The sequence below is a fragment of the Mercenaria mercenaria genome, chromosome 8 (genome assembly GCF_021730395.1).
Source record: "Mercenaria mercenaria strain notata chromosome 8, MADL_Memer_1, whole genome shotgun sequence".
Taxonomy (NCBI): Eukaryota; Metazoa; Mollusca; class Bivalvia; order Venerida; family Veneridae; genus Mercenaria; species Mercenaria mercenaria.
The window spans coordinates 34,838,343-34,910,431 of record NC_069368.1 but is presented as its reverse complement, the minus strand read 5'-3'; the positions used below and the strand labels follow the sequence as shown (position 1 = coordinate 34,910,431).

The window sequence follows — 72,089 nt, the reverse complement described above, 5'->3', positions numbered from 1 at the left end:
TTTGATCGCTATTTTTTTTAAAAGCGAAGGACAAAGAATGAGGTGTAACCCAATGATACCGTGCTTGTCGGCTTTCAGTTAATGTATCAAATTGTTTATTTCCACTGCAATTTCCTATGAACAACGCAATCTGTTATTGTTTCGTGTACAACTTTCAAACAAATTCTTATAAATATTAATTATTTTGCCTACATGTTGATAATCACTGCTTTAAACAAATTTCGTTACGGCCGAATTGTTTAATGCCTTAAGTCTAACTTTGTTTACTGTTATGACTAGTCAGATAACGTGAAATTCCCAACATAAATTAATTTTACTGCCCTTAACTATTCAACCTTCATAAATTGCTCAGAAATCTTACCGACTTGGTTGGTCAGCAAGTTGTTGTTAACAGAGAACCAAACACAATTGGACGCTTTATCAATTCAATGAGTGATGATTTGAGATTTGGTGAACAAACACTAAACAGTAGCAATGAATTTCATATAAAAGCTGTAATAAATAACTGGCTTAGATATTTCGTTTTTTCATACATGGGAATTTTAAAAGTGTACCCCTGAATGATTATTTTTCAACGGAAAATGTTACACGAATGGATAAGTAAAACAATAAGATGTGTTGATATTTCCATCTTCATGAAAGAGAAATCATTTCTATAGCTTCGTAGCCCTTTAACATTTGGGTAGTTTGCCTTCCATTTAGAAGATAGTTTTAACAGAACACATCGAAATCCCTAATTTGGGAATGTGTAGTTTGCTTCCATTTTAGAAGACAGAGCACAATCAAATAGAAAATATGTTATTTTAAGCATTCTTAGGCCGGATGGACGACACACAGATTCATTCATTCCGAGCTGACCCTCCAAATTTTATTTTTGATCAACCCAGTTTCGTGGTAATTAAACCATTTATTTAAACAAGCATACGACAATGTGTATATCGTACTTTAAGACAATTACGGACTAATCTTATCATGACGTATTTTCTGGTTGGAGAACATTCAATGCATCTATTCAACCTGAGCGAGAACTTTGGACGGAAAATGTTATATGTGTTGCATATTTCATTACTTTTACAAAAAAACTTCATTGATGCTAAAATATAGGACTTATGCAACTTAAGGATCTTCTAATAGATTTTATCTTTTATTTAAATGTGGTACGAAATGTGAAGAAGCAGATATTTACACTCCAACAATAGTAACAAAGTTTTTAATTTTTATATTTACGACGACTTTGTAAACGTGTGATTATTTACAAAGTCTCCTGTAAAGTGACATTTTCAACATGGGTCATTTTGATATCTATTTTGCATATAATTAACAAAATGTAGGAGTGTATACGTAGACTAATAATGTACAACAATAACTGGAATTCTTATTATAATGTGCGGTTTTCATTATTTACAGAGTCTGGTGTTCAATACTCCCGATCAACAATGAACATATGTACAACTTTCAGAAAAAGTCAAATTAAGTAAAATAAGGTTTTAAATATATTACAACAGTAAATAACGTAATCATTTAGTATTTTTAATTCTATTTATGCTGCATAATGATTCAACAAAAAACGTTCGGCGAAAAAAATGGTTAATGCAAAAACAAAGTAGACATTTTGATTGATAACGAGTGTTGTGTTTTCAGCTATGTGGTAAATGATTACGGTCATATAATTTATCTAGTCCATCAAGTATGCAGACAATCAACTATGTCATTTGCTGATAAATTAGTCTGGCGATTAGTGTAGCATGAGACAGATTAATTTCTGTTCTCTTATAGAACTGAAAAAAGTGACATTAACCTTTAGCATGCTAGGTAAATTGTCGTCTGCTGGAAATGTCGTCTGCTAAAATTGTTAAGTTCATTCAATTTGCTCCAAAATTGGAAGAAATATTGTCAGAGTAGCAAACATCTTGGAACCTGATCAGACGCCGATTTAATCGGCGTCTGATCTGGTTCCAAGCTGTTTGCAAAGGCTGTTAAATTCGCCTGCAGCAGGCTAAGGGCTAAATGAAGTTTGTTTTTGTTAAAAAACCCCAGCTGAACGTCTCATCTGTTTATTGTTTTGTTTATGTGTTTGTTTGTTTTGAGTTTAGATCCGTTTTTCAACGGTATTTCAGTTATGCATTGACAGGCAATTATACTATAGTATAGTTCCTGAATTCTGTACCAGAATTATTCTGTTCACCGCGAGTGACTGCCAACATTTTTACACATCAATCAGAGGTGAAGGATAAAATGACCTCTGTCAAATCTTCACTGAGAACATACGTCTTGCATAAGAACAGAAATAACGGCACCAGATTCGAAGATATGCTATTCCCTATGAGCTATGCAGGTGAGTTAAAAGTCATCTGTGGATCAGTTTAAGACATGTTTAGCGACTATCGCAGGATCGTTTAAATGTCACAAAAGAACAAACGAAGTCAGTGGCCAAATTTTAGACATTTTCAAAATGTAACGCAGCAAGATGTTATATGTTTTTCATGATACCAAGCAAAGGACCGTAAAATTATTCCAAGCTATGGAAGTAGCCGAGTTTAATATTAACAGTAACGTAAATATCAAAGGCGAAAAGGCCGACAATCACGAACTCTTCAAACAGATGCAACAATTGTTGAGAAAGACGTGAACGATTCTGCATATCAAACTTCTGAAGTTGTATATGTACTTTCGAATAAAAGGTGAATCGATTGAATCTTTGTGTAACTGCAGAATAATAAGCTGTTTCTGTATGTCCCCTGCTGACGACAATCTCATGCAAGGCAATCATGTTTTTACATATTGTAGTATTGTATTCGGTTAGAGCATATAATTATTATTCTGGATACGATTAACTCATTTACACTAATCAATTTATCTTTGCTTAGTACTTTGCAAGTATTATGAAAATGGGTAACATATATACCTCTCCAAATACTTGAGCTTATTCGGTTTATCATAACACCTATTTAAGTCAAATCGTATTACAGACTAACGTGTGCTAAAGACCACATCTGTACAGCAACCGCACCCAAATTTCTTTAAAAACTGTTGACCAAACAAGTGATTAACGAGAAGCATTTCAATGGTTCCTACTGAGAAACTTTGAAAAAATTGTATGTGGATGTATTTTAAAAAGAACATTTCCATACATTCAATGCACCACTTCAATTAGCAACCTTTGGTGCGTAGAAATGTACCTTTGCTAAAAACCAGATGTGAACAGAGACGACCCGTTTTATTCCGCTTAAATCAGTTTTAACTGCTTTGTATAAAGGACCATCTACAAAACATTGATTCACCAAAGCATTGTTTAATGGGTAAATTTGGCAACCTTTGAAAAATGTTTAAAGGACGAACGTTTTACAGAAAGTAAAGCAAAAGTAAACATATCTGCTACATTAGAAAATGTTGGTACACCTATCAGATGAACCGAGTGTGTCATTAACACCATATACTCCAGGGATTCAATTGTCACCTACAGCATCAGACTGAGCTGACTGCATAGAAACGAACACATTGAGGGTATTTCACAATAATGTTTATATTAGAATTTTACTTTAAATGCTTTGGCTTCCTGTGGGCATTAATATAATCCAATGATCTTTAACGAACTTGTTGATGTTGCAGTAGAAACGGTCCGCTAGGATTCTTTGATATTCAGTTATGTAAATACCGTTTATTCTGCAATTGTGTTGAAATGATAAAGATAAAAAAAAAAGAAATTCCAAGGATAAAAGAACCATATACTGTGAACTCAACAGCTTTGAAAATGGAAGAGAAGCATGTAAAACACCTCTGACAAAACAAGAAAAAACCCAAATATCAAAGTAGCTCTGTCCATGTGGGATTTGAACTTAAACGTTTGAGATAATTCGCAGATAGTCACCTGATCAATTCTAGTGCTAATGTTCTTACTTGCCAGAGAAAATTTACTGCCGAAAATAAGAAATAAATAATATGATTGTAAACAAACTTTTTGTAATGCAATTGGACAAAAAAGTTGTATTTTTACATGTCGTCTACTGCATCAAAACATAATTGCATTCCTGATTATTTGTTTAAGAAAAAATAATCTGAAGCTCGTAAGTAACCTGACGAAAAACGAGAAAGGTGTATTTTCAATCTTCTCGAAGCACAACAATAATTGATTTACTTTGATAGTTTAAGATAAAAGACTCTAGACAACTAGTTCAGTTTCTGCTTACTGAAGATATATGTTTTCTTACATGTAATTATACTTTGTCTCTTCTATTCGTAATCGAGAGTATTTGCAATTACTAGTAAATAAATAACTGGATTGTAAAAACACAATATCATTTGCCTGCTCTACTCTGATGTAACACGCAAAGTACCAGCAGATGAACGTTGAGGTAGTGTTTGATGACAAAATAGTAATGTTAGTTTTGGAATTCATAAATACAGCCTCAGCAGTAAGACAATATGCCATTAAGCAGAAGCGTAAATAAATTGTCTGTATTGGCATATCATATGAAATGTAATTTTAGTATCTAGTATTTTGGGCTTGTACACTTAAATGACAAAGATAACCCAACATTGTAAGTCTTGTTGGAAGTCATTTCAATGAAGCATATTGTCTGTCTCTAGTATCCATCTCTTAATAAATCTCTCCTCATTCCCATTTGCCTGTAGCGGTGCTTATACGTTTAACAAATAAAAATATTTTAAATATTTAAACAATTCATTAATCAAATTGGCGTTCTCAGGTGTTGACTTTTAATATACTCTCCATTTATGTCTCTATGAAACTAAAAGTTTCAATTAGAAATTTTGCAAACCTGTCTTAACACTACAATACCTGCTAGGAAGACACGTGTTAAGTACCTAATGAATGAAAAGTCTCCGCCTCCCAATTCTGTTGCTTCTAGTCTCATAATAATGCTGCAAATATCTAAACATATCTTACAAAGTACAGATCTATCGGAGTAAGCAAAGGTTTTCATATACCAAAATGTTCCTTATAGACTCGTTATTACAGAACGCGAGAGATAATATGTAAATGGCGTTAGACTGAAAGTAAGTGACAAACTCACGATTTATCTAACATTTTACAGTTTTAAGTTTAATTTTATATTTATTAAAACCATTTTTCTCTGACTCCTCTGAATATGTGCTTACTACTATATAGGTTTTTTACATCAATACATAATATACATTATATGCCATGTATTTGCACACAGCAATTCTGCAGTGTTACAATCGTAAGATTTTAACATGCATCAGTAGAAGAAAAACTGTCAGATCACTCAGATAAATATTCACCCACACAAAAGAAAATAAATTTATGTACAACTGATCTGAGGCAATAAATTTCATTGCTGGAAAATGTTAAAATATCAGATATGTAAGATGCTACAAGATTGTTTGTAGTTTTATATATCATTACTCCAGTATGGTATTTGCATCAGAAAATTTCATCCATCCGAGTTCTTTTAACATTTCAGATTTACTTGTCTGCAGTTCTTTATTCAAAACAATTCTAGCAACTCTTCCTTGAAGTGTATAGATTGCTGGGTTGAACATAAGTCATTTTATTGTCTACACTTTCCTACTGGACCCCTACATTTACTTCGGATTAAAGTGTATATAAATGATTTTATTTTGTTACTTTTTTCATTTAAACATTCTATAACTGTCTCATTGTAATATTTATTATTCATAGCATTTTTGTAACTGGGTCTGTCATTAATAATTAAGGGCTTATACATATGGTTGTTGTCACCAGACTTAGGGAGCATTGTCAATACAGCGGCATCTCTCCTATTTTGAAAATACATTTTTCACTAAACAATATTTGAGGGACTGCTGTAAGAAATACTCATAAAGACAGCTTTTTGTATATCTCATAAGGACAATCTCAAATTTTCTGAATTCCCCTTGTACCAAAATTTGCAAATTACTAAAATTAGAATTATAACTGAAGCAATGAATCTACAAAACAAATAAAAGTCAGTCTGAATGCAACAAGTGAAAAATTGTCACATATTTCCACCCAAAAAATGGAAACCTCAAATAAAATACTCCAATCTCCATGCTTCTGAGTGTGTGTATGTTTGAAATATTATGTTTGTAATTTATTATCAGTCAAATTCACAGAAAACGTTACTTTTTGAAAAATATTGTATTATTCAATACAATATTGGCACTTGTTGTTTTTCATATACTCCACAAAACAAGAAGACTCGTGCTTTAAATCAATACAAAAAATGAAAAAGAAAAAAAAAACAAAAACAAAGAATGACTTTTAACTTTCCTTTTAGAACTACCGAGGAAAGTAATCTGCCTCTTGAAAAGCAAGAATAAAACGAAAACTTAGTAATACTATTTTGTCTGTTGTTACCAATATAGCTGTCAATCATACCATTTTATAGCAACCCTGCTGTAAATAGTGACTTAGAAAAAAATCACATGCCCATGCGTTAACCTTACTTGCCGGGGAGTAATTTACTATATATTGGTATATCTTACTTTCAATGATCATGTGCATCATTTACATAAATTCATGTTTATTTGAAGTTACTTCAGAGGTGCAGAATAACTGTTACTGTACAGTGCACGTATTGTTGCCGTCTTAGATAAAAGGAAACGCTGATAAGCATTTATTACCCTACATCTAGAAACAATGCCCAGCATCCCCTGCAGTTATTTCTCTAAAGAGAAGAGCATGTCGGAGGAAAAAAAAGATATCGAAATTTGTTCATCCATATGTCTGTGTTCGTATTATATCAGTAAAGTTTATTCATTATTACTCTCATATTATTGATAAGGAAGATAATAATAAACTTTGCCCAATAGTTCATTTAGTTTATTTAATTTAGTATAATTCAGAAAGACAACTGTGTGATTATTAGGACATAGTTTATCTTAAACTAGAAATATTTGTTTCGAAAAGTCATAGAATGACTTCAAAGGCCAGTCTAGGTTAATAAATCCAGATTTGAAATATGGTACTACTTTAATTATACTAGTTTCATATTTAAAGTTCAAACGGGTTTAAATTATATGTTAAAAAAAGCAACACTATGATACCTACACGGTATCACTTATTTAATTGCTTGCATGTCAATACAACTATTGCCCGAAGTTTGAAGGAACGCGAACCAATAGTATACACTCATTGAATGACTTGTCCGCGAGTAAGTAGTAAAATCTACTGAGGCCCGATATGGTGCACTGTATGTATCAGTTACCGGTTAATAGTTAAAACTATTGCCCGGGATCGGATTGATGACCAAAAGTTTTGACTATTGACCTGCAAACCATTCAGTAGTGTTACATTACATGACATCAGAAATTAATTTTCAAAGTTTCATTTTACATAATATGTTTTTACCTATTAGCCCAGTGAATATGTGATGAAATATAGACAGGCATTATAGAAAAAAAACTATGGACCGGCGAACGGTTTGTAATAATGATACTTTTTCTACATGTTTCTACAAATCCTGCGGGAACTTATTGTATAGTCAATAGTATATAAACATTAAAACTCATATACAACTGAATTTTTAAAGAGCATTCATTTTTTCTGACAAGAATACCTCCACCTTGGATGTTGATGGTGATGCTGGAGCTGATTATTTCAATACTGGCTAAATCTGGTTTCAGTTACCCGTAGCCACTATGACTATGGCGCGTGAGTCATACTGCTCTGTCATCGATCTCACAGTAACAACAGTAACTACCACTTCACTTGTTGCCATTTCACTGACTTTTATAAGGGACATCCTTGGCCAGGTTCTTAAAGTCGCTGAATTTGAATCACTTACCCCTCACTGGTGTAGGTTCGAGCCTCCCTCGGGGCGTTGAATTCTTAATGCGAGAAAAACCATCATGTTGGCTTACGGGAAGTCGGTGGAAAAATGCACGGATGGAGCACCTTAGGTATTCCTCCACCATCATAGTTGGAAAGTGGCTATATGACCTACAGTTATGTCAGTGTGACGTTAAACCCAGGTAAAAGGCTTTTAAAAAGTATGAACGTGAGGTTGTTCTTAATTCCCTTACTGCACACGTACCGGAAACCAAGGTTTGTGTAGAGAACTTGTTTTGGATGGCTTGTATCAAAGCCAAGATCACACTTAGGGATCAAAGTTCATATGACTTTGTTTACGTGATTATATTGATCTGCATTGCGGTTCTCCTATCTTATTCGGCAGATCCTTTTTTGTTTTCTTACAATATGTTTTCATTACTTCCTTTTTTATGTTACTATAAACAGCTTACTTTGTAATATTTTATTATTTGTCTTAGGGAAAACAGAGACCACTTTTCTGTGGTACAACATGAATAGTATCTCCAATTTTAGGTGTATTTTTACATATATGTACCCGGTAAGGATTTTTTTCTGGACTTTTTGAGGAATTTCTTCTCATTTGTTGTTCCTGTCCTTTGGGTTTCAACAGTTAATTTCTTTAAAATGTGCCCCCTTCCTCTGATATAATTATGGGCGTATATTGCCCCGCTTGGCGGAGAGGAAATAAAATAAATAACTCTACTTTTTATTAAAAGACCATGTATGATAAGGGGTGTTTTTGGCCCCCAGTTCAATTTTGTTTTTAAATGCATCATTAGATTATAAAATATGTTTATTTTCTTTATTTAGTTGCCAAATATCTGAATAAAGGAAGTATTTTTTGAAAAATACTGATTTATATATACATGCGTCCAAGTGTGTGACTATTTGCTTTATAAGGGGGTATGCTTTGAAAAAGTGTCATATTAAAGTTATTACTTACTTAAATTAGTCATTTACTTGATCATCCATTGCTACTATAGTGTGAAATTGATTTTGACATTTGATATCATTATAATACTTGAATAAGAAAAAAAATGTAAAGGGAGATAACTCTTCTTCTCTCAAAACAACTGGAAATTAAGGTAAAAATTAACTAAATTGGGTATTTTTCCAAATTTTCCACCAAAAAGATGCACCAAGAAATGTCTTATTTTGTAAGTTTAGAAATTGTCATGGTTACAAATCTAATGACTTGTTACCATGGTTACAGATTGATTTTAATGCATTTTTTAAATAAAAACATCCATGATTTCTCCTCAATTACTCAAGTTTGGTTTGAGATATTAAAAAAAGAAACGTCTATAGGTAAACTATAGTAAGATTAATGTGTTGGTGTCATATGGAGTCTGTGGTGTTAAAATAAAAAACAAGAGGACTATAAAGATCCCAGAGTGTTCACCTGAATTACACTGCTTGCTTGAACAATTTTGGTAGATGGCCATGCAAGGAAAATATTTGTCAAATTATTTTGAAATAGGACATGTCTGTTCTGACAAGATGGTTATAAAAGTTTCCACTAAATAAATATGGACAGGTATGGTGTAAGGGATAACGTATGATACTAAGAGAGACATTATAAAAAAGTTTTAAAAACTTGACGGAGTGGTTTTTAGCTCGACTTTACGAAGAAAAGGTAGAGCTATTGCGTCGGCGTCACTGTTGGTTAAAGTTTTTGATTAGGACAAACATTTCTGTTACTATGAAAGCTACTGAGTTGAAACTTAAAATACATATTTACAATCAAAGTCTACACCAGGAGAAACAATCCCCATAACTTTGATCTGATTTGAATTTTGACAGAATTATGCCCCTTTTTAACTTACAAGTTTTGGTTCAAGTTTTTGATAAAGTCAAATATCTCTGTTACTATTAAAGCTTTTGACTTGAAACTTAAAATAGTTATTCACTCTCAAAGTCTACACCAGAAGAAACAATCTTCATAGTTTTGATTTGAATATTGACAGAGTTATGCTCCTTTTTAGAAGTGTTAGGTTAAAGTTTTATAAAGTTTTTACTGCCAAAGCTCTTATTCAGAGTCAAGTACTGAGAAAAGTTGAGCGTGTTGTCTTACGGACAGCTCTTGTTAAAATCGTCCATAGTCATACACAGATAACTAGCTCCATCCTTCAGCAGTCATGTTTTTTAACAAACCAACTTGGCTTGAAGTAATTTGTTACATGGTCACAGAACACTGCTGTCAAATTATTTTGAAATCGAACCAGCAATTTGAGAGAAAAAGGGATAAGATTTTAAAATTTTTCAATATAGACATATAAAAAAACCCAGCTTTACCCTCTGGCGGCTTTATATGAACAAAATGATCTGAACTCTGTAAAGAGTCACTAAAGGAACATTCCAGTAAATTATTTCAAAATCGTACTTTCAGTTCCTGAGGTTATTCCTTTCGGTGGCCATAGGAACCAGAATTCAGGATGATTTATAAAGGAATCTGAAAAGGAACCACACAAGGGCCATTCCTGTGAAGCTTAGTTGAAACTTGCGTAGTGGTTTAAGAAAAATGATTTTTTTTTAAACTTGCGGACGATCCTTACACTTCATGCTCTGGTAAGCTAAAAGCTATTTAGACGTAAAACTTCATGTTGATAGTGTATAACAAGTTTCATTTTAATTTGATAGAAACTGTACGAGTTCACGATATTTCAAACACTATATATGCCTCTCGGGTCATCGACACCAGTGGTCACAAAAAAGTAATCGAAAGGAAATCAACAAGAGCTGTCACAGGAGACAGTGCGCTTTACTGTTTTGATGCTGGATATTTAAACTGGGCACATCTTGGGAAGCTGGAACTGTCACTTAAGTGTATAATGAGTCCAATGTGGATGAAGATATTGGACAATAGCTTGAGTCTGTGTTAAAATTATTAAGACAGAGTTTTCAAAACATAAAAACAGCATAAGTCTAAGCAACAAGAGGGTCATGATGAGCCTGGATCGCTCGCCTGAGTGATATTAGCTACATGTTTTAAAAGCCAAATTGAAGCTAAAATATTAAGAAAGTAGGTCAGTACGTCATATTCATGGTCACTGAAAGTCAGTCTTAAGAACGGTGTGCAAAACTTTACATGTCTTCAAAATTCCAAGGTTGTATCTTAAAAAACAAGAAGGTAGGTCAGTAGGTCAAGGTCATAGTTATGTGACCCTTATCACTTGAGGTCATCAGGTAATTATTATAAAACAGTCTAGGAAATATGATCTGATAATTGAATAAAACAGTCTAGGAAATATGATCTGATAATTTTTGAAGTACCACAAGGCAGGGCCTCTTTTCACCCCTGGGGCATATTTTGAACAAACTTGTTAGAAATCCGCTAGGAAATGCTACATACCAAATATCAAAGGCCTAGGACTTGAGCTTTCAGACAAGAAGGTTTTTATTTTTTTCCTATATAAGTCTATTTAAAACTAGGGACCCCCAGGGCAGGGCCTCTTTTCACCCCAGGGCCCAGAACCACTAGGCATTGCAATATACCAAATATCAAAAGCATAGGCCTTGCAGTTTCAGGCAAAAAGATTTTTAAATTTTTTTTCCTATGTAAGTCTATGTAAAACTTGGGACCCCCGGGGTGGGGCCTCTTTTAACCCCAGGGTTACAATTTGAACAATTTTGGCTTTTTATTAGCTCACCTTAGCCAAAGGCTCGTGGTGACCTTTGTGATCGCTCAATGTCTGTCGTCCGTTGTCAGTGGTCCGTCCGTCAACATTTTCTAAAAAAAGACCTTAAAAGCCACTGGGCAGATTTACTCTAAACTTCACAGGAATGATCCTTGGGTGCCCCCTTTCAAAATTGTTCACAAAATTGAATTCCACGCAGAACTCTGGTTGCCATGGCAACCAAAATGAAATTTTAACAATCTTCTTGTTCAAAACCACTAATAGGGCCCAAGTTCCTATATAAATAAATTTGGAAGAGGGCCTTATAATGATGCTCCAGACCAAGTATGACAAAGATCCACCAAGCTGTTCATGAGACGCTGTATAAGGCATTTCTAGTTTTAGCTCTAGTAGCCCCTAAAAGGGGTTAAATGTCCCAGCTGAACAAAGTTGGCTGCGGGCCTAATACAGATGCTACAAATCAAGTTTGACTAGAATACATGAGAAAAAATCAATTAAAGGACTTTTTTTATTAATTATTTTTATTTATTTCTAAAATAGGCCAACTGATCCCGCTTTAACAAATGCATATTCGCTATTCATGAATATTTGGACAATGACGTCACACCTATAAAAAAGTGAAGGTCAAGCAAAACATACAAGTGTAATTATTTCAATATTTCTGTTTCATAAGCAAAGTTTGACCGTAGTCATATCACATAGATAAACTGTATGCAGCGTACCTTCATTTTAGTGTAATGCGATTCAGTCATTACATAGCATATATATATTATAAAACAGATTTCAACTGAGTTCAATATTTGCATACCATACTAGAGAAAAATATTCATATACATGTATAATAAATCAGTTAAATAATTTATAACAAATATATCAAAGCAAACACGTACTCATTTTAATATGCAATCTGAATTAGTCACAAAAGCAAGAAACCTTTTCATATACAGACGACAATTGTAACGAGGAAAATCTTTTAAAAAGCACTTATCTACATAAAAGACTCTTATCACACCCTTATTCATGTGATACGCAGACCGTATTCAGCTCTTTCTTTAATTTGATATATGTTGGTATTTGAACAGGTTTTTATCATATTTATTAAACTTACTTATCATTTTGAGATATATCAATATTCTTGCTAAATAAACTGAGTCAAAGTTAGCTTTAAAACTGTAAACAGCGTCGTTTAGGATAAACGCGTTGTCTACATTTCACTCAGCGTAGCACAATCAACAGAGTGAAAGAAATTGACAATCTCGTCCAATCAGGCAGAGTGTTGCATAAATCTTCCATTTTGATAAATTATCTATAATGCTTTATCAAGTAGCTTGATTTGCAAACTGAAGTCACGTGGCATAGGTAACGAAAACGAATTTAGACGGCATCGCCGAAAAAAGATATACAAGAAAAAGTTGTATGTATAATTTTATACTCTGCACCACCTTACACTGGTTCCAAGCGTATATATCATTCAGTAGTTGCAAAAATAATATCCAGAAAACAAGAGTGTCATTGACCCTAAAGCGCTTTCCTGTGTACAAGGCTTCAAGTGTGTTTGTATAATGGTACCAGTACAGACTTGGGCTTCTTCTATGTTAGCTTATATTGTACAATTTATTTGACCTGTCAAAACATGTTCCAGGCTATCATTATATTCTGTTCGCGCCTTAATAAGATTAACATAAAAGCCAGAAACATGTTTTGACAGGTCAATAAAATAGTATAATACCATATATAATGTTTTCAAAGTTTCTTACATATAACTTAAGCCTACAGTAAGTACATGTCATACACAGGGGCATGGCCTTTTTTGACCTTAGGGCAATAATTTGGAGCCAAACCCTTATATCACATGCCAAATATCAAAGCTGTAGAGATAAAGAATTCAAAAGCAGACCGGCAGTTTCTGTGGTGAAAATCAAAGTTATGGCCAAAATATTCAAATCTAGACAGACGGACGGACACACATACACTGAACAGCCATTTGTGCTTGACAAAATTAAATGTTAAGTAATTTAGAATATTGTCATAAAAATCTTACTGTTTATTGAAGGTTGTAACACAGATTGCAGTATCTTTATTTGCTCGACGTCATTAATTATACAATGTAGCATACAGGTTGCTGAAAACAGAAAGAGTTAATATGCATTTTTTTTCTGAGAAATGAATATACAGCTCAGTAAACTGCTTTTAAATTTCAAAGTATATAAGTAACTTTCAATTGTTCACTTTCTTTGATGTAACTGGTTATTAAATAAATTTGCTCCCTTCAGGTGCAATCTGTTAGAATAACTACAAGGTGTTTTTGTCTCAAAAAATATGTCTATCCCCTACGTATACCTTAAGCTCTGGCAGCCGTTTTATGCAGCGGGACAGAACGTGTTGGCGATATGCAAAACTAGGCTTGGTTCTGATCACGGATTCACTCCTGTGAAGTTTCTTCGAAATCCAGCCAGCAGTTTGACCTAAGAAAGCCATGTGACATAATCATTTTTAATGTACGGGTCATGAACTTGTAAATGAAAATAGAATTATATGATCAAATGACCTATAACGTTAATTATAGTCCTGAATGTTTAACATTTTAGTTTTCAACGGTTAATCAACCGGTTCTTACAGATTAATCAGAAAGAGAATTTATGATACCCTTTGAAGTAAAATTCATAACTCACACAATTCAATGTGAAGATCAATTAAGCAGATCATGAGAAGAAGTTGTTTAAAGTTTCATTTCTAGCTTTAGCTCTGGCAGCTCTTATATAATAAATGCAATCAAACTTTCTCACAATGTCTGGTCCTCTGAAAAAGAAATATTTATATTAATAATTAATTTACCATGTATGATAAGGCACAGTTTTAGCCCCCAAATTTTGAAGAAAATGAAATTAAAAATACATCTCAACGGTATGAATTATTTGAAAGATAAAGGATTAATCTTGCATTTTATAAAGAAAAAATGCAACAGTTTTGCGTAAAAAGTCATGATCCATGGTCTAGTTTCATGCCATCAACACAGGTTTTGTACATTTTTAGACATTTTCGTGCACTTTATCACCAAAGTACGATGCGAGCGCAGGGGAGAACAATTTTAATTTTTGGATATGTTTTGAGGATTGCAAAAACATGTCTTATTTTTTAATATTGAATTTCACTTTCCAGGGAAAGTCGATTAATTCGTCATTTCGCTTGCAAGTTAAGTATTTTATTATTTAGTTCATAATTAACTCACGTCTTTCCTGTTTCTCAATAAAATTCCTGAAAACTAGAAGGCCTAAGGGCATGTAACATCAATATATTTAATTTCTTTTTCCAGTAAGATTTTACCAAGTTCTATAATCTCATCTTTGAAGATTTTTATTTTATCCTTTTAAATCTCAGTACAAGTTGTTCTTAAGAGTATCAAAAACTTTTGCAAATTTGCATACTGAGACGAAAATGTGTAATGTATCGGATATGGATGGAATATATTGCCTAACAATATAACTGTCTTGTATAACACTCTATTGACATTGACACAAATTTACAGTATTCTAGAATTGGTCCGAGAGCTCACGGACTTTTATTGCAACAATTGAGGCCAAAAGAAGTTTATACTTTTTTGGAAACAGTATTTCACATCCTCCATGAAAACCCATTTCTTAAGTGTCAAAGCCGTGCCTATCTATATTTTGTTCACTTATGTTTGTGATAGAGGAGGTAAAACTCACTTGTAAAAATATTAGGGGGTAGGGTAAAGTTTACGTCTACAAGTTGCTTCACTGTTTAATTACAGTAACTATCTTATTGTCAGTAAATGTATAATTGTCAAACAATGACAGCAATAAGCAATTCATCAAAAAGGACTGAAGGACAAACTGGATATTCAAGGTCAAAGGTCAGATTTATGTTAAAATCACAAAAAATGGCACATTTGAAATTTATTTTTATTCTTAAAAAATAGTTTGTTATCATAAGTCACTCATCTTTATTTATGTAATGTGAATATATCAGCCAAAATCAGAAATGCAAATTTTATTGCAAAAAGTCAAGGTCAACCCTGATAATTGAAGGTCAACATTCATTTTCATGCAAAAATGTGAAAATAATTATCTTTACTTTTTTTAATCTGCTTAATATGTCTTCACATTATTAGTCACTGAAGTTAATTCGTTTTAATGTTTGTATGTCAGGCAACGTCACCAGTGCAGATGTAACCCCAAATCTGCCAAGAGTAAAGCTAATATCAAAGGTCAAAGGTCAACTTTGTGTTAAAAATTGCACGAATAGCTTCCTGTTTGAAATATAACAGATATGTTTTCATCATTATAAGTAATTGCTCGTGGTTTATTTTAGTGTATATATGTCTCACAATGTCAATAAAGAAGATATCGTCTAAAGGCAGACAAGTTCAAATGTAATATTAAGGGTCAAAGGTCATTTTCAAGTAAGAGAATGATAAAATAGCTCTTTTACTTTTCTCTTTTTTGACAATTTCCTGTCGATCTAGTCAATGATATCTGTTCATTTTAATGTATAAATGTTAGGCGATGTGTTGTATGCACATATAATTTAAAAACATTCAAGTTCAACCATAATATGAAAGGTCAAAGGTCAAAAAGTGAGTAAAATGTTGCAATAATATCACCTATTTGTAATAATTTTTATTGTTTAAATGTATTTGTTTTGTCATTTCAGTAACTGATCGTTGTTCATTTTACTGTATATATCTCAGACGATGTCATGGAAGAGAAGTCAAGGTCAAACCTGGTATTAAAGGTCAGGGGTCACTTTTGTGTAAAAGATCAAAATGTAGCATACTTACTCATTACTTTTTTCAAAAATAGCTTTTTGTTATAATTCACTGTTAGAAATTTATTTTAATGTATACATGTCAAGCAAGGTCAGCAATGTATTTTTTGTCCTAATAAGTCGAAGCTAGTCCTTTTTATCAAAGGTCAAAGGTCAAATTTGTGTGAAAATTCAGAAAAACAGCACGTTTGCAATGATTTTTCTTTATTATTTTAGGGTATTTTTGTCAACACTAGTAACTGATCGTTATTCATTTTAAAGTATATATAACAGGTGATAACAATCTTCCTTAATTACGAAAAAATTAGTCAGTGTAAAACCTGACATTAAAGGTCAAAGGAGAGCGTCTTCAAGAAACTTGCCATTATGAAAAAATGGCTTGAACAAGTTGGGGAGCAAATGAAAAATCCTACGGCAAGTCTACACAGGCACCGAATGGCCCATAGCAGAGTAAGCATCCACCTCATGGATAACTGCTTCCATAACCAGTAAAGATAAACTGGACAACGTTCAAAATTCAGGCCTGAGGATAAGTCTTTGAGCAATGTAAACAACTCCAATAAAGGAAATGAAAAAGACATCCAACCTTGAGCCCTTAGAGACAAGACGAGAGTGCGAAGCCCTTAGGCAGGCAGAGAAGGCAAAGAGACTACAATCACACCCACTCTATTCAAAACTCGAGAGCAGAACAAAGAACAGACTGAAACGACAGAGTCTCATATCGTCAAAGGACTGCAGAAAGGAAAAGCAGAAGCACTGGACACAGAGGCAGAGCCTTGTCTAGTTTATCTTTACTGATTTTGGAAGCACTTACCCATGAGGTGGATGCGTGCTATGCTATGGGCCATACGGTGCCTGTGTAGACTTACCGTAGGATCTGCTCCCCAACTTGTTCAAGCCTTTTTTCATAATGGCGAGTTTCTTGAAGACCCTCTCCCTTGACCTTTAATGTCAGGTTTGACTTTAACTAATTTTTGATATTCAAGGAAGAATGATATCATCTGTTATATATACTTTAAAATGAATAATGATCAGTTACTAGTGTTGGCAAAAATACCTAAAACAATAAAGACAAAACATTACAAACATGCTGTTTTTGCGAATTTTCACACAAATTTGACCTTTAACCTTTGATAAAAGGGTTGGCTTTGACCTTTTAGTCAAACCTACATAGCTGTCCTTGCTTGAAATGTATACATTAAAATAAATTGCTAAAAGTGAATTATAACAAGAAGCTATTTTTAAACAAAGAAATGAGTAAGTATGCTACATTTTGATCTTTTACACAAAAATGACCCCTGACCTTTAATACCAGGTTTGACCTTGACATACTTTCTCTTCCATGACATCGTCTGAGATATATACAGTAAAATGAACAACGATCAGTTACTGAAATGACAAAACAAATACTTTTAAACAATAAAAATTGTTACAATTAGGTGATATTATTGCAACATTTTACTCACTTTTTGACCTTTGACCTTTCATATTATGGTTGAACTTGAATGTTTTGAAATTATATGTGCATACCAGACATCGCTTAACATTTACATATTAAAATGAACTGATATCATGGACTAATATCGACAAGATATTGTTAACAAAGAGAAAAGTTAAAGAGCTTTTTTTTCATTCTTTTACTTGAAAATGACCTTTGATCCTTAATATTACATTTGAACTTGTCTGATTTTAGACGATATCTTTATTACTGGCATTGTGAGACATATATACATTAAAATAAATCACGAGCAGTTACTTATAATGATTAAAACATATGTGTTATATTTCAAACAGGAAGCTATTCATGCCATTTTTCACACAACTTTGACCTTTGACCTTTGATATAAGCTTTACTCTTGGCATTTTGGGGGTTACATCTGCACTGGTCACTTTGCCTGACATACAAACATTAAAACGAATTAACTTCATTGACTAATAATGTGAAAACATATTAAACTGATTAGAAAAACTTAAGGCAATAATGTTCACATTTTTGCATGAAAATGATCTTTGACCTTCAATTATCAGGGTTGACCTTGACTTTTTGCAATAAAATTTACATTTCTGATTTTGGCTGATATATACGCATTACATAAATAAAGATGAGTGACTTATGATAACAAACTATTTTTTAAGAATAAAAATAAATTTCAAATGTGCCATTTTTTGTGATTTTAACATAAATCTGACCTTTGACCTTGAATATTCAGTTTGCCCTTCAGTCCTTTTTGATGAATTTCTTATTGCTGTCATTGTTGGTCATATATACATTTACTGACAATCAGATAATTACTGTAATTAATCAGTGAAAAAACTGGTAGACGTAAACTTTACCCTACCCCCTAATATTTTTACAAGTGAGTTTTACCTCCCCTATCACAGACATAGGTGAACAAAATATAGATAGGCACGGCTTTGACACTTAAGAAATGGGTTTTCATGGAGGATATGAAATATTGTTTCCAAAAATGTATAAACTTCTTTTGGCCTCAATTGTTGCAATAAAAGTCCGTGAGCTCTCGGACTAAATGTAAGGAGCTGTACCATATTAAAATAGATTATTTTAGTGGTATACCTTTAGCACCACTTAATGACCTTATAATTAGCCTGTCAATGAATAAATTCGACTCTTGATGCTTCAATTCTAAATGTGCATGTACATGCATAGTAGTTTTACATCAAACAGTATTTCTCGATTTCTCACGCCGCAGCAGACAAAAACATATCAAAACAAGAAGCAAACTAAAGAGCTAATGCTTGATCAAATTGCGAAATGTATTGTTTTCCGCTAAAAGGAAGTTGATAAAGATAAAACTGCTCACGAGACCTCTTTTCAGGCTATCATTATTTCTTCGTCAAAAATTGCTCTTAGATAATTTGTTCACAGAAATAATAATTAAAGTGTCATTTAAGTAATGTCTTTGTGTATTTTCTGGCGTCATGATATAGTAACTGAGATCATTAAGAATAGAACCAGTCAAATTATCTCGGAAACGTCAGGTCTCTTTTACCAGTACTGATAATGAAAGATAAATATTCGTCTGTTTTTTTTTTTTATAAAACTCGTTACAATGTATTTGAATAGAAATTTTGCTATGCCACACCTCTGTACATTTTTATAACAATAGTTACTTACGTGCTTTGATGACTGTATGGCAAATTATCTCATGTCAGCTTGTATATGAACTTTTGATATTATTATTCACCCTTCATATGAAATTATACGGGAAACGTGTGATCTGAATGACACACGCAGACAGCAAATGTAATAAATTTACAAGAGACAAAGATTTCGAGTCTTCCCTTCAAAATCTATTCTGACCGTATGCGCATGCGTGACGGATATTGGCGGTGAATGGTCAATACATTCAAACTGAGGCCCGCCACCGTGATTAAACTGCATGTTAGTTACTGATATCAAAAAATGATATTTAGGTGGATGTAAAGTGAATATGAAATAAAAGTATAGGAACGACATATTAACGTATACTGAACCAATTTCTCCAGGATATAAACATCCTTCTAAAATGTGACAAAAGGTATTCGTGATAGACTGCAGTTCTGTCAAAAATACTAAATACAATATTCAATTCTTGTGTACTTTAACGCAATGAAAACACAGAGTTTTGATCAGATATTTGTTAAAATAATCTGATAATTGAAGTACTATATTTATTAAGCAACAATTATCATTTCATGATGATAATGCTGAATAAATAACAACACTGCACTTTCCTTACTGAATAAAGAATAGTTCAAAATCGCTTACACTAGTCGTTTAAAAGTATAAAACCATAATAACATGTACAAGTAATTAAAATAAAACACTGTTCTCTGTTCAAGTACACTGTAGTGTCAGTAATAACCAGTCTTTAGACTGCAACCAACCTGGTTTCTCTCTGAATCGTGTTCCTCTTCTAGAAATGAATTCCTGAGCTTGAGGGTTGAGTCTAGATGTCCTTTTCTATGGGATGACATGTGAGGTGGAGAAGATGCATTGTGAGAGGGAATAGAAGCGGGAACCTCCGCTATGCCCCTGTTGCTCATTTACAGTTTAGGTATCAACCATTTTGCTTAATATATAAATATATGACGATGCTCAAGATTAGGAACTGTATTGTGAACTGCAACAGCAAAGTATTCCACATGGTCTGGTGAGATATCGCTCTTTTCTCATTACATACAATACTGAAACTAACAAGTGAATGAAGTATTGGGCACCTAATTTTCTCTACTGCAATATAACATAATGAACTGATATCTGTCAATGATGTATAAACAATATTGTACTATATATACAATATGTTATAACAAAACACTTGGATTAAAAGTTGCATATACAAAAACCTATAGTTATTGATTGTTTCATAACATCTATAAATATAAACAAGAGTGCCAGAATGTCACAATATACTCCTGTCATAGCAAATTTCTTTACACTAGAACCTGTATTTTAATTTCGGTCCCGCTCTCTGTGCGAATAAATCTCACTATCGCAATTAGCCAACAGAGACTCTTTCTTATAGCACAGTCACACATACAGCGCGGATAGCTACGTCTTGCCACGGATAGAAACGTATCAATCCGTACCTGAGCCGTACTGATTGGTACGGATTGATACGGATTACTACTTTAAGGTACGGCTAAGGTATGGATCGATACGGATTACTACGTTTCTATCCGTGGTTAGACGTAGCTATCCGCGCCATATGTGTGACTGGGGTATAAATGAAATGTGTTTGCTATTGACAGTATCACGTGGTATATACCCCAGTCACACATACGGCGCGGATAGCTACGTCTAGCCACGGATAGAAACGTAGTAATCCGTATCGATCCGTACCTGAGCCGTACCTCAAAGTAGTAATCCGTATCAATCCGTACCAACACTTGGTCAAAACGTATTCAAGACTTGTCCCAAACATGCAAGTTTCTCCAACTTTTGAACATGCACAAAAGTTTGAGCGATCCGTAACCATTTGAGCATGACTTTAGTCCAACTTGGTTGAAACTTATTCATCCGTAGTTAAACGTACTAAACGTAGTTATCCGTGCTGAAACGTACCTTGCCGTACGTAGTTTGACATGATGTCAAAGATTATCGTATGAAAACGCTGGCTACACGTGACCTAATAATATGAAACTTACCGACCCGTTACTAAACCTTAATGCAAACGTGCTCAAGCGTATTGATCCGTAGCTGAACGTAGTTATTCGAGGCTGCCCGTACTTAAGCATAGTTCAACGTAGTTCACCGCAGACCCGTCTACGCGCTGGGCAATTTGCCAGGCGCAGTAAAACGTAGTTTAACGTAGTACGCCGTACCTATCCGTACTTATTCGCGTCCAGCATCTTTTTGTTGCCCGTTTCTCACCATTTTCCCGTACTAAGACGTACTGCTCCGTACTTATCTGTGTCCGTTCCCCCACGGACCGATCCCATCCGCACCGTACCTTTAACGCATATCCGTAGCTATATGTACACACTATGTGTTTCAACTGGGTTACAGTAAGTGTCATTTAAATCTAAATTAGGCTAGATATGTATAAAAATATAGGAACGACGCTCGTAATATTTCCCTAAGATAAGTGGGTGATGGCAAAAAAAACAACAACATGATGTCAATACGTGAAAAAAAGGTCTGTAGGTGCGACATCAATATTCCTTTCGCAATATCGCCCTTAGGTCGTGGGGCGATATTGCGATAATACGACGCGAAAACACGACACGAATGTATGATATTAATATCGCATCTTCGTGACACGTTTTCAAATCGTATTATATTGCCATCGCAGCGTATCTGCGCGTCATTGCATCCCTCACAAATGTACATGGCGAATGGATGGCACAAAAATAACCCAAACGGAGCACCGTGGCAACATAATAAATAAGCCGCAAACCTATATTTAGAATTTACGCGGGTTCCCAACAGGGTGATTTTCTGATAACGTTTGTTTGATTAATATGACCTCGCATATTTACTTCCTGTTAAGAGGCATTTAAGACTTAACGGACTCTCAGAGGGTAAGATAATACTAATTACTCAAATGATAGTAAAATTATTTATTTGCATATAATTAGTTAATCTTCTAGATACGTTACATGTTTTTTTTAAAGTGTCAGTAATGAACATAACTGCCTGACAAACGGGTGACGAAAACAAAGTGCATTACTGAGAATACTGGTATAAGTTTCTTCAATAAATATGAAAATACACGTAATACTCGTAGAAATTACATAAATGTTTAAGAAAAACCAAAGTTTTCAAAATCGTTCTGTTGCAGTCAATTATTGTACGTAAGTGAATTGTCAACAATTTTGCCAACTTTCAGTTTGAAAGAATGGCTACTGTTGGAATTATGCCCCATTCAGACAGACAGTCCACACCTGCAAAAAACGTGTCAGGGGCATAGATAATGCCAATTTTTCATTAAATATAGTATCATACGGCCTTACTTATCTTATTTCTATTATTTGTTTGCAAGAAACAGCTAGAAGTACACGAAAAATAATCGATTTCTGTCATTCTTACCTAAAATGGTGACGCTGATGCAAAACTGAGATGTGGGGAATCACCTTAAAAATCAGAATTTTGCCTACTTTCCGAAAAAATCTCAAATTTGCCCAAAATATGCAAATAATATGCCATGTTTGTCTTAAAATGGTGCTTATTGCTCAATTCTGATCAGAAAATACCAGTTTTACATCGGTTGAAGCAATTTTCACGAAGTGCGAATTTTTCATTTTATGTGTACACTGTGTAAAGCAAATGACATGGATTGTACATTCTTGTATGTCGGCGAATTTGGTGGACGGGACGTTATAATTATAAGTTTAGTTTTGACGTAGAAAAGTATTTTTGAAGAGAAATTCCATTTGCATGCTAGCTCATAATTTGGAATATCTATAGAAACAAAATGGTGTTCTTGTATTTCTTGTTCACCAAAACAGCTGTTTTATTAAAATATCGAAGTTTGAAAGCAGAGAACATTCTCAATAGTTGGTGATCAGAATTGCTATTATGGATTTAAAACAACAACAACAACAACAACAAAAAAAAACATCAAGTTTTTGTTGTCAGTTTAAACACAACTTTAATAACAATATAATCAAATGTTTAAAACTCCTGATCTTCTTGCATTTATACCAAATAACATATCAATACGTGTGTATATTTCACCTAATAGATAAACCCTGCTCCACATAAAAGGTACACGTTAACACTGTTCAATATTCCCATATGCACTGTAAATTTAGGTTGACTTTAAAAGGTATCAATATTGCCTAATTTAGTTTTAAGGATATGGAATGAATCACAGTTTTATTTAAATTTTGTTAATACATACAATGGTGGTGTTTAAAGTACGACTGTTAAAGATTGCGCCTGCACAACGAAACTTGATACTTATTATGTAAATTCTTAAATAAATCATGATGACTAAACTTACTAGTTTTAACGGAGTGCAAATCGATATTATATAAATATTGCATTCCTTAGAGGGTGATATGAAAAATGTTTCACCGCGAGATATATGAATATTGACCGAGGCGCCAGCCGAGGTCTATATTCATATTTCGAGGGGTGAACATTTTTCATATCGCCCTCTCAGGAATGCAATATTTATTTTATTATACCGAAAGATTATAAGGGTCAAAGCATTTACTGGAAAATCAACATAGTAATTTATTTTACATTAAAAAGTAACCAAATAATGAAGAAAGAATTAAAGAGTCTTTACTTGTTAGCACTTATAATTTGTGGCGACTTATCTGTGTAATAAGAATTTTTTGATAGATTTAATCGAGACGTTTACATATAGCAGACCCCTATATTTATTCTAATATTTTAACATTGCGTCAATAGTAGCATTCGAAAAACGGCGATACCTTTCTTTTTTCTAAACGAAACAAATAAGTGTGGGCACTCATCTCAGATCATTTCCAAACTTATTGTGGTAGTTTCGATTCAGTATTTTATGAAAAAGTATTTTCGAAATATTTTGCACGTAGCATAAAAAAGAAAATTCGGCCATGTTCGCACATGTATGCAAAAGCAGTAGAAAAGGGTAATTTAATCCTAAAGTATAATTATATAAGCGCCTCGTCTGAAAATTTATCGACTCACTCTTTTAATCAATGCAAAAGTATCAATCTCTCAACGAGTGATATGAAAAAAATAATATCACATACGCAGAAAAACAAAATAACGCTGTTGCGTATGTGATATGAAATTATGGATCATATCACCTGCGCAGAAATTGAAAATAACGATTTTGCGCATGTGATATAAAATCACTGGGGAATATGATATATTATTCAAGTTAAACTAATGGGAAATTTGCATTGGATTTTTGTGAGGTATAATAATATGATATATAATGTTCCTTTACAAATTTCAAAGTAAAATAATAACTAAATCTAATAACCGCTGTATGAAATAAAATCAGTTTGTCAGTCATCGCTTAAAAAACTTAGCAAATACCATATTTAGCTCAGTATTTCTTTTTTCAGGTATAATGCTCCTGTGAACATCTAGGTATTGAAGAAAGATTTTAGAGAAAAAAATGGAAAGGCAAACGGTATGTTTGGTTGCAATTATCAATTGTATGTATCTAGTCGGTTAAGTAACAGAAAAAGTAACAACAAATACAGCCAAGACCTGCTCAGAGTGTATATTATGGTGTACCAAAGATTACTTTGCAGTGTGCATACTTTAAAATATACGCGCACGTTTACATTTTATACATACATGCACAAATACATAGATGCACGTATATAATTATGTATACTAGCACTTGAATTGCATGTGCACTCTTGTAAATAATACATGCATGTACATATTTGACCATGATTAGGTTTAAATGTATATGTAAGACCATGATAATTTATACGTTCACGTATACCTTTTTACACGGGCACGCGTAAGTGTGTAGGTAAACGTATATATGTATCTGCATTAACATTTACGAGTGCACTTATAAATTTACGCATATGAAATTATATACGCACTGTGCACATGTTACAAACGCGTATACGTCCATATATGCATCACACTGGCCATAGCTTTATCAGATCAAGTGGTTCCAACGTTGTTTGAGCGGTGAATTTTACGCCGATCAGATGGAGAAATATGGCCGATACTACAAATTTCCGGAATTGTAAGTATGAGTTAAAGGAATTTCTACCCGTTAGATAACGAATCAAATGAAACCGATGGGTGTACCTGGAGCGCAAATGTGTCTATATTTTAGCACATGTGTCTATTTAGCTGAGATTTGTGCCGTTTATTTAAACACTTCTGTACAGTCCGGCGGGGGAAGGAGATTTTTGACAGGTTTTGACAATATCGCCTCAAATATAGTGTTTATCGGGAGCAATTAACTGTTAAAACACTTTTTATATAAAGGGCTACCTCTTAAAACAAAGCATGTGTATTTTCATAGAATTTTTCAGGGTTGTTTCTGAACAATTGGCCGAAAACCTAATGCAACGCCGTTTCGAGTGGGTCGCTATGCAACGCAATCAAGTGGATACCGTTCTGTGTCTTACTTGCGAAGTCTTATCCGTCTTAAAAACAGTCATTAAAGCCTAACAATAAATAAATTTAGTGAGTTTTATATCATTATAATGATCCCGCCATTTCTAATATCTTGTACTAAATATATATATAATACATTTTTATGCTCGCTTAACATTTAACATATTTTTGCGGACATTGTCAAAAACATCAACACAAAAACATAAAGCAAGGGTGAACATCGAATAATATCATTAAGTAAATGATAGTAATAGTTTGTAAAAACAAGAACCAGTTCAAGGACATTTATCTCCTCCACGAATGGTATACTGAACAGCATGCCAAAAGCGGGTTGACTCTTTATGAGGATTGTTCAAATATGAATACATCTGAGCACATAAAAATGTATCCTTGATAGATTTCAATGAAAATTTTATTTGGTCCCCTCGAAGTATTCCCCTCCAACAGATTTGCAAAATTTCAGTCTTCTAATCCAATCCTTGAAGCCTTTCTCGTAGTATTTTCTAGGTATACTATGAAGACACTGGAATATTGCAGAACCGAGGTGTTTGCGCTGCACAAAGTTTCGACCAGAAAGGTATTCTTGAGCCTTAGGAACAAAAAAAAAACCACACGGGGCAAGGTCAGGCGAATGAGGGTGATGAAGGAAGCACAACAACCTTTTCCTGCTTCAGAAAGTCTTGTACAATAGACGCCTTGTGCGATGACGCATTTTCATGTAGCAATCTGACATTGGCCAAACCAGTTGCGGGTCTTCGAGGTTTGAAATATTTCTTCAGTTTTCGAAAAACTTTAGTCTTGTTAAACTTCGAATTTACGGATTTGCCTTTAGGAACAGCAACCTGAATGGCAGGACCCAGAGTTGTGAAGAATATGGCATACATTACATTCTTGACACTCATGGTCCGCTTCGCAATGCATGGTCTTTTGCCAGACTTTGTTGCCCATATTTTTTGTTCTGAGTCTTTCGTTTGGGCTCGAAAAAGTGAACTCATGTCTCGTCACCAGTGACGACATTTGCGAAAGATCGTGCATTTTAATTTGGAAACTATTTAAGCAACAAGTTTGCGCATTGCACGCGTGCCTTTTTCTGCTCATCTGTCAACAGATGGGGAATCTTCCTCATTTTCAAATTACGTTTCAGAATTGTATGAACTGCTCTTATGAGATGCCAATCATACTAGCTATTTGCCTAGCGGAGTATCTTGCATCAGTAGCAATTATTTCTTTCACTCTAGCAACCATCTTGGCAAACGTTGCTGTTTAGGGCTGACGGCCATGTGGTTCATCTTCTGTTGAAACTAACCTACATTTGAATTTCTTAAACCAACGGATAACTGTCGAAAAGGATATTTCATTATGCCCATAAACAGAACATATATCATCAAAAATGTCTTTACATCCTATGCCAAGAGTACAACGATTCTTAATATAGGACCGTATTTCAACGGCGTACGCTGACCTTCTTCCAACCATTTTTGTATTAGTATACACGAGTAGGCAATGTTAGCGAGGGATAGACACAGCTAAAGTGAACGGATTTTAATGGGCGTGGTATCAATGTATAAATGTACAAATGAAATACAGACACCAATGAAAGAAAATAAACGGACTAGCAATACTAAGAGAGACGTGTTACAGTTGTACTATTTAACTGCCTCCAACACAACTTTTTTTTTCATTGGTGTCTGTATTTCATTTGTATTTTCATTTTTAAACGGCGGCCATAGAGTTTTATTACATCGTTTCTGTTTTATGGAGGACAAATAAAACCTTGCCTTTTCCCTGGCCAATTTTAACGGTCTCTGTGATTTATCTCTCTGAAAATAAATGAACGTTTCACCAGGAATATGAATGAAAATATATACAAACAACTGATCAATACTTTTATCATGGACCAAACTTTATTTATTTTGTATGAACAGCTTAAATGCACAACAAATCAGTAATGAAATCACAATGTATTGGTTTTAAGGGATTAAAAGTGACCAACTGTAACTATACAGATTTAAAGAGTGAACCCGATTTCGGCATGCTGTTCAGTGCCATTCGTGGAGGAGAAAAATATCTGTGAACTGGTTCTTGTTTTAACGAACTAATACTATTATTTACTTAATGATATTGTTCGATGTTCATCCTTGCTTTATGTTTATAAATGTGTTGATGTTTTTTGACAATGTCCGCAAAAATATGTTAAATGTTAAGTGAGCATAAAAATGTAAAAGTACAATATATTAGAAATGGCGGGATCATTATGATGATATAAAACTCTCCAAATTAATTTATTCATTGTTAGGCTTTGAAAATAATGACTGTTTTTAAGACGAATAAGACTTCGCAAGTAAGACACAGAACGGTATCCACTTGATTGCGTTGCATAGCGACCCACTCGAAACGGCGTTGTATTAGGTTTTCGGCGGATTGTTCAGAAACAACCCTGAATAATTCTATGAAAATACACACGCTTTGTTTTAAGAGGTAGCCCTTTACATAAAAAGTGTTTTAACAGTTAATTGCCCCCGAAAAACACTAAATTTGAGGCGATATTGTCAAAAACTGTCAAAAATCTCCTTCCCCCGCCGGACTGTACAGAAGTGTTTAAATAAACGGCACAAATCTCAGCTAAATAGACACATGTGCTAAAATATAGACACATTTGCGCTCCAGGTGCACCCATCGGTTTCATTTGATTCGTTATCTAACGGGTAGAAATTCCTTTAACTCATACTTACAATTCCGGAAATTTGTAGTATCGGCCATATTTCTCCATCTGATCGGCGTAAAATTCACCGCTCAAACAACGTTGGAACCACTTGATCTGATAAAGCTATGGCCAGTGTGATGCATGGACACACATGTTTACGTCCAAAGTAAAGGTATTGAACAGACACTGTTTTTTTTCCATTTTCTTTGACCTTGATCTTGTACTCAGTGATGTTTTATCCTATCTCAGCCTTGGCATTGATATAAATTTGCTGTAGGTAAAGTTACATTAGATTCACTTAATCCTCACTCGAACTTTTGAGCGGACATTGTATATAACTTTTCAGTATTGGTTACCTTTATGGTCAACTCACGGATTTTATATGCTATTCCAATATTTGTCCTATTTTCTAGTGGTTTACTTTAAAGAGAGACATGCGTGTAAACGATGAATGTAATCAAGCGCTCAGATCATGTCGTTGTTAAAATATCTACTGACTACGTACTGGTCCTGAAAATAATTTCGTTATTTAAAAGATAGAGATTTAGGTAATGTATTCTTTTTCATCTCAAGGCACAACTGGTTGATTTTACGACACTTACAGAAATTTCGATTAGCGACGGTTGAAATACAACGTCTAAAATCTAACACGAACCAAAGTGTTTCTATCCGGTGCAGATATTAATGTTTTCTTAACTTTAACTGCATTTTTAAAAGCACTGGGGAGAGCTGTTTGGTTTTTACCACTAACTTATCAATTGATGATGAGCTCGAATATATTCAGTGAACGATACATTAAAAATCATGGTAATTATTTTCTGATTTTCATTCTCATTTGCATATCATTATCATGTGAACGCCTCTGAGATAATTCAAGTATCGTAGTAAGCGTCTTTATGAAACACACATAGGCTCGTAGTTACATGTCCCAGAAAGTTTGAACCTAAACCTATTTTCACAGAACTATATATGTCTTGCGTTTCATTAAAGAGTTTAAGTATATAAAAATGTATTTTCCTTTGCTAGTAATTCTTTTATTGGTTTTTTGGTCTAGGCTTTCTAATGTTTTACATGCATTTGGAATAGGGTCTTTTCTTTTCTGCTATATTTTCCGTCTAGTAAAGACAAAAGTTGATTCATTCTACAACGAGACCTTACATCAAGCATTAGAAATGGCTTTGTTTGGATGATTGATTTCTACATTGTACATTGTACACTCTCTTTGTTGGTTCAGTTCCGTATTACGTGTTGTTTGGTTGGTTATTTGCATTTCAACAATCCATCTACATGTAACTTTAAATGTCTACCCCCCCCCCCCCCCCCCCCCATCCAATATACAACTCTCATCTTAACTGCTGCTTATCAGCGATTATGTAATAGCAACTGATTAGAGGGCAATTAGCACAGCAGGGACCCCAACTAGACCATGAAGATGTGTGCAGTGGAATTGAAAGAAATTAATTTTTTCTTCAGTAAATGTGGAATGATAATAATAATAATTATTATTTTGATATTATGTAGATGATAATAACTATTACTTTAATGTTATAATAATGATGATAATAATACTAATAGAAATAATCATAATAATTATTATTTTTATTATATTATCATTGGTATATTATTATCATTATTATTATTATTATTATATTACATATAGGATGATAAAAGATACAGTAATAATATTGAAAATAATAATGATAATAAAAAACAAGTATAGTGAAAACTTCCTGAGTTCTTTTAGATCTATTCATGTAATCAACATTATTTGAATATAAAATTATTGTGTTCCATCTATACTCAATTTTCATTTTCAGTATGTTGCCAAAAGGGACTTTTTTTCATGCTTTGCTTTGTAACTTTGAAATTCACATTCTGTTTTCAATTTACACAAATGTTATTTACAGTATTCTGCAAGCTTAAGATGAGTGAAAGTCACATTTTTCTGAAATATCACAATTCTCCAGACAGAATTTGAAAAAATAAAAACTTGCATGTTTCTTTAAGTAAGTTTCTCATTATTTCATTATTGTGAAAATAAGTTTCTCATTATTTTATTACTGTGTTTGATCAACAAATATTTTTGTTTACATAGAAATGCCAAAAAAAAAAAAAAAAAAAAAAAAACTAGTATAACTTTAAAAGTTATCAATTATTCATTAATTTAAAATAAGTTACATCGTTTCCCCTTCTCACTAATAGATACACTTGTAAGGTAGACTGACTCTCCAATAAACAATGGCCCTTGTTTATTGGAGCCAAACTGTGATGGTCATTAGCCCCCAACTGTGCTGGTGAAGACAAAAATCCATTGGCCCACTGCCAAAATCTAGGCCTTTAATAACTAAATTAATAAAGAGTGCGTAATTTGAAAAAACTACCTATGTAGACATAGACCCTAAAATTTTCAATGACAGTAATACATTAAATAAAGTCTAAAAATTGATTTCCAAGTCCTTGAAATAACCAAAAATGATTTCACAAATGTGAAGTTTATGATAGTTTTGTTAATATCAATAACAGAAGTTTTAATTTTTAGTCCACAAAGAATGACAACTCTTGCCTTGGGCTAGTACTTATAAGCGGAGATATCTATTAGTTTACTTCCCTTGCAATTACACAATTGAGTTGAAAATGAAAATTGTATTAGACACAATATCATATTTTTTTGCACAACGAAAACATTTAGGATTTATTCATTTGTGTTTGATTTACCTCTCAAAACATGGTTCCTATGATTCTGTCAACTTACATATGGTAAAAAATTAACTTTTAAAAGCCAGTTATTAAAAGAAGTACCAGTAAGTAAATAATAGTGCAGATAATACAGTTTTGCTTGTATCAAAATGTCACAATAGAAGCACTTTTGTAATACAGAACACCTGGTAGGATTAGTAAAGGTGCATTTATATTGATCTCTATTTCCTATGCCTAACCTATGTTTTAATCATTGATAAAATTTCGGAATGTATTTATTATTTCGATATCAACCACGCAAATACTTTGTATTTTACATTAAGGAAACTTTTGAATTACATTGAAGCGGATAACTCATTTGCTCGCCGGTGTATATACTACGCAGATAATAGCTACTAGCAGTTACAGCAGTTAAATACCACAACATGATAGTTTTCAGATGTTGTAGCAACTAATATTAAGTTTCAAATTGTAGCGGTTATACCAGTCGATATTGATATTGAAATCAGGTTTAGTGTATTTAACGACAATGCTTTCCGTTTTCCATTGTAAAGTACCAAACATTGGTTTTATCAGTTTCGAATCCTTAGAAAATGATTTTTCAACGTGGACGATATTTACCTATGATGTAATTACCTTACCTGTATCGAGGGCGAATGTGAAAAATCACAAAAACACGTCTGACCACTTTGAGACCCACTCACAAATAAATAAAACTTTACCGGGATAGCCATCATGCTGGAAAAAATCCTATACAAGGGCCAATAGGTTGATAGATACGGTGTTGGCTCTCATAGACCTGCACGATGTACAACGGCCCTCTGATATTTTCCCACCGTTTTACTATTTTAAGAAGTACTCATGAATTCACGACCTAAACTAAGTTCCAAACGTAACTTAATCTTATATACAGTAAACTGTTGTATATAAAATGTGCACTGCACCGACAATTGAGTGCCGAAGCTAAAATGTTGCATCTTTCCTTTCAAGGTTAATTATATTCCACTAGCGATTAGGGTAGGTACTAACTTAATATTTTATTGAATTAAAATCCGTGTCAGTTTCTTTTAAAGACATTCGAGTAAGCGAAATTGTGATTGAAAGACAATCAGGTGCCTGTTAAAACAAGGTCCTTAAAGAAATTATATAATCGTAATGACACATTATAAGCTTATTTTTACTTTGGTTGTCGTGTCGTATCTGCCCCGGAATAAAATTTGTGTAACATGCTTATAAAATATCACACGGCAGCCCACTAAGACAGGTCATCGCATTGCAGATAGATATTCTTGAATAAGAAACAAAGTTGACAGGTCATCAATCAAACCTTCTTGTACAGGTCAAGGGGTGGACCATATGTCTATTACTACGTATGTCAAGGTGTATCAGAGTATAAAGCAAGGAGACATAAATGTTTATCATTTAGTATGTGTTAAACAAGGATTGGATTGTTGTCATGATAAATATAACTTCAGGCTACTTCGAATCGCTTGTTAGTGGCAGCTATAGACTTCGGAACAACATATTCTGGCTGGGCGTTCTCGTTTAAGCACGAATTTGATAGAGATCCCACAAAAGCCACAACAAAGAATTGGAGTCCTGGAGTCGGAACGCTTGTGACAGATAAGACGCCAACATGCATATTGATTAATCCAGACCACACTTTCAGTGCCTTTGGATATGATGCAGAAAATAGATATATACATCTATTGGCTGACAGGCAACATCGAACGCACTACTTTTTTCGAAACTTCAAAATGACTTTGTTCAAAAAACTAGGACAGGTATAAAGTATTGAAATATATGTTACTATTTCCTGTTGAAAAGAAAAGTAGACACAAACAGTTTTAAAAAAACATTCATAATTAAGCGGAACGAAAGGCTATTCCAAAAACAATATGTAAAATCGGTATTAAAATTAAAAAGAAAACGGGCTAACAACATGAAACTAGTAATGATAATGCATGACATTATAGAAATTAAAAAAATATGGAGGTGTTTCGGAAAGATTTTTGATACATCGGCAAATTCATTTTTGTATCACAGATGTAACTATGATGAATAATTATCTAACTTTGTCATGTTTCAGAAACTTGATCGGAACATGCTACTAACAGATCTCAATGGAAAAGAATTACTAGCTATGGATGTTTTTGCAATGGCAATTAAGTATTTGGCAAATGATGTGTTGCAACAAGCTAACCGGGGAATAAGTGGAATTTTAGTCCCTTCCGAGATACATTGGGTTTTAACTGTACCAGCAATTTGGTCCGATGCTGCAAAACAATTTATGAAGGAAGCTTGGTCAAAGGTACTTTCTATGAAATATTCCGTCTTGTGACAAACACAGTGTGTTCTATTTTGACTTTTCTTTGGAACTTGTTCACCTTACTTTGATTAGGGTTTTTATTTTACGTCATATAAAAAACAATCAATTTTAATTTATGTGGAGGGCATAATATGCACAAAGTATCTTGAAAGAAACAGTAACGCTGTAAATCGATCACGAAATTACTGAAAATGCTGGTAGCCTAAATGAGATTATTACAGTATATTATAATTATCACATTGGTTTGAGTGGGACAGTGATATTGTCAACATTATGAATATACCTTAACCTTCGAAGAATGGCCTGGTTTGCTAATGAGCTTCATTATAATATATTAATGCATATAATTTTAGGTTTTGACATGTAAATCAATCTTCACATATCATTTAAAAAAGCATTATTTTATTAAAAAAACAAAAACAAAACAAACAATCTAAAAGAATGTAAAACATGAATTACATTTTTGCAAATTTGTCGTACCAATTGTATTCCACGTCCGGACAGTTCAGCATCATGAGTACATGTACCTCGCCTTTCATTTGCAAAAGAGAGATAACTAATACAATGCACATGCTCTGTCGTTTAGAGAGGAAACAACGAGTTGCAAAGATAACACCTAACAAAGTCTTTCAGGCTTTGATAAATAACATCACATCTGCAATTTTAGTTACGAGAAATATGAAACTATTCAGATACTTAAACCTTCGATAGTGGGTAGGGGTCCAGTGACCGGAACTTAACCTAAAATCTGGTTCTAGAAATCCAGTATTTTACCAATATCTCTCCTGTTAGAGTTTGTCTTGAGGTCCGGCAATAATTGATACACAAAAACATAGACTACATTCTGGAATGTTTAACGTTCTTATTTCTTTTGTATGCACACATCTCGAATTACACAAATATGTAATTTAATGTATTATACTAGCACAAAAATGCCCTGTTTGGCGCCATATAACCTATACTGTGTTGGTGCGCCGTAAAACCCAAATAAATAAATAAATAGCACAAAAATGTCATTTATAAGAAATCAATATAGAAATTGAAATTCAATGTTTACTTGTAGGAAATTGTTGAATATTACACAATAATAAATTCTCCTTTTCACATAGGACATAAGACTATAATTTATTCTTCTTGTCATTCTCTTTCTCATGTCAGTTTCGCTAGATTATATATTCCATGCATTTAATTTCTTTTTTTTGCAATTTTTCTAGAACTTATATCACTGAACGTACACTAAGTTTCAAAGAGGTAATTCAATTAGTTTAAAATATCTGCAAAGTAACAAAAATGCAGGTAAGTTGTTCTTTACAGTATTCTGTTGATAAGTGTAAAACTTCTACACTAGATAAAATTCTAACGCCCCACAGATATTTTTGCTTTAGTTATGAAATTATCGACAGTATATAATAACACAAAATTATGACATAAAGAATGTAACATACTGTAATTTCTGACCATTTACACATGTATTACTGTTCATGTAAATTTATATGCACAATGCTTATAAATATATATAGAAAAATAAACTTTAATAAAAAAAAATAAAAAAAATAATGTGATAGAATTTCGATGAAATCGAGTAATGCAATACTATAATTAATACTTTTCCCCCCAGAATAGCACTTTTAAAAAATCACAAAACTACACGTGATTATTTTGCTTTTTTATAAAGCCTTATCATCATAATGACCCAGAGGTATAGATATTTTCACTAAATATCAAACTTAATTTATAACACATATATATATATATATATATATAGAGAGAGAGAAAATATACTAACCAACAACCTCCATGATATACAGACCAGTTACGGCAAAGCATCTAGCAAAACAAACAATTATGCATATAACATAACATCTCTACTAACTCAACAACATTAGTGTCGATGCTGCTTTATCAAACACACTCGGTTTTACTACAGATTCGCTCTAGTTCAACAGTTTCAATTAAACCCAAATGCCCGTTATGACTCCCAAAAAAATCTAACTGATCGGGACCAGAAAAGCTAAAATATCCTCTTTCTAAAAGTGAACTGGATCTCGAGATTACAATGAATTTATAGATAGTGTGCATAAAGAGATATAATTAAATGCAGAATAGCTGACTTTACCATATGTGAGATCCGCGAGGACACACGTTCGCATTATAATTTACTAAAGGTAGAGCAATCACCATCACAATATATCAGACCAATTGTGGCAAAGCGTTTAGCAGTACAAACGAGCATGCATATGACACAACAAGTGTGTGTGTGTGTTTGCGTGCATACATGTGTGTGTGTGTGACAATACAAAAATACCCGGCCAGCTGAAGGTTATGAATCAAAGAACATGCCTATAATACTCTGAGCTCTAGACATGTAGATTTACTCTAGGTTCTGATACCGGACCGATTGGATATGTTGAAAAGCTGTTAGATGTACCACATTCGGAAAAAGTAATACTTTCTCGTTATTTATATACACATACTGGTCCTTTATCAGCATTTAAATATTTCTTCGACAATAGATTGTAACGTAACCCATTTTCTTAAAAAAGTAAATTTTCTAACATTTATTATTAACAGATGGCAAGCGTTTCTTAGGCTAACCTTCTGCGCTAATGAGACATGTGTGGAATTTAGATTTTTTATGTCGTTCTACACATATTTTTTAATTTATTAGAACTATAGAACATCTTCAGCTTGATTAGTTTAATATTAAATGTTCTTTTTACGACCCACTCATCAGCGCATAATTGTAGTGTAGTACTGTCAACAGAGGTTTCAGGTATTGACATTGATGTTACTGCCCTACTAAAACAATATGATATTTAACTATTCAATCTGAATGAAAGTATTGAAAGATGCTGTTTATTTCAAAAATTTACCGAAGCATAAACATGATGAATAAAAAGACTAGTTTAAAGTAAGGTATCTATAAATATAGAAGTAGATAAACACCAATCTAATAAGATATTTACGTCATAGCAAAGTACAATGCAAAAATGTATAAAATTTAAATACTTTTACGCGATGTCATTTTTTTAGCTCACCTGTCACGAAGTGACAAGGTGAGCTATTCGGACCGCTTGATGTCCGTCGTGCGTCGTGCGTCGTCCGTCGTCCGTAAACAATTTCGAAAAAAAATCATCTTCTTGAAAACCACTGGGCAGAATTACACCAGATTTCACAGGAATAATCCTTGGGTGGCCCCCTTTCAAAATTGTGCCATGGCAACCGAAAGGAAAAACTTTAAAAATCTTCTTGTCCAAAACCACAGGGCCTAGGGCTTTGATATCTGGTGTGTAGCATTATCTAGTGGTCCTCTACCAAAATTATTCAAATTATCCCCCTAGGGTCAAATATGGCCCCGCCCCGGGGGTCACATGGTTCATAAAGACTTATATAGGGAAAACTTTGAAAATCTTTTTGTACAAAACCACATGGCCTAGGGCTTTGATATTTAGTATGTAGCATCATCTAGTGGTCCTCTACCAGGATTGTTCAAATTATTCCCCTAGGGTCAAATATGGCCCCGCCCCGGGGGTCACATGGTTTATATAGACTTATATAGGGAAAACTTTGAAAATCTTCTTATATAAAACCACATGGCCTAGGGCTTTGTTAATTGGTATGTAGCATCATCTAGTTGTCTTCTACCAAAATTATTCAAATTATTTCCCTGGGGTCAAATATGGCCCCGTCCCGGGGGTCCAAAGTTTTACATAGACATATATAGGAGAAAAAGTTTTAAAATCTTCTTGTCTGAAACCACAACACTTAGATCTTTGATATTTGGTTTGTAGCATTGTCTTATGGTCCTCAACCAAAATTGTTCAAATTGTACCCCTTGGGTGAAAAGAGGCCCTGCCCTGGGGGTCCCAAGTTTTATAAAGACTTATATAGGAAAAAGCTTTAAAAATCTTCTTGTCTGAAACCATACGACCTAGGCTTTGGTATTTGGTATGATGCATTGCCTAGTAGTCCTTTACCAAAATTGTTCAAATTATGTCCCTGGGGTTAAAAGAGGCCCCGCCCTGGGGTCACTTATTTATTATGTTAGTTATATAGGAAAAATACTTAAAAAATCATCTGATCCTATTTCCAAGACTGTTTAATTATAATTACCTGATGGCTCCAAGTAATATGTCACTTGACTGTGACCTTGACCTACTGACCTACTTTCTTGTTTTTTAAGATACAGCCTTGAAATTTGGATGACATATACAGTTTTGCACACCGATCTTAAAACTGACTTTCAGTGACCATAAATATGACCTACTGACCTACTTTCTAAAATTTTAGCATCAGTTTGCTATTTTAAACATGTGGCTCATATTATTTCTTTTTGTTTTTTGTTAAAGCAAATTGGTACTCAGGTGAGCGATATAGGGCCATCATGGCCCTCTTGTTGTTTAAATATATATACCAGGAGACATATAACATGTATATGTAGAATTGTTAAGACTCTGCCGTTAGAATGAGGGAGTTTTGCATTATGGGTAAATATATACATGTAGTATACATTTTGTAACAACAATTTAATAATGTTGCTTGAAAGACTATAATTATCAGTTCGCACAAAATGATTTAAAACATAAATTTTAGAATGGTTTATGTATGAGCAAATTTAAAACTATACAGGCAGGGTTACCTACCGAGAGGTTGATGGTTGCATTAGAACCGGAGGTTGCCTCGTTATACTGTCTCCATTTGCCAATAGACAAGACTACAGATGGCAGCGATGTATTTATATCACAGTTTAAGACTGGCACACAATATTTAGTGCTAGATGCGGGAGGTATATTATTTTACCATAATATTTAACTTTACAAAATAAACCTGCATTGAATTTAAGTATAGTATTTTCCTAAATCCTTTAAATCCAATGATTTACTAAGCTATTCATTAGATAAAATTGGTTTAACTACAAAATATCTCTAGAATTTGTTGAAACATGGTGCTAAAAATGTAATAAGATACGTGATTTCATATTCAAGTCGTTCTTTCTTATAGTTTAAGACTCTAGACTAAATTCTTTTTATTCCCAATTAATAAAAAAAATAAAATCAATTTCATGGAATATAAATTCCTATTGCAATAATAGAATACTACGTCTAAAGATCAGTATGAAAAATAGTGATAGTTCGCATCTTTACACAAAATGTACATTGAACAGGAGGTACGATTGATATTACGGTCCATGAAGTGCATGAACATAACACATTAAGAGAAGTGAGAGCCGCAAATGGTGGTGATTGGGGAGGAATAATGGTCGACAAATCATTCGAAGATTTTCTCATTAATCTTTTCGGTGTTAGGGTAATGGAATGCTTTAAGAGCACAGAAACGGACGACTGGTTCGATTTATTAAGGGAGTTTGAATCTGGAAAGCGCAGAATGAGCAGCGACACCCATGGAAGAATATGTATGAGGTTACCCGTTTCTCTGAATGATCTGTACCGGGAAGTGTGGAAACGAAGTATTCAGAGTAGAATAGCCTCATCGATGTATGCTGGGCAAGTAGAAATTATAAAGGATAAAATAAGAGTTTCTACAGATATCTTTGTCAACCTCTTTAATGGGTCTGTCAGACATATAGTTGCTCATCTAAAAGAGATGATGAAAGATGAGAAACTAACCAAGGTTAATGTCGTTCTCATGGTTGGAGGCTACTCAGAGTCGCACGTATTACAAAATTCCATAAAGGAAGCTTTCCCTAATTTCCAAGTCATTATTCCACTCAGTGCTGCATCAGTCGTATTGAGAGGGGCTTTGATATTCGGACATACACCAATGGCAATAACAGAACGAGTTGTTAAATATACATACGGTGTGGACTACTCTACCACTTTTAAAGAAGGGCTTCACCAAGAGTATAGGCGCAGAAGGTATGGAGATAGTAAGACTGATTATTGCTACAATGCATTCAAGAAATACGTCGAACATGGTCAAGTAGTGAAGACTGGAGAAACCCACAAGAAAATTGTATTTTACACTACCCATAAAAATCAAAATAAAATCTGCTTTAACATATTTGCGTCCCATTTGAAAGACCCTCTTTATGTAGACGACAGCGGATGCTTTCGGATAGGAAAAGTAACAATTGAATTTGCAGAACCCGATGACAAACCTCAAAGGCCTGTGTCTTGTTCCATGTTCTTTGGCGGAACAGAAATAATCGTCGAGGCTGAAGACGGGAAGACGGGAAGACGGGAGATAAGTCAGTTACAAATGTTAATTTTCTTGGTTAACGAACATATAAGATAGTTGATTATTTGAAACTGGACAATTGTAATAGTTCACTTTTGGCACATGTTCGGCATTATGTCGCTGAGAGTTTTATTATACATTATACTATATCCCTGCGTACTGGTAAATTTACCAACGTATATAACAATGATTTTCATGGCAGATGAAAGAAGAATCATCTTTAAAATCTTTTTGTTGGAAATCTTAGGCAGAAATATTTCTTGTTTGTTTGTTTGTTTGTTTTGGGTTTAACGCCGTTTTTCAACAGTATTTCGGTCATGTAACGGCCGGCAGTTAACCTAACCAGTGTTCCTGGATTCTGTACCAGTACAAACCTGTTCTCCGCAAGTAACTGCCAACTTCCCCACATGAATCAGAGGTGGAGGACTTATGATTTCAGACACAATGTCGTTTATCAAATAGTCACGGAGAACATACTCCCCGCCCAAGGATCAACTCACGATCCCGCGATCCGTAGACCGACGCTCTACCTACTGAGCTAAGTGGGCGGGTAACATATTTCTTGAATAACCCTCTACGAAAATTGTTACCTAAGTGTCTAGGGCAACCAGGACTCTCTTCAGGATATCTATTTCAGTAAGAAATTATCCTAAATTAAAGCTTAAACATTCTTTTCTCTAAAGATCTTTGAAACATCGAAATTTTAATAACAATGATTTCAGTGTTGTTGTTATACCTAGCCCAGGATCATGGAGTCCATTTTCAATCTTTCTGTAAAATGGAGTTCCGTTTCAGCCGAAGTTAAGTGGTGTGAAAAGGTGCTGCTCATTTCATTACCCCAAGTTTCATAATAAGGCTGAATGGACTTCATAATCCCAAAGGAGCAGAAATAATAACAACACTGGCTCAACTATTGAAATACGTGTTAGTAAAATAGATTTTCTGTCTGAATAAGTATATTGCGCAAATTCATGTAAGAAGTGTGGGACATGCTGATGAAATCTTTTTCCATTGCAACCAACATTTGTGTGAAGTTTCAACCAAGTGTCATAACTTTACTAAAATGCCAAATTAGAGTTATGGGACATGTACCTTTCACCACATTTCATCCATCTTGATAACTTTATTACAATTCATATTATTATGAGTTATTGGAATTGATGACGTGACCTTGTGTTTTTACCTAAAGACGAGTTTGAAGTGTAATGGAAAAACGTCCTCTCACAGAAGTTGCTTTTTACGGAACATGACATTTTTGTTTTAAAATTAAAGAATTAATTTACAATGTTTTATGTTTTGAAATAGATAATATATCGATTTTTATCACATGGCCTATTCAAAAGATATATATGTAGTTGTTCTTGTTTTATTTTACATGTTACTGTGTTTTGTACTAATATGATATATTCTATTTTACCAATATTAAAAGTTGATTTTATCTCATGTTGAGATTTTTAAGATTCCCAGAGGATGACCTTGTAATAATTGTTGCTTTGTATGTCTGTCTATCTGACCGTCCGTCACATTTTCTATCTCTAAGGTGAAATCAAAGTGGTAAGCTGACATTATCATTGAAATTTAAAAATGTACATAGATGTCGCTGAGAGGAAGTGTTTTGTACAGGAACCTAAAATCTATGTTGAATAGTATTTAGATAATTTCAATTTATGTAGCTTGTGTTTTCTGGTCCGGAACATAAGCTTCAAATGTACTGAAAACATTTCAGTGAAACTTTTATGAGATGGATAGCATTGCAGAAGAACAGTAACTAGGTTGAATGTATTCAAATTATCTCCCTTTTGTACATAGTTCTTTCTTGTCCAGAGGAGCATATTTCGAAAATGCTAACTTGAAATTGTGATGGAGAGCAAGGGAAGTAAATTTCACAAAAATCTTTACTCAGTCTGGGATATTCTCAAATTATTCCTTTTTATCCTCCGCCATAGGCGGAAGCATATTGTTTTGGCGTGCGTGCGTGCGTGCGTCCGAATCGAACATGTTTATAATTCAGAACGTATTTAAGCTAGAATAGCCGAACTAAACATTATAATTGATTAGCAAATGACCTTTACTGACATATTATCACGCGTTATCCCCCTTGACCCACTAAAAGCAGTGTTGCTTCCCTTGATTTGTTTAATAAACATTAAAATGCTTATAGTTCAAACAGTATTTAAGCTAAAATCACCAAACCATACATAATGATTAATTAGGACATGACCTTTGCTCACATATTGTAGAAATCCCCTTGACCCAGTCTTTTTCTTGATTTGGTAACAATTTTCTGGCTGAATATAAATAACCTATTGATGAATATGCATGAAACTACACAAATGTAGATCACTATGGGGCAATGTTGCACGAGATCGTCCGGATAACTCTACTGACTTTATTTCCCTTCAATTATTTTACAGTCCATAAATTCTCACATGACAAAGTTGTTAATTGATGGATCGTTATGAAATTTAAGACAAATACAGAACATAAGTGGGTGGCGGTGTATGCACAAATTTCATTAGGATATTTCCAGTACCTGTTTGTAATTGCCTTTTAATTGTTTTGAAATTATAAATTCCAACAAAACAAAGTAACCCATTGATGTCTCTACATTAAACTCAGTACAAAGATAGATCACTGTAAGGCAGAGTTTTCCCCATGTTTTTGTCAAATGTAGGGACCAACAAGCCATTGCATTGTCCTTTTGTACACAATTTGATTATATCTGGGAATTAAATGTATTCAATTACTAGTATTTATTTATTTATTTATTTATTCCAGTCTCTTCCATTTACAAACTACAAGTATATACAAATATACAACATAGCATTAAAACATATGTAAATGGCCATTCAATTTTAGAATTATAAGAGACATATAAAACGGTAAAAAATAATATTACATACATAAAAATCCACCAGATGACTTAAAACAGTACATACAATGTATTTATACGTATAAGCATGTATGTGCTCGTGTGTGCAAATGCATGTATACTTGTGTGTGCTTTTGTGTGTGTGTGTTTGTTTGTGTGTGCTTGCGTGTGTGGGTGAGTGTATGTCCATTACTTAAAAAAAGTATACAGACAAGTGTAAATGTGTGTGTGTGTGTGTATGTGTACTTGCATTTGTCTGTGTGTGTGTGTCTGTGTGTGTGTGTGTGTGTGTGTGTGTGTGTGTGATTGAATCTGGTGAGATAAAATTACCTCAAAGTATACTAATATACTAAGTGCGGAAGTCAAATCCATATTTAATGAACACGTGACAGTCACATTCCATAAAATATTAAAACGCCATTTATATAAACCGTACTCTACCAATGATACGTCTTTATTATAACAGTTGGTACTAAAAACCGTACTAATAGACATAGTTGGTACTTAAAACCATACTAATAGACACATGATAGATTTGTTAAGTTGGCACTAATCCTGCCTGGTTCATGTCTAAAAAGGATGTACTAAGAAAGTTAAAGTAAAAAGAATACTAGTAGCACACAGGTGCATTAAAAAAAATATTTAAGATAGTGGATAATACTTCAGATCAGATCTAGAGCAACATGGTTAATACCAACTTCCTAAAAAACAATTTACCCTCATTGCATTTCAGAAAGTGATTAAAACTAATCAAATTTAGTAGAAAAAAAAGTCTAAAATTCTATGTAAAATTATTTACATAAATACAATTTACGACGGTCTAAAATTTTGCAACAGGTTTTGGCAACAGATCTTATTAACATTGGGTTTGTAAATAGGTATTTCAGTTGTTCTTGTTCTGACAAATTCTTGAAATTTTCATTGTTTTTATCTACATAACTGAAAAGAGACTCCCTTAAATCATTATACAAGGAACATTTCAAAATAACATGTTTTTCATCTTCCACAATATTTGGACAGAACGGGCAAACTCTATTTTCAACTTGTAAATTTTCATATCTACCACTCTCTATACGTATTGGTGCAACACCGCATCGAAATTTACATAAGGCAGACATATGTTTTCTTGGCAGAATAATTTTACAATAATCTTCAACAATAAATTCAGATTTAAATGTACAGTATGTCCTTAATTTATTGTTGCCTTTACCACTATTACTAGTTATTCTATTGATACCATTAAACCAATCTTGAACATATTTTCCATAATACATTTCTCAATGTTACCAACAACGTTTGACTTACACACGTAACTCAGTATATTGAAAGTAATATTACACTCTTGAAATTTCTGTTTCACATAGTAAAGTAGTATATAGTTCCCTAATTCACACAAACTGCCTATTAGGCGGGGTATATCAATTATTATTCCTTGTTCAGCGAGTAACTCTAACATGTACGGAAAACTTCAAAAGTATATGAATTGTAGCTTATGAATAAGGTTACTGCATTGCACAAGAATGTTAACTGTAAAATTACCTACCGTTTTTTGCCAAATCTGCCTTCTCTGAGAAAATGATTCTTAATTCAATGAAATGTATAACCAATGCAATTTGTTTGTGCCCTGTATGTCGGGAACTGCTACTTCTTGAGTGAATTAAAGATATTCTTTTTACAATGAAAGACGGCAATGAGAGAAAGTACCCGTAACGCAAGAAATACAACTTTTTGTCAAAGTGAATGCAATTTTAATTCTCATTTGAAACATCTTTATAAGTGTAGTAGTTTCACATAATTAATACCATTTACAAAGCAATGTTGCAGAGTGTCCGCCGGTTCAATCATTAGTTTGTTTGTTTAGTTTAGGGTGTAAAAAGTCCGACAAATACTGTAATTTGCTGGATAGAAATGAAGGTTCACGATAGTTTGATTTTGACATCTTTTTAGTTATGAGAAAAAAAAAAAAAAAAAAACAGCAACAAAAAAAACAACAAAAAACAACAAACAAACAAGAGGTATGTCTTCAAATCAATTGCCTCTCACCGATGTAGGTTCGAGCCTTACTCGGGGCGCTGAATACTTCACGTGAGAAAGCCATCCAGCTAGCTGACGGTCTGTGATGAAATAATGCACAGAGGGACAACAGGGTTTTTCTCCACCGTCTATGTCGTGGTACAATCAGATGTATATATCATATGATTAAGCTTTCATTTTTGACACAGTATAGGCATTGTAACTGAAAATACAAACTTCAAGTAGGAGCTATCTATATTATACACGGGTGGTAAACGCGCAATCTAATTCCCGCTGGGAATACGCTTAAAATGGGTTGCGCAACGTCCGGTGCTGGTGTTGCGCGTAAAAAAAAGACGAAATTGAGGTATGTGAAGTTATGATTTTGCTTAGTATGAGACAAGAATAAAATTTCTCGAAAAAACAAAATGCTATTCGACACAAATATGATAATACATCATATGTGTAAAATATCTGGTTTGTAATTTATGATTCGGCTCTAATATCACAAAAACTCAGGCGACACGAAGCTTGTAAAAAGTATGAAATCAACAAAAATGGAAGTTTCTGACCTCATATGCCTAATCTGAGGACATCTAATGCTTTTTATGATAACTTAAATGTTATAAAGTAACGAATATCAAAATTATTTGCTTCAAATCCTGCTTATGTGGACATAATTGACAAAAAATCATCGGGAATGGGGTTGCGCACTGGGAATGGAGTTGCTCGTATACATCATAATGTATATAATGTATACGCGCAACTCCATTCCCGGGGCGCATCCCCATTCCCGATAATTTTTTGCCAGTCTTTTTCCCAAAAGCAACATTTCGTTCAAGTGTATGTAATATTCATGACTGTTTTACACATGTTTGATCATTAGTAACGCCACATTTCCAGAAATATGGCACAAGAGTTAGAAAATTTGCATTTTTCATGATTCCATGCTTTTTTGACAATTCTAGCCAGCAGAGTTTTCGTGATAACAGAGCTGATTCTTAAATTAATAAGTTGGTATTTCACATATATGATCTTTATTCATATTTGTGTCGAATAGCATTTTGCTTTTTTTCGAAAACACGCGTAAATGTGTCATTATTTACAAAAACAAAAACCCACCTACCTCGATTTTGTATATATTGATGCGCAACACCAGCACCGGAAGTCGCGCAACCCATTTTTAGCGTATTCCCAGTGAGAATTGGATTGCGCGTTTACCACCCGTGTTATATATATGTGAAGTTACTGCATCAGAATACGAGGACTGAAAAAATTATTAAAATATCATTTCCTGAAAATGAGTTATTTGAGCTGAAAAAAATGATCCCGGATGAAATATTTGGAAAAGATGGAGACAACTCCGCAAAGACTTTATGATAGGCTTAGGTGACAACTGACCTAGTACCTCATGCAAACTATCCACTTTTTACCTCTAATCATGAAAAAAGCATGCATACTTGCCACTAGAATTAGCAACCTGAATACAAAACTATGTAAAGATCAAATAATTGATTGCCCTGGGGAAAGTAGGACATTTTTCTGTGGTGAAATTTGTCAACAAACAGACGGTATTTTTTAAAAAGTCAAAACCCACAGAATTTCACAAGGTGAATTATGTTGAAAAGGCTACTGCTGGAAAGAGAACAATCTAAACTACCGATACATATGCGTCAAAGTATGGGAAAAATATCTAGAAATATGAGAAAATCGAAGAAATTAATTTCAAGACTGTTAGATGCATAACTGTTTAATCATACATGGCATTTATCATAGATAGGTTACTTTTCCTTTGCACTGATATAACACGGACAGGATTAAGATTAAGCAACGGTGTTCACTCAACAATTTCACCATATAATTAGATTGTTTCCCTTGCGTAAAGAAGGCTTTGGGTAAATCTCTACACAGTATCATAATTTTAATCAAAGATCTAAGGATTTTGAAAGATACCGGTATATAGTTAATTGAACCTCCAATACTGGAGAAACTTCAGTGTCAGTTGTAACGCACCGATACACAGAACTGAATTTTCTTTGGCCGTCGTATTACTACTGGATAAGCTCCATTTTGATATTTTTAAGTCACTGCGGCACCACACCCTATTACCTGATGTCCACCACGCCGAGGGATGCGGCTGCCACAGAGGTCAGAAATCAATAACGATGAGTAGTGGTGTTAGTCTTTTGAGCTGTATTTTTTCATTCCGACTTTCCATGAAAATATTCTGGTGCAAGCATACGTGTAAATGCCTTAACATATTATATAATTAATCCTGGTCGCCAACATTGCGAAATAAAGAAGTATTCAGCTGTTTAAATTGGACGTTTATTAAAATTGATGCGAAAATCATATTCAACGGCCCAATTCGAAGTGTTTACAAAATATTTTGATCGAATTTACCTCACAAGTCAAACGATTAATCATCTGGGGATAATCCTGGCAAGTTTCAAGTCTGTCCGTACGTCTACACCGACGTTATGACCCTCCAAAGGGACCCGGGTATAGTCACGTATGATAAACTTTACCGCAGAGGGCATTTTTAAATGATGCCCATCCCACCGAGGAGTCAAAATATAGGATACCGTTTACGGCAGAGTGGAATTTGGTGTAAAAACGTATATTTTGGTTGTTTGTTTCGCTTTTAAGTCTTGGGAGGTCATGGAATCATTTGCAGTATGCATTGTTTATATACTTATGTTTAATAATGGGCGATTTTCAATGGCGAACACCGCTGTAACACAGTGTTAATCAGTCTAGATTGTATTTCTATCTCCGACATTGCATACTATCTGCTACATGTATAGATTGGTTCTGATGCTGTAAATGTTTTCATTTTGTAAATTCATTTTTATTTCAATTTCTTTTATGATGAAATATACAGAAATAATGATATCTTAAGTCCTGATACTTGCGTTCTTGCAGGATTCTGTGTTAAAGTTCCGGTAATATTAGGTATTAAATCGTTTTGCATTTATTATATACAGCTTTCATTTAAATGCACATCAGATCATTTAGTTAAACACAGTTTGTCGAGTAGTATATTTAAGCATATATTTTTGAAATGCATGAGAATTGATTAAAAAAAGCTAAGACACTGATTTGCAGCTTACGCTAGAGTGATTGACCATTTAAGTAAACTGGAACTGGAATAAGATGAAAACATTTGGAATGCTGGATATAGGACAGAAAACATATACCGACGTGATTCCAAATGAAGGTGAAATATTCATTTCTAGTGACCAGCTTGTGGGCATGTATCGAAGTTACAGGGCAAAATATCAAAAATGAATACATCTTTAAAGTTTTCAAGAGAGATCGATCAGAATGAAATCTTCATTTCAGATAGTAACTCGGTAATAACAGATGGTTTAGTTATTTCCATTGCATTTTGATAGATCTCTCTTGACATGATAATTAACAAAATGGTCAATCACTCCAGTGTTAACTTCAAAATCATTGTTACAGTAATAACACGTGTATGCCTTCATCTTTGGTTCTGAAATTGAATACAAAATAAATTGTTTAGAACATTTCTGTAAACGATTAATGAATAACAGCTTTATTTAGAACCGATCACTTGACTTATGCCACTGACAACAAATATATTTAAATTTTCTAGTCTAACGGATCTTTTATGTAGAACTATGTTTCTATCAGTAGCCTCTTAGTATGAAAGCTTGATAATGCAAAACAATTTGATATTTAATATTAACCTATATTCAACACTGAATCCAGCAAGAACGCAAGTACCAGAACTTAGGATTTCATTGCTGGCAGCAAATGTCTGTATATTATGATAAAAAAGAAACAAAAATGATTTTACAAAACGAAGACTTTCAGTGGCAAAACAACTCTATACATGTACAGTATCAGATTGTATGCAATGTAGGAGAGAGAGAGAGAGAGAGAGAGAGAGAGAGAGATATATATATATATATATATATATATATATACAATCTAGACTGATTGCAAAACGATTTATCATTTAATATAAACCGTAAATTCAACACTGAATCCAGCAAGAACGCAAGTACCGATACCATCATTACGATATCATTATTTCTGTATATTTCATGATAAAAGAAATTGAAACAAAATTGAGTTTACAAAACGAAGACTTATAGTAGCAAAACAACGTCGGAGATAGATAGAAGTTAAATCTAGACTGATTACCACCGTTTTACAGCGGTGTTCGCCATTGAAAATCGCCCATTATTAAACACAAGTATAAACAATGCATACTGCAAATAATTCCATGACCTCCCAGGTCTCAAAAGCAAAACAAACAGCCAAAATGGACATTTTTACACCAAATTCCCCTCTGTCGTAAACGGTATCCTATATTTTGATTCCTTGGTGGGATGGGCATCATTTAAAAATGCCCTCTGCGGTAAAGTTTATCATACGTGACTATACCCGGGTCCCTTTGGAGGGTCATAACGTCGGTGTAGACGTACGGTCTGACTTGAAACTTGCCAGGATTATCCCCAGATGATTGATCGTTTCACTTGTGAGGTAAATTCGATCAAAATATTTTGTAAACACTTCGAATTGGGCTGTTGAATATGATTTTCGCAACAATTTTAATAAACGTCCAATTTAAACAGCTGAATACTTCTTTATTTCGCAAAGTTGGCGACCAGGATTAATTATATAATATGTTAAGGCATTTACACGTATGCTTGCACCAGAATATTTTCATGGAAAGTCGAAATGAAAAAATACAGCTCAAAAGACTAACACCACTACTAATCGTTATTGATTTCTGACCTCTGTGGCAACCGCATCCCTCGGCGTGGTGGACATCAGGTAATAGGGTGTGGGCACTATAACGATCACTGCTTGAATTTAATTGCATCGTAATAAAATATCCACCAGAATCACCTCCGTTTCATTTTTATCAAATGAAATAAAATGCATTGTATCGTAGAAAATACGTCTATTTGAAAAAATTAGAAAATGTTGTAGCCCGATGGTATAATACGTTTATAATTTTATGATCAAGATAAGCGTTGGATCGGACGAGAAAATCATTCGTCCTCTAGGTTTTACTAATGTGGGAACTTTGTCATTTACTTGCGGAGATCATGTGAATATTGGTTTCCTGGTTTTGTAGAATAACTTTAAACTTGATAAATTAATCAAAAAGCAACAAAACAAAACATTTTGGTGAAAGCTTACATTATACATTTATTAAAAGACTTTTTTCGGACCTCTGGCAATATTTTTGACTATTGACCGGCAAGCGATCCATTTATGAGATCAGAAATAAATATTCATTATTTTGTTTCTTCAAGTAACGCCTTCAGTACAGGAAAATATACTGTTGAAGGTTTTTACTTTATTAGTCGCCTACTGGTTAAAAACCAGTTTCGGGGACTATAGGAAAGCGCTTTTCCGTCCGTCATTCCGTCCGTTCGTCAGCAATTTCGTGTCCGGTCCATAACTCTGTCATTCAGTAAGGGATTTTAATATTACTTGGCACAAATGTTCCCCGTGATGAGATGACGTGTCGTGCGCAAAACTCGGCCTCCTAACTCAAGGGTCAAAGTCCCTATTTAGAGGTCAAAGGTCAACAGGTTTTTCCTGTCCGGTCCAGAACACTGTCATCCATCAAGGGATTACAATCTTACTTGGTATAAATATTCCCCATGATGAAACGACGCAAAACCCAGAACCCCAGCTTATAGGTCAAGGTCACAGTTGGAGATCAAAGGTCAATAGGATTTTTTTCCTGTCCGGTCTATAACAATATCAGTTGGCACAAATACTCCCCTGGATGAGACAATGTGTCATGCGCAAAACCCACGCCCTTAGTTGAAAGGTCAAGGTCACACTTGGAAGTCAAAGGTCAAAATGTATTTTGTCCTGTCCAGTCTGTAACTCAACAATCCTGAAAGGGAATCTAATATTACTTGGCACAAGTGTTCACCACTATGAGACGGAGTGTCATGCGCTAGAACCAGGTCCCTATGTCTAAAGTCAAGGTCACACTTAGATCTCAAAGGTCAAATTCAAGACTGACTTTGTCCGGAGCATTTCTTCTTCATGCATGGAGGGATTTTGATGTAACTTGGCACAAATGTTCACCACCATGAGGCACTCTTGTTTTAAGAATTACCTCCTTTTATATTACTATAAATAGCTTATATTGTAACCTTTATTATTAATGGCCATAAGGAAAATCGAGACCACTTTTCTGTGGTAGAACAAGCATGTTACATCCTATTTTAGGTGTATTTTGACCTATCTCTACCTGGTAAAGAGTTTTTTGTGGACTTATATTGCATACTTTCTTTTAAAGATTAACTTCCCTTTATTGTTAATATAAATAACTAATATTATAACTTTTTTTATAATTGGCCAAAAATTCCATTTGAAAATACATGTGCTAGTGTAAAGAAATTTGCTATGACGGGCATATATTGTGACATTCTGGAGCTCTTGTTTATATTTCTAGATGTTAATGAAACAATCAACAACTGTATGTTTTTGTATATGCAAATTTCAATCCAAGTGTTTTGTTATAACATATTGTATATATAGTACAATATTGTTTATACATCATTGACAGATATCAGTTCATTAAGTTATACTGCAGTAGAGAAAATTAGGTGCCTCCCAGTAGGGGACTTTTGTTTTGCATGGCAATACTTCATTCACTTGTTTGCATTAATTATAGACCAATGACTTAAATAAGGACAAATGTTAATATTTTTATCCTTACAGAAGAATGATTAGGGTCCCCGTAATATAATAATACGAACAGTCAAAATATATTTAGTCCCTTTCCACGTGATTCATCGCAGAAATTTTTCATTCTTTCAGCTATTTCATTTCTTTTCATAAATATATGTAAGGTTGCACTCGGATGAAAACTGCGAGTTTAATTACAAAAGAAGAGTTATTTTAATTGATAAATAGTGCGTTCATTTTATTAGAATAATTTGATTTTGATTGAATGAAGATAGTTTAAACAGCGCCCTGATATGAACGTAGCTTTTCACCAATATTTGCAACAGATATAGAAATATAGCCCGAAGCTGATATGGTCAATACTGTAGTAATTATGAGACTCCCATTCTGATTATAGGTAGATCACAAACAAGGCGTAACGTTCCGCCAACAGTGGAATCGCACTTTGATCCACGTACGTCGCACGCTATTTTGCACGTAGACGATTTCGAGATACATGTTGATGTATATGCAGCTATTTAAATTATGAGTAACTGACGTCCAAGTATGTTTTTACTACAATGATTAAAAGATTTAAATTACATTTATCCCCGTTTAATGTTTAGAGAATTTATAATCGTAAAATACATAAAAAAATCGAATTATCTTCAACAAAAATGACGAAAAATGTAAAGTTACGCGTAACAAGATGTTAGTACAGTAGTCGGTTTTTTGACGATAAATCTGTCAATTTTAAAGATATCTGGACAAAATAACCAGCAGACGACACTTTTTGCCACGCAACATTCAATGCGTTTATTTTTACGTCATTTCCGTATTTACTCGCTTTAACAAAACCTTGACGGCTTTTCCTACAAGCGTTACGCTCGTCATGCTGGTACGTATTTATTCAATTATATTGTAATAATTTATCGGAAAAAATACCAAAACTTATACTATCATAAAATGCATACATTAACAATTATGTACATGTTTAAAGCAATAATTATTAACAAGTATTAAACGAATAGGGTATATTTTAAAAAAATTACATACTGAAAATGTTACGTCAAAAAGTCCATTTCAACAGTGAGTTTCCCCATTTTATGCGAGTTATTATTGAAAGTTGGCAGTCATCTTTATAGATGGCTAAAAGTGCATTGTATGGACTTTCTAAAGATATCTGTATAAAACTTTCATGAGCCATCATTCTGTGAAAAAAATTACATCCTTTACAGTAAAGCTGCAAATATTAGATTGCATAACGTTATGTCGTATAATTTCACTTTGCTGTACATAAAAACGCAACGTTTTTGTTGATTTTATTAGCTCGATTTCTATTAAATAACTTTAAAGTATTTGGTTCTATTTTACAAATTTGTGACGCATATTATAGATCTTTATTATCTTTCTTCTATATTTTCAGTATCTTCGAAATAATTTATTCTGAACATTGTACCTAGCAGTAAACTTAAAGTATGAACGTCTCATCTATGATAAATGGAACATATCACTTTTACATTTAAATCTAAGGTCCAGTCCAAAAAATAATGTTCTGTAAGAAAATTTAAAGTTGTACTGGACCTATAAAGAAAGAGAAAATTGCATTGCAAGCGTCATTTTGTTTGATGTGCCACGAAAATGGAAGTATTTCTAAATTACTTTCTCAACGAATTTATATCACATATTCCTACAGACCTACCATCTATGAACTAATCAAATGTTCTGTTTCCCGTTTAGTTTTTCGTGAAACCAGTGTTTTAAATGGTAATTTACAGGTCTATATGAATGTATTACACTCGAGGCATTGTAATACTGTGATAAAATGAAGGCGATCAGTTAGCCTACGAAGTTTGAATAAATAAAAGTAATACTTTTTATCTACACAAGTTAGGACAATTTCATTTTGCATTTTAGCTCGGAGTTGATTTTACATGATTTTATCCTATCATATACGCATATACATATATGTATCATATACAGCTTTCAAAAGTAGAACAGTCACTCTTGGATAATTTTTTAATATATATAAATCAAAGAGGGGAAAATATACTTTTATGTTCTAATGAGCACACAAAAAGAATAAAAATCATTAGGCACAGTCATGGTGTCTTAACTGATAAATTTCAAATGGAAAGAAGTCTGCTTCGTCCCCAGTCCCTCACTCACATGGTCACACAATAACTACTCCCTCGCTCCCTCACGTAGGTCATTTTTCTTGTTTTTGATTTTATATAGCAGTAATTATGTCAAAAATGTGCTTCCTTCCGCAGTGTAGCGTAGTCGAAAAGATCCCTAATAAATGGAGCTTTTTTTTTCATTTTAGCGCATTTGCGCGTAATCCTGGAAACAAAAATACAACGGTGTATATTCTCTGGATCGCTTTCTGAAATGCAGCAATATGAGGGTACTTATTTTCAGTTGACTTGTATTCCACTGCATACTTATCAACACCCTTTTATCTTTTTCGTTTTCTTAAAGCAAATGCATGAATGTCTTGTTGGAAATAGGTCTATGACGGAGTGAAAAACTAGAAACTGTATCAAAAAGGACTTGAAGCAGCTGAATTGTATATTAAATTTCTTTCATTGGTATAGAACCTAGGTTTGTGTATGTTTTGACATACTTAACTTTATATATCATTCCATTGTAGTATATTTCGTTTGCTTAAATATAAAATTCGAAAAAGTTCGTACACAGCTTAGTGTCCGAATCTAATTATAGCCGTCCAATTTTTAGTGTTTCTTTTTTCGCTCTATTTTTCCCGAATTAATGTGCAAATTGTGTATTATTTACTGCGGTAATAATAATAGGTATAAACATAACAAATAATGAAAAGCAACATTCAATCGACCATCCAATCCATCCGTGTGTCTATTTGCAGTCGAATGGCCAATGAGCAAGAATTCATGACCAGCTGGTAATTATTTACTCGATCATTCATTTAGTCAGCCTGAAAGATTTGTTCATTCAGTATGCCCGTTTATCTATCTGTCCTACTACAGATGGTGTCGGTCAGTATCTATACGTAGTTGATATACAAATGTTATGAATTTTGTCAATGATTACTTTATCTTATTGATATTTACACAAATATAGTGTGAGTTCAATCATTCAGTCTTTCATTCTATCTCCATCTTATTAAAAATTTAAAAGTGAAACAATGCTTCAAACTTAATCATTTTAATAATGCCAGAAGTACTATACTTCAGCAGTAAAATAAATCATGATAAGCATAGGGAAAAAACAATAAACACGTACTCAAATTCTATGGCCTCAAACTACGGTGTTTTAGCCATCACATTCTCTCTAACAGATATTAAGCGATATCGCAGTTACTATGGCGATCAGCAAATTAATTACGGCGGTATGACAATATGGCAATGCACTAAACAATCGATGCGGTATGTGCAGTTACGACGATGATACGTGAAGTTACGATTGAAAAACATCGCGTCCCCATCGTAACTTCCCGTATCGCCACTATCGCAAAATATCTTGTAAGAGAGAATGCGAACGGGACACTGTACTCAAACAAATACATATACTTAGTATTTCACATGTGTGATTCCACCAGAGTTCTGTTAACTAGTAACTGTTTGTCATAAAAAAGGCATGACCATCTTCTTTGGACTTTCAGATGCCGGATACCCCCATCCACAACCCCTACCCCACCCTTGTCTGAGCAGTGCGAAGAGGAGAGAGTGGTACCGCCAAAAGAAAAAAAAACCACAGAAACGAACCACTTAAACAGATACGTGAACGCTAGATGCAGAACTGTGACTAGTATCGGATGTGAAGTTTCAAGGCTTTCCGCACAAATATAAAATATAAAAAGCTGATTTGACATTTTAATGCTTTACATGTATTTTGAATAGATATAAAGAAATCATCAAACTTAGAGATACCGAACTATATTTTTTCCTGCTTATAATGCGCGGTCTTTAAAAAAGACAATAAACAAAATTTAATCGATAACGCCGTTAACTTAGTTATTAATTTATTATGATGGTGCATACAATGTCTGTACGCATATAGATCTATGTAAGTATGTCCTAAGCATTGAGATTATTAAACTTTTTTTTTACATTTTATTTCATTTTGAGCACGAAACATTTTTCATTTGTAGTGTCGCACATAAAAAAAGGTGTTATTTAAACAGTGCTTGAGCTGGTTATAGAGAACTGGTTATAAACACCAGCCTGCGCATCAGGATACATTCTGTTCGCTAACAGTTTCTCTAATTCCAATAGGCTTTGAAAGCGAAGAGTATGGATCCCGGCCAGACTGAGCGGAGGTACAGGCTGGTCTGGATCCATGCTGGTCGCAAACGCACAATGCTGGTTTTCTCATGGCACAGCTCATACTGAGTGATATATTGTTTCGCGTAAGAAGGAAAAATTCGGGTTATCCTATGATAAATCACACTTGCGAATTCGTTATTTCGATTCTCACAAGGCATACTAGTATGAACAGTGTTAGAAAAAAAATGGTAACTACGTTTTACGACCGTGCTACGCACCTGGATCTGATGACGTCACTTCACGCGCAGGATTATCGCAAAATAACCGTTGTCTGATTTTCTTCTATTTGTAGGTTTATTTGTTGGTCGTGTTAGAATTAATTTTTTGGTGTTGTTTAATCAAAAGTCAGAGTACATAACTGAATTTACCATGAAAAGAAGTTTTAAATCCACAGGACCTGTTATATTCTTAAATGCATAATGTAATTTTCTAAAATCAACTGCTTTACGGTTTAATAAAAATATTTTTTTTCAAATATTCTCGTGCGACAGCCCTGCCTCTTTGTAGGTTATAATCATCCTGATCACTGTTGATGCTAGGTTTGTTAACGTCCGGAGGTTGATATAAATGTTTGCGATCAACACAGTACAACATGATAAAATTAATTGCAGTTTAAAATGCGTATATATTTAATTTGAAGAAAAGGGCGGTAATAATTAATGATAAAAAACAACACTGATATTAACAATAACAATGTGTTCAAAGCAATAAGATACCGTTAAAGAATATGCAGAGTTATTTCAACGCATTTTTGCTATTTATTTTCTCAGTAAATGGACGTCAAATTGACGTCAAAATGACGTTACGCATTTGTGCTAAAAATCATTAGTTGTACGTTGTTCGTTTATATAACTGCGTGATTTGCCTGATCTCTAAAATTTTCGAGGCATAATTCAAATAATTTAAGAATCATTGGTACACGAATCATTTAGGCGAGGTAGCCAGTGAATAAATTTATAAATGAGATGTAAAGGTCATACCAACTCCACGTTTATCAGCTAGACTAAGACGCAGTCTCCTTAGCTAATGGGCCGATTTATGACTCAAAATACTAATGTCGTTGGCACTTCCCCGGGTACTATAACTCGTATCTTGACATAATTCTTCAATATTAACAATGTTTTTTAGAAACAAGTAAATGTTGTAAAAATGAAGGGAGAAGGACATCTGAACAGACTGATTACTTATGTTAATCTCTAGTTGTAACTTCATTAACTGTGTTAGAATATGTATGGTATTTCATCATATCACATACTTCTTTTGATCCTTTTTGTCTCCTCCTTCTGGCATACTGGGGACCATGATTTTCTATTTTGCTTTAACAAACATTCAAACTACAAGAATATTTTTAAAGTTTCTACTAAATAAAAATGTGCAGGTAATGCGTGTGTTGGTAGGGCAGGGGTGGGATGTGGTGGGGCGGAGGTGGAGTACGACGTTGTGGAAAAGAAGACACAGGATACTAAGAGACACTATCAAACATTGTTTACTACATACGTATTGAGGAAAAAAGACCGTACCTCATGAGGTGTCATGCTTTCGACAAAAAAGAATAATCTGTACATATTCGTAAAGGGTCAACCAAGAAACATTTGTGTCAATCTGGCTAAAGTACTTGATCTTCTAAACGAAGATCTGAGAACGACCCATTCACATTCGTCATCTCCAATATTCCTATTCTTATTTTCGCAAATCAATTTTTATTCGAACCAATCAGACGACTTGTTTGAATGTCAAAGAGTAAGAAAAATTTGCAGTCAGTCCGAGGTTCGAACCCGGGACCCCTCGCTAACAGAGCAAGTGCCCTACCGACTGAGCTAACTGGCTATCCGACCTCTTACGACATAAGAATTGTAGATATCAAAAACCAAGGCTTTGTTAAGCTTGCAGAATGTTGTAAGTTAGCTTTTGATTGGCTAGCAGAAGGGTCGTCAGAACGAGGCTATCAATAGCTCGTGTTCAGATCCTAAGCGTAGCGTAATAGGGTATGTACTTTAGTCAGATTGCATTTGTGTTAACTTATTTTAAAATTAGGTCTGCTGTTTCTGACAAGAAGATTTTTAACGTTTCCAATATATACATAAAGGAAGAAATGACCACTCCCCCTTGCCGACCATGTTTTTAGACAAATCGAAATTATTTGAATAATTTTGGTAGAGGGTTACATGAAGACCATTTTAGTGCAATTATTTTAAAATTTTGCCAGTAGTTTCAGTAGAATCAGAAAGAAAGATAGATAGATAGATTTATAGATAGATAGATTTATTTCAACATAAAATGTACAATTTACATGGCGATTTATAATTAAAACATACAATCAAACAATAAACAAACATGTATGAATTAATATAGCCATGTCAATCAACATTATATGGTAAGGATAACACAAAAAAGAGTTAAAATAAACTCTTATTTCCATTGTGGTCCTTAAGATATAGTATTGTATGACATAGGAAGAATAATTTATCACAGTAAAAAAAATTAAACACAGCAAATGCCCGAAGATAAGTTTGTATAAAAATCCTATGCTTAAAAAATGATTGACTAGTATAAAAAATGATTGACTAGTAAAAAAACACAATGCAAAAATCTATCTATAATGCAATCTAACTAAAAGTCATATTAAGCTTAAAAAATGTTCCTTAACCTTACGTTTAAATGAAAACATGGTTGTGGCATCCCTAACATTTTGTGGCAGACTGTTCCATAAACAACAACCATTATAAGCAAATGTTTTTTTCCCGAAACCTTTGACCACTGGGAGAGCATATCTCTTACTATCTGACATTGAAAAACCTGTACCATCAAGGGAGGCATTTGCCTTTGCTCTGAACCTTGTGGGATAATCATGAACAGTATTGATAGGGGTAAAGTGTTCACTTAAATATGAAGGAGCAAAATTAGAATTTATTTTATAAACATGACAGAGAGTTATTTGATTAACTCTACTTGAAACTGGTAACCAGTTAAGACGTGAAAAATGCTCAATTCCAATCTGTGACATGGGATTTAAATTCAACACAAAACGTATAAGTTTATTTTGTGTGACCTGTAACTTGTGTTTTAATTCCTGTGTGTTAAACTATTAAACCAAGTAGAAGAGGCATAGTCGAAATGACATTGTACAAGTGATGTAACTAAGAGCTTTTTGTGTGCAAAGTGAGGAATTCACTTTTACGGTAGAGGAATTTTAACCGAGCATTGGATTTCTTAATAACAGACCTAGCCATTGACTCAAATGACAAACTTTGATCAATGGTTGCACCAAGATATTTAACTGAAGATTTGGATTCAATAGTTTGACCATTGCAATTTATATCAAGATTACCATGTTTTTAAACTTTGCACTGACCCAAATAAAATAGATTCTGTCTTACCAAGGTGAAGAGATAGTTTATTACATACAAGCCATTGACTGACAATATTCAGATCCTGACTTAAGAGATTTTCAATATCACACTTGTTTTTGGCAGACACAAGAATCAGCATAGAGAAGCAGCTTGTTTTTTACAACAGCTGACATGTCATTCACATAAATAAGAAAAAGCAGAGGACCTAATATAGATCCCTGGGGCACACCACATGTTAAATTGGCAGAAGAAGACAAAGTACATGATATTTCAACCAATTGGCGTCTATCAGACAAATACGAAGAAAAATTTGAACAATCTTGGTAGAGGGTCACACAAGAACCATTTGTGTAAAATTATTTCAAAATTGGGCTGGCAGTTTCACACAAGAAGATATTTTAAGTTTTTACCACATACATATAGGAAAAAGTGACCACGCCCTCTGGCGCCATGTTTTTTGACGAATCAAAATAATTTGAACAATCTTGGTAGAGAGTCACACAAGGACCATTTGTGTAAAATTATTCTAAAATCGGGCTGGCAGTTTCACACAAGAAGTTTTTTTTTAAAGTTTCCACAACATACATATAGGAAAAAGTGAATACGCCCTCTGGCGGTCATCTTATTTGACAAATCGGAATGATTTGAACAATCTTGGTAGTGGGTAACACCCGGACCATTTGCATGAAATTATTTTGAAGTCGGTCTAGCTGTTTCATCCAATAAGATTTTTAAAGTTACCACTATGTACATATAAGAAAAAGTGACCACGTCCCCTGGCGGCCGTTTTTTTTTTTGACGGAACTATCCTGGTAGAGGGTTACATAAGGACCGTTCGCGTTAAATTATTTCAAAATCTTACCAGCGGCTTATTAATCAACCTTGTTTTCGCAGTAATAACACACAAAATAAATTAACGTTTACGGGAAACCATCTATTTAAACAAACATACGGCAATGTTATGTAATCTTATCATGGCATATTTTCTGGTGTTTTGAGATCAAGGAAAACATTCAATGCATCCTTGTGATAGAATTTTATTTAAGCCAGAGAGAGGAATTCTGGCGGGAAGCGTGAGATGTGTTGCATATTTCTTTACTTCTCACAATTAAGACTCCATTAAATTGATTTAGCTATTCTTTTGCTTACTGAAATTATCTTTAAAGTCAGATGTCAATGTGGAACCAGATGTGAAGAAGAAGATATTTACACTCCAGCAATAACGATATTGCATAAGTAACGAAGATTTCCATTTCATATCTACGACGAGTCTGTAAACGAGTGATTGTTTACGTTTTTTGTAAAGCAACCTTTCCGACCCAGGCCATTTTATCATCTACGTATATGGCATATAACTAACTAAATGTAGGAGTGTGTACAAAGAATAATAATATACAACAATAACTGGAAATCTTATTGTAATGTGCGGTTTGCACTATCTACTGAGTCTGGTGTTTAAGGTATTGGACCCCTAATAGTAATGTTTTAAAAATGGTATTTGCTTGGTATATTCTTAAAGTTAACCATGTTTCACAGTGTTGCAAATTTTACACAACTTTTACCGTGCTGTTTTTTGTAAATTTTGTATAATTTATGGTATTTCCTCACGCTCAAGAAGAGACAAAATTCAGTGTGATGGCCACTATCTAAAACGTCTGCAGAGAATTCATTACAGCATAAATTTTGAAAAAAGGAACATCAAACTATTGTTAAACAATTATAAAACACAAAATAAAACTGTAAAAATCATTTTTTCTAGGGTGCCTCAAGTAAACAGATTTAATGAGACAGATTTCTAACTCCAACATTGAAAAATTAAGGTCGAATCCTGTGGGTCTGTTTTGAATTTTGCTCACTTCATTCAAAAATAACCTTGGGGCAATAGTAAAAGCTACCTGCATTTCTTCCACAATATGTAATCTAAAGAATGAAGGCAAAATAGAGAACTTTTACCGCACGCAACTCAGTATTTTTAAAGATGTCTAACTCTACACCTCCTGATTCAGAGGTAAATTCACATTGAACAGCACAAAATCGCTTATAAAATGAAAATTTTCCTGTTTTGTACAATTCATCCATAATTAGTCTTGAAAGAAGTAAAAACTTACTAGAAAAAAGGAAAACACGGGAAAAAAAATTTGGTCCCATTGGGGTTTGAACCTACGCCCCCCTGAAAATTGCAGTCAAAGTAGGTTTATGGTAGGAATTGAATACTCTTCAAAAAGGAGATACTCTATTACGGGTCCAATACCTTAGATATATCATAACAGTAAACAACGTATCATAAAAAAATTATAATAATTATCATAATTGTGCTGCATAATGGCTGCATCGTTTATAAAAGAACTTTCGACGCATAAAAATAGGTTGATGCAAAAACAAAGTAGACATGTTAATTGATTACGAGTGTTGTGTTTTCAGCTAGGTGGAAAATGATTAGGGGTATGATTTTTCTTGTCCATCAGATATCAACTATGTCAACTGCTGATAAATAAGTCTGGCGATTAGTGTAGCATGAGACAGGTTAATTTTTGTTCTCTTATTTAATGAAGTTTCTTTTTTTCAAAAACCCAGCTAAATATCACCTGTTTTTTTTGTTTATGCGTTTGTTTGTTTTGGGTTTAGCACCGTTTTTCAACGGTATTTCTGTTATGTAATGGCATGCATTTATTGTACAGTTCCTGGATTTTGTACCAGTACTAACCTGTCCACCGCGAGGGACTGCCAACATTTTTACACATCAATCAGAGGTGGGGGATAAAATGCCCTCCGTCAAATACGCCTCGCTTAAGGATCGAAAAGACCGCCTTAGATCTGTAGATATGCTTTTTCCTTATAGAGCTGAGCAAGCGAGTTAAAAGTCATCTGTTGATCGATTTAAGAAATGCTTACCGACTATCGCAGGATCGTTTCAATGTCACAAATGAACAGACGAAGGCAGCGACCAATTTTAAGACATTTTCAAAATCAGAGCTCGTTTTATCTATATCTATCATGGCAATATGTTATATGTTTTTACGATACCATACAAATGACCGTAAAGTTATTCAAATCTATGGAAATAGTCGAGTCTTATCTTGACAGTAACGTAAATATCAAAGGACGAAAAGGCCGACAACTTACTTAAACTATTCAAACAGATGCAGCAAGTGTATAGAAAGACGTCAACGATTGTGCATAAATAAATAATTAATAAAAATACTGAAGTTATATATATACTTTCGAATAGAAGGAGAGTCAATTGAACTGTTGTGTAACTGCAGCATAATAAGCTCTTTTTATATAGTCCCCTGTTGACGACAATTTCATGCATTTGCAGACATCAGTTCAAAATTAGCATGTTTTATATATATTTTAGCGTGGTGTTCCGTTGGAACACAAAATTCTTATTCTAAATACGATCAACTCATTTACACTAATCAATTTATCTTTGATTTGTACTATGTATGTTTTATGAAATTAAGTAACATAATTATACCAAATACGTATTCCGTTTATCATAACACATGTTTAAGTCAATTCTTATTAAAGACAAACCTGTGCTAAAGACCACCTCTGTACAGCAACCGCATTCAATTCCTTCAGGAAGAATTGTTGACCAAAAAAGGTGTTGAACAAGAAGTATTTCAATGGTTCCTACTTAGCAAAAGTTTTTATGTGGATGCATTTCCATACATTTAAATAATACTTGTGCTAAAGACAAGTGCCCAGTTGTTCGAAACTTAACAGGAGATTAAGCTAACGATTGATTAACTTTTAGGGTTACATTCCAACATTTCAGAAGACAAAAAAAAAAAAAAAAAAAAAAAAAAAAAAAAAAAAAAACAAAAAAAAAAACAACAACAACAACAAACGTATGAGTTAAGAAGTATAAACAGTGAGTGAACAATCTATACAATAAAATTAAAACATTATACTAGTGTTTCCCACTAAGAATAGTATTTTGATTCAAAATTTAACCGGCTGTTAGTTTAACAGTCGGTTAAAGTTTCAAACAGCTGGGCTCAGTTGCGAACAGAGATGACCCATTTTTTTAATCAGTTTCAGTTGTTGTATATAAAGGACAACCTACAAATTAGGAACACGATTTGGTTCACCAAAGCATCGTTTTTATGGACAAATTTGGAAACCTTTGGAAAATGTTTAAAGCACGAACGTTTCACAGAAAGTAAGAGCAAGAGTAAACGTATGCTACATTAGAAAATATGAGCCGTACCATGAGAAAACCAACATAGTGGGTATGCGACCAGCATGGATCCAGACCAGCCTGCGCATCCGCGCAGTCTCAATCTGACTAAAGTACATCTCCTATTACGCTACGCATAGGATCTGAAAACGACCTATTCATGGCCTCGTTCTGACGACCCTTTCGCTAGCCAATCAGAGCTTAGCTTACAACATGTTGCAAATCTACCTGTAGCCTTGACTTTTGATATTTACAATTCATATGTCGTATAGTGTCAGATAGCCGGTTAGCTCAGTCGGTAGGCCACTTGCTTTGTAAGCGAGGGGTCCCGGGTTCGAGCCCTGGAATAACTGAATATTTTTCTTACTCTTTGGCATTCAAACAAGTCGTCTGATTGGTTAAAATAAAAATAGCAATACTGGAAATCCAAAATATACAGGAGACGTATGTGAATGGGTCGTTCTCAGATCTTCGTTTAGAAGATCAAGTACTTAAGTCAGATTGCGCGCAGTCTGGTCAGGCTCCGTGCTGTTCGCTTTTAAAGCCTATTGGAATTGGAGAAACTATTAGCGAACAGCATGGATCCAGACTGCGCGGATGCGCAGGCTGGTCTGGATCCATGCTGGTCGCAAACCCACTATGTTGGTTTTCCCATGGCACGGCTCAATTATTGATATATCAGGTGAACCGAGTTTGTCATAAGCACCATATGCCACAGGAATTTCATTGTCACTTACAGCATCATGATGTGCTGACTGCAGAAAAACAAACACATTAGGAGGGATCCACAATAATATATATATATATATATTAGAATTTCACTTTAAATGTTCCGGCTTCCTGTGGGCATTAATAGGGAATCGATCTTACGAAGCGACGAAAATCGGGATCGATCCATCTACAGTAACATGCAATACACCGAATGAGATATATACTATCGAATTAAAAATGTGTACATCCGGCACGTGCACAGAGCGTCTGACTTCGGATTTTTTGGAAGAATACGTATTTCCTTGTGCTTAACAAGCGTTCACATAACTTGTCCGAACCGCAGCGTCTTGCACATCAGTACAAATATGGATATATGGTATAAATACACTAGTGTGCACTTGTAAATAAAAGCACCTAGTGAGCACAGTTCATATAAATAAATATACCTCTCCGGAGGGTGCACCTATACAAGAAGCGGAAATTGCCAGTAATACTATACAATATGGGCAGTGTTGTTTTCCAAAATCTACCTATAAATTGATAGGGAATCGATTCTACGCGTAGCGACTAAAATCGGGGCCGATCCCTCTACAGTAATATGCGATATACTGGATGAGATATTTACTATCGAATTAAAACATTTGTCTTTCCATGCTGTCATTAGACAGTTCTTTACAAATGTTATGGGATGAATTGAAGTAGGATCGATTCCCGATTGAGACAGTGCCTTATTTCAATCCTAATGGTGTTACCAAATGATCTTTAACGAACTTGTTGATGTTGCAGGAGAAACGGTCCGCTAGAAATCTTATTATATTCATTCATGTAAATACCATTTACTCTGCAATTTTGTTGAAATAATATAGATACAAAAAAGAAATTCTAAGGATAATAGAATCATATACTGTGTACTCAACAGCTTTAGAAATGGAAGAGCAGCATGGAAAACACATGAGCTCTGTCCATGTGTGATTTGAACTAAAACGTCTGAGATGATTCGTAGATAGTCACCTGATCAATTCTAGTGCTTATATATACACAATTGCCAGAAAAAGTACTGTCAGAAGTAAGAAATAAGTGATATGACTTTATATAAACTTTTTGTAAAGCAATTGGGACAAAACATTGTTTTATTCTTACATGTCTTCTACTGCAGCAAAACATAATTGTATTTCTGATTTTTTGTTTAAATAAAAAATCATCTGAAGCTCGTAAGGATCCTGGCAAAAAAAACAAACGAGAAAGGTACATTTTCAATCTTCTAGGAGCACAACAATAATTGATTTACTTTGATAGATTAAGATAAAAGACTCTAGAAAACTAGTTTAGCTTCAGCTTACTGAAGATATATGTTTTTGTAGATGTAATTATATTTTATCTTTTTTAAATTATTTGTAATCGAGAATATTTGCAATTGAATAAAGAACTTGGTTAGAAAAACACAATATCGTTTGCCTGCATTTCGTACGCTGATGTAACACGCAAAGCACCAGCAGATGAACGTTGAGGTAGTGTTTGATGACAAAATAGTGATGACTATGTTGAAATTCGTAGATACAGCCTCAGCAGTAAGCCAACATGCCATTAAGTAGAAGCGTAAATAAATTGTCTGTACTGGCATACTAGTATCGTCGGAAATGTAATTTTAATATCTAGTATTTAGGGGCTTGTACACTTACATGACAAAGATAATCGAACAATATAAGTCTTGTTGGAATGTCATTTCAATCAAACAAACATATTGTCTACTTCTATTGTTCATCTCTATATAGATCTCTCCTCATTCCCCTTTGCCTATAGCGGTGCTTGCACGTTTATCAAATAAAAATCTTTAAAACATTTAGAAAAATTCATTAAACAAATTGGCCTTTGCCGGGTGTTGCCTTTTAATATACTCTCCATTTATGTCTCTATGAAACTATAAGTTTCAATTAGAAATTTTGCAAACATGTCTAAACACTACAATACCTGCTAGGAAGACACGTGTTAAGTACCTAACAATATTTGTACGTTATTGAACCCATTTCGCCTTTTTCTCAAATAAAGCCAGTCAGCAGTCTGGCCCATTTTCTTCAGGTTCACCTTTAATATTTAATATACATGAATTTAAGTGTTATTTTAGGAATTTGCTGACAAATATAAAAGAAAATAATAAAGAAACTACTGCACTAAATGTAGAACTTTGTTCCGAACATGTATATTTGGAGTTTTAAATATATATAGGTGTTTCGTTCAGTCACCAGAATTAAAAACCTCCGCCTCCCAATTCTGTTGCTTCTAGCCTCATCATAATGCTGCAAATACCTAAACACATCTTACAAAGTACAGGTCTATCAGAGTAAACAAAGGTTTTCATTTACCAAAATGTTCCTTATAGACTCATTATTACAGAACTGCAATACGCGAGATACTGTGTTAATGGCGTAAGACTGGAGTTAAGTGACAAACTCTCGATACATTTAACATTTTACAGTGTTAAGTTCAATTTTATATTTATCAAACCATCTTCATTAAAATCTGTGCTTATTACTATATAGTTTTTTACATCAATACATATTAAATATACATTACATGCCATGTATTTGCACACAGCAATTCTGCCGTGTTACAATCGCACAGATTTTAACATGCATCAGTACAAGACGGGGCATTTTAGGAGCACGTACATGCGTAGCTAACATTCGATTCAGAAGCGGATACAGAATGTGTCATCAATACAGAAAGCAAGCATTTCAGCTCATTATCTTAAATTCGTAACATCTCCTTCGTAACTGATAGTACTTAAACCATTTCTAAATGTTGTTCTTCTTGTTTACTTTGACAATGAATGTTGTGTATGTGGTAGTAATTTTCATATCTATAAAGTGACGTTTTGAGGGGAGGGGATGTTCTTGGAACCTGCTTTTCCTATTGGAAATTTGCATTTACATGAGCGCAATTTATTTTTAAATCATATAATATCTATAATTAGCTGTTATTATATCGTCATTACTACAATCTATACTATGAACTACTACAATCTATACTACGAACCTCTGAACGCATAGAACGCAACCAAGTAAATAAAAGCAGACTTGATTTAATTGAGCCTGGTTAGCAGGGGTAATAAAATGTGCAGCAATCCACCGGCTTAAGTGGACTCCTTCGTGATCTTGAAAGACAAAATATATAATACCTCTGCGTTCAAGTACGCAACTTCTGGGACATTTCATACAGCGGCAATTCAACACTTTTAAAGACTTAATTGAGCTCCTCAAGATCGTCTTATTTTCTTTTTATTTTTTCGGCGACGCCGTCTAAATTCGTTTTCGTTACCTATGCCACGTGACTTCAGTTTGCAAATCAAACTGCTTGATAGCGCATTATAGATAATTTATCAAATGAAAGATTTATGCAACACTCTGCCTGATTGGACGAGAGTGTCAATTTCTTTCACTGTGTTGATTGTGCTACGCTGAGTGAAATGTAGACAAAGCGTTTATCCTAAACGACGCTGTTTACAGTTTTAAAGCTAACTTTGGCTCAGTATATTTAGCAAGAATATTGATATATCTCAAAATGATAATTAAGTTTAATAAATATGATAACAACCTGTTCAAATACCAACATAATAAATATTATATCAAATTAAAGAAAGAGTAAGGGTGTGATAAGAGTCTTTCATGTAGAGAAGTGCTTTTTAAAAGATTTTCCTTGTTACAATTGTCGTCTGTATATAAAAAGGTTTCTTGCTTTTGTGACTTTAGTATGGTATGCAAATAATGAAGTCAGTTTAAATCTGTTTCATTATATATATGCTATATAATGACTGAATTTCATTACACTGAAATGAAGGTACGCTGCATACAGTTTATCTATGTGATATGACTACGGTCAAACTTTGCTTATGAAACAGAATTATTGAAATTATTACAGTGGTATGTTTTGCTTAACCTTCACTTTTTTATAGGTGTGACGTCATTGTCCAGAGATTCATGAATAGCGAATATGCATTTGTTAAAGCGGGATCAGTTGGCCTATTTTAGAAATAAATAAAAATAATAAATAAAAAAATCCTTTAATTGATTTTTTCTCATGTATTCTAATCAAACTTGATTTGTAGCATCTTTATTAGGCCCGCAGCCAACTTTGTTCAGCTGAGACATTTGACCCCTTTTAGGGCTGCTAGAGCTAAAACTAGAAATGCCTTTGACTTCATCTCAGTGTTGTAATATTTTCTGGTTCTTCGGATCATTGATTTCAATGCATTTAGATTTGAAGATTGAATACCGCTTAAGCCGGTGCTAGTGGGCGTGGGCAGTGTTGCATTTTCCATTACAGCTCATTAACAACTCAATCAAACCGAGTCTGCAATTTTCACTGTTTGCCTTGTTTTCGGTGCTTCCGATGGATCTACTTTCCAGATGTTATTTATACAGCGTCCCATGAACAGCTTGGTGGATCTTTGTCATACTTGGTCTGGAGCATCATTATAAGTCCTCTTTCCAAATTTATTTATATAGGAACTTGGCCCTATTAGGGACCACTATAGGTAAAAGTAGATATGCCTTTCTTCGCATTAACCACTAAAATGTAATGGATTTTTATCAAACTCGATGTGTAACAATATCGTATGGTCTCCTGCTATTTTGTTACAAATGGGGATAGGGACCAATTTAGCTAAAAATATAAACACGGTTAATGACCTCTTCTCATGAACCGCTTCATGAATCTTCATCAAACTACTGCTGTAATTATTCGTCTAAGGATAAACGAAAGAAAATTGCAACCCTACGAAACCTTTGCGAAAAATTAAAAGAGAACCATTTAAATTGTTAAAGTGCGGTGTTTAGTTTTGCAATTTAAAAAATGTTAGATGAAAGATGAATGTTAGATGAAAAATTCATAAACTTCTTTCCTTATTACAATTCGCCGACTATCATTTTTAAAGATATTTCTTGTTTACCAGTCTTTAGCTGATGCAACAGTGGGGAATTCCTAGATCCGTTGTTTTCCCTTGATAATTTCGCAAGGTTCAGAGCAATAACTAAACATTATGAGGCATTCTCATAATGTTCTTTTTAAATAATTATATTGTTTATGCACTATGTAATTGAATTATCTAACCAATATAGCTATGTAGCACAGTAACGTAATCAAAGGTTATTAATATACTTTATCAGTTTAGATAGTTTTGCTTCGAAGATTGCTTTCGATAACAGAGCAGGAATATCAGAACTATAGCTTACTTTTTTTAAAGGAAATGGAATGCCTAACCATAAATTGACGTTGATTAAACGTAATTATCCAAAAGAATTTATAATATTTTACCTATCAAAAGGACATGACTTACAATTTACGAAAATGATTTACCACGGATTCAGAGGCAGCCATTTCGAATGCTTAAACGGCATCGTTAAAACCCTGCTGCATGTATTAATTAAAAAAATGTACTGAATTACTTTATCACATGTTTGTCGGCAAATTATCGAAATATGAGAGTGAAATATATCTGGTATTTTCACAGTGAAAAATATCAAATATATTTTTCTGTGATAGGAAACTGAAAAATGGGTAAATTTAGTAAAACATGAAACAAAAAGGCAATTTGTTTGTTTTAGATGTATGATCAAAATGTCTTTGACTAAAGAACAACATATATTAATATATTGTACTTTGTTTTCTCTCGTGAAAGATATTTCAATCTTCTTACACTGAAACAAACAAATATTCTCTATTTCTTTAGTTTCTTGAGTTTAATATTAAAAGCACGAATTTTCCTTTCGATCGTGTTGCCATGGAAAAAATGGGAAATGATATTTTTTTCATATTTAAGAAAAAATGCATTACAAAATAAATCAACTCCGCTGCTTCCGCACACTTCCTTGGAAACATGATTATTGCAACTTTGATCAAATATTGACATGCTTTTTTATTTCAATACTAATTTGAAAATTCTTTCTCAGCAATAAATGATTTAAGAAGACCTAGCAGGCAAAATTAACATATGAGCAACATTGAATTTCTTTTTGAACAAAGGCATAAGCACAAACCTACGCACTTATTATGAAATAAAAGGAAAGACATTTTGACATTTTGAATTGATCTAAGAAACACTTGGTTTAATAAGATATCAGCAAAACATTAGATTCAATCAAACCGACTACACTATAGAAGATCAATTTCAATGAAGTTCCCTGTAGAGTTAAAATATGTCATAGAAATACAAGAGAGGATGTTAAGTAACGGTCCTCTCTCAACTAATCTAATATCAGGACTTTTTATTTCCAATCTCTTGGGACGTGTTGAAGAAAATTATTCTAATGGGTTAGATAAACTCTACTTCCCTGTCTTATCTGACACTCTTGTAACAAGTAGACATGACATGAAAGTTGTCACCATGCCAGTTCATAGAGCAGAATCAGGGGTTAAGGTTACAGATCTATATTCTGTGGAAGCGTTATCATTTATGGGGGCTAATTGTCGTGGTTGCCTCATTACATAAAATGCCTACTTATTTTTGATGAAATTTGGTATCTACCAAATCATGTCCAAACTGAATAGTTACTTTGATAGGAATACTTAAATTGTATTGAATTTAATAATTTCGTAGACATCTAGTCTAATTCTCTTGCATTTTGTTACTATCTTTTCTATTTATTATGCTCTGTGAAGATTGCTGGGTTGAGAATAAGTCATTTTATTGCCTTTACTTTCATACTGGACACCTTCATTAACTTCGTATTCAAGTGTATATAAATGATTTTGTTTTGTCACTTTTTTCATTTAACATTCTATGCCTGTCTCGTTGTAATATTTATTATTCGTACCATTTTTGTACTGTGTGTGTCATTAATAGCTAATGGTTTACGTATACATATGATTATTGTCATCAAACTTTGGGAGCAGACTGAATATCGTTACATGTGCTATTTTGAAAATACATTGTTCACTAAACACCCGAAATTTTTTATGTGTATGCAAGGTGGAAACTACAAAATCAAAAGGCCAAACGGTGCAAATGTTGCAAGAACGTCTTATTATCGCAAAAGAACTAAAAGATATAAAAGGGTTCTTTACTGTGTATGTAACACTATTTTCTTTAATTGCAAACGCCCTGTTTTGCAATACCCTGTGCACCCGGCAGAATTGTTACTGGAACGTTTTACAGGAACAATGTTCTAAGAACAGTTAGAAAACGTTATGTTAAATGCCGCCAAGACCGGGTCTAGTGGTAACACGCTTGTCTGTCAATCCAGAGGTCCGGGGTTCGAATCCCGGTCCAGGCAATTTCTGAGATTTTCTTGAGTGTCTCCCACCTAACTAAAGGCCTGTACTGGTTCTTCCCAGGAAAGACGGCTTCGCGTGTATCGGTGCTATACACCGAACACGTTATATAGAACCAGGCTGTCTATTTGAAAAAGAGCTAAGTTAGCCGGACACGTCTGTATCTGAAAAGTTCTTTCTCTCTCTGTCTTTTCTGGGCCCTGTGTTGCTGCCGTTGCTGTAAAGCGCCTTTGAACGTGTTTATCATGAAAAGGGCGCTATGTAAATCTGGTATACTAATAACTGGTTCACGGTGGCATCTGCCTTGTTCATTACAATGCATCTATACACGATACCTATATTGTACAGCAGTATTTACAGGACCAGTAGATCAAGCAAATACCGCATCCACCATATTCGCCCGACCTATCTAAGTCTCTGTGATTTTTTCTTTTTCTGTTTCTAAATTAAATGCGGGCTTGGCGACGCTACAATTCCAGAAGCGCCTTCTGTAGCTCACTGTATTCTCTTCGGTTTTCAGGACATAGTTAGCCCGGATAAAAAAAGTGAGTTTCTGTTAAGCTAAATATTTTGAGGGACTGCTGTTAAGTAATATGCTTAAAATTAGTTTTATATATCTTATGACAATCTCAAACTTTTCTGAATTCCCCTTGTACCAAAATTTGCAACTATCTACAATTAGAATTTTAACTAAAGCAAAAAATCTTCAAAACAAATAAAAGGCAGTTTGAATGCAACAAGTGAAAAACTATCACGTATTTTCACCTATAAAAATCGAAAACTCAAGCAAAATACTCCTGTCAGGAGTCTAAATTCGTGTATATTTAAAATATTTTTGTTTGTTATCTTTTATTAGTCTAATTCACAGAAAACGTTACTTCTTTATTATATTCAATACAATACTGGCACCTGTTGTTTTTTTACATACTCCACAAATAAGAAAAAACATACTTTAAATTAATACAGTCTAAGTCTATAAAACTACACCCCCACCCAAAGAATGACTTTTATCTTTCCTTTTA

The 72,089-nt window shown here is 33.8% G+C and overlaps 1 protein-coding gene across 1 annotated transcript; it reads left to right on the top strand.

Moving 5' to 3' along the window:
* The first annotated feature begins 22,187 nt into the window (after window positions 1-22,187).
* Window positions 22,188-39,744, top strand: LOC123565787 (heat shock 70 kDa protein 12B-like). Its single transcript, XM_045359573.2, has 6 exons — window positions 22,188-22,245; window positions 24,733-24,800; window positions 32,636-32,944; window positions 33,250-33,471; window positions 38,119-38,275; window positions 38,654-39,744. Exons 2-6 carry the CDS (start codon window positions 24,786-24,788, stop codon window positions 39,742-39,744), a joined length of 1,794 nt encoding a protein of 597 aa, XP_045215508.2. The 5' UTR covers window positions 22,188-22,245; window positions 24,733-24,785.
* The last annotated feature ends 32,345 nt before the right edge of the window (window positions 39,745-72,089 follow it).

Excerpts from the sequence above, each read along its gene's own strand:
- LOC123565787 (XM_045359573.2), top strand. Across the intron at positions 33,472-38,118 it reads TGAAGGAAGCTTGGTCAAAG|GCAGGGTTACCTACCGAGAG; the intron begins GTACTTTCTATG and ends AAAACTATACAG. Across the intron at positions 38,276-38,653 it reads TTTAGTGCTAGATGCGGGAG|GAGGTACGATTGATATTACG; the intron begins GTATATTATTTT and ends TACATTGAACAG.